The sequence below is a fragment of the Thermobia domestica genome, chromosome 9 (genome assembly GCF_964235325.1).
Source record: "Thermobia domestica chromosome 9, izTheDome1.hap1.1, whole genome shotgun sequence".
In the NCBI taxonomy this organism is placed as follows: domain Eukaryota; kingdom Metazoa; phylum Arthropoda; class Insecta; order Zygentoma; family Lepismatidae; genus Thermobia; species Thermobia domestica.
In genome coordinates, this window is record NC_137462.1 from 208,626,291 (window position 1) to 208,698,379 (window position 72,089).

The following is a 72,089-nucleotide window of genomic DNA, read 5'->3' on the forward strand; positions in this document are numbered from 1 at the left end:
GCCTGATATTTTGTGGTGTGAAAGAGATGATATTGTATGTTTCAACATATCTGAACCTCAGCATGTAAGCAGGATAAGAGGACATGTTCAGATTGGTCTAATTCCGTGGAAAAACTTTTCTGAGTATTACAATTTGCAGTGTACATCAACTGTTGGATTGTTGTTTATTTATGTTTGTCATCACCACATAGCATTATGTCATTACCATAACATTGATGTCTGCCCACAACGGACCAATAATTTGTAGTTAATGTTATTGGGTTCTAAATGTACACAACTAACGCATATTTTTGGTATTATGCAATAATTATACTAAATGGTTACTTAATTGTATGATATATAGATATTTTGGTGTTACTTTTGTGTTCGATTACCCTACTTAGACAGTTATCAGTATTAACCCTGGAATACACAGGGGGGTGCTGGAGCACCCCAGACGTTATACTCACCGCGACTGTGGCTCTGTTGAGTACAGAAAGGAAGTCTGCATTTCGTGAAGTAAGGTATAGCTGTGTCTGTTCAAAGATACATACAAACTCCTATTGTGTGTTCTTGTAACTGATAAAGTAAAATAAATATATTTAAGTTCGTGTATTATAATTTTAGTAGCGTTTAATTATATGGGGTGCGCTGGCACCCCACCTGTGTATTCACGTAAGCTTTTTTTGTCTGTGTATTCCAGGGTTAAATTAGTATTTTTAGTTTGTTTTTCACTAAAATTGTTTATATTAGTGTTCAATATATTACAATAGCTCTAGCAAGTTTGAGAAATAAAAGAAAATTGCAATACATCAATTATGGTGAAGAAAAATGTAAATGTGATGGTAATGACAAAACTTTGCAAATACTTCTGAAAAATGAATAATTTCTCTGAAATAGATCGTGTTCCAGCGCTATCCTATACTGACAGGTATCGTAAAACTATATACTATTATCTGATGTATCTTTGCTTGAAGAAATAGAATAAAAAAAAAGAAAAACATGACGTCATATTTTCCCCTAATCTAATATCGGCCCTTATAATCCATATGTGATTTTACGATTTTATGCGCAATTAGTACATTCAAATTCACGAACAACGACGAACTAAACGGTATGATGATACGGTTCCCAGTGACAACTGTAGTAGTGTTGTCAGAGCTACTGATTTTGCAGGAGATCTCTTGCTTTTTCTATGTTCTACTGATCTACTGCGGAAAAAATGAAAAGTGAACAATCTCCTGCTTTCTCTCTACTCCGAGAAGTTAAAGAAATATATTATTATTAATATTGAATTTTCATATTTTTCCTTACATAAAAAAAGGAAATTTCTCTTTATGGATACACAAAGCTTCGTAGAGCATATAGTTCGAGAGGTTTGTTGTATATAATATGAATACGAGGATACAACTATACGTCATTTTGTATATGCATGATGTTTGGCGATATTTATGATTTACTGTAAGATTTACGAGTATGTTTTGTTTTAGATTGGGACTAGGGTTGGAAGAGTAGCTTAGATCACCTCTCCACGATCGTAAGCGAAAAATCATCTTACGCCACGATCACCTGCGGGTGTATCATATAGCTATACTGTCGCTAGGTGCATGATAAGACATTTTCCCACCTCACTTTGCTCTTTCACTTCGTCTTACTTCACACACATATGTATCAAACATTATTAATGTAAAGGGGGCATGAGGGTCTTTCTACCTCCAAAAGATTACCTAATTATCGGATAAAATTTTCTTTATGAAACTTATCTTGGAGTAATTAAAATTCAAATTTATGTTTTGTATGTATTGTTTTATTTTGAAATGAAAGTAATAATGAATTCTGGACTGCTTGTTTGTCCACTGTCCCCTTAAGAATGGCAAATTTTCTTGAACCCCTGGATTTGCACTCAAATTCCGCAACTTTATGTCTATTGCTTTCTCTTGTTTTTTATCTTCGATTCTTCTGCTTTTCTACCTGATCGGTCTGGCAACACTGAACTGTAGTCATAATGGGCATTATGCAGAGTCGTTTTGACGTATGATTAGCGTCATACTAAAAGCCTAATTACTGCAGGAAACATATGTTAGTCGAACTCTTTAGTATGCCACTTATAACGCTTCTAAACAACTCTGCATAAGGCCCAATAGGCCTATATAATTCAACTTAGCAACGGTGAAAACAATGAGGAAATTAGAAATGAACAAAACTGAATGTTTTACATCGCATATTTCGAAATACGTCTAGCAGATTAAACTTACAAGAAATGACAAAAATCAGTGAAATTTGGCGTTGTACTAAAATGGTCTGGGGAGAAAAGCGAGCATTCCCGGTGGGGATACTTCAGTCGATTACTTTGAGGAGGACAAAATGTGATTGAGGGATAAAATTCCCTTCATCCCCGTAGGTAATTCACATCCAGTTTATTGTTACAGAATATAAACAACAACCGTGTTTAGGAGTAGGATGGAAATATGAACATCACAGTTAAAACTTTTGAACTGATCAAATTCAAAAACACACGTACTAATGTAATCTTGCCATTCTTTCTTTGCCTTTCGCCCTCTCGCTGATTGTTTTTTTTTTCCTTTTGTGTATATGTGATCACCGGGTAGTTGAAAAAACAGTTTTTTTCTCATGACACTTACATTTGAAGATGTACTAAAAATATACGAGGGAAAAATGTAATATAGTCACTTTATTACTGGAGTCATGGACCGATTAAATAAATAAATAAACATAAACGAAACAAAAGCAGAAATTACTATACACTTTGAAGCAGAAGGTAGACCTACACTCTAATGAATAAGATTAAGCAGGCGGCCGCCGTGTACGCCAAGGTGACCAGAACTTTTACTTTTAAAAACGGGACGCATACGAATCGGAGACCGGGGGGTGGGTGACTTCTACATTGCATTTTGGGACTCAGCAGTGTTTTCAATTTACGAGATACATAAGTAAGAATGATAACACAGCGTTTCTAATTTAAGTACTACCCAAAAATACTTTTAACTACTTCAACGTTCAAAATTAACACTCAATTCCCCCTTGAACCACAGAACACTCAATTCTCATTTGAATATTCGGAAGTTCTAGACACGATTGAACCTTCCCAATGAGTGTTAGTACGGAAGAGTGTAGAATTTACATTAACCATTTATATTTTGAATAATAATTACGGGACACCTGGGTCATGTTTGCTTAAAAACGGGACATTTAAACGTCCCGTTTGAGAATCAGAAAAAAACGGGACAATGGTTGAAAATAAGGGACTGTCCCGACTAAAACGGGACGTCTGGTCACCTTGGTGTACGCTCGACTATAGCCCCCTTTGCACACAAGCTATATCATATGCCCTCAAAAAAATTTTACAAAAATAGTATATATACATTTCCAAACTATAGGATAAAGATCAAGTTATAAAACTTACATATATCAACAGTATTTTGTATTGCATAGGCTCCTATAATGTAAGTAATGAGCCCCTCCTACTAGCCTGCTTCCAAAAGTATCACTAGTTTGCTCATGCCCTGACTCGTTTAGATAGCATTCTCGTTTTTAATAGACACCCTAGCACAAGTTGGTTTGTTTTTGCACTTGCCACGTTCACGCAGATACACTCCGTTGCTGACTCGCTCCCGAGAGACGAACGCCAGCGAGGCCGTGCAGCGATCCTTCCCTGACATGATTAGATAAAATTCTTTCTCTTAGTGGCCACATGTTAGGAATAAATTAGTTTGGATGCATATTAGCAATCTGTACAAAATTATTTGGACATGTGCCAGGTTAATAATCTAGAAAGTTTTAGGGAACCATTTGATGTAAGAAATGTCGAGTTTTTTTTTTTTTTTTAAATGTTTGTTTGATTATTGCAAATCTGCACCTTCGTTCATTCTAATCCTATAACTTCCATCAATTTGCTATTGCATTCCGATGAAAAAATAAAGATAAAAAAACATAAGTATTATTTCTCATCCATACTCTGCATCTTTTTAATAATGTCTATGGTTACTGTGAACAATGTAAATGATACATAAATTTTAAAATTGTTCGGCAGTTATTATTAGGCGAATTAAAAGTCATATTGATGCTATATTACATTTACATGTCATTTAAATCTACAGCAAATATAAATTGTTATTATTAGATTAACTGGAAAAATAATTTATGACACTACAAAAGACATGGCCAGCTGACGCAAAATGAAAGTGTTCGATTACACTCTCCAGGAAGGTTGTTTCAAACAGGAAATAGTACGCCTTGTTTGTTATGCTACGTATATTTTTTTGTTATTAAAAGACAATGGTAAGGTCGAAAATACAACGTCAAATTTCAGAAAAAATGTAGGGACATTTACAGGTAAGAAGTGTTTGAAATACATTTATAAATAAAAAGGAAGTAAAACATTTGTTAGCTTTCTTGTGTTAATATTTTGTTTAAATAGTATTCTCATCTAAGATGTTTGAATCATTCGAATACTCATAATATCAGAAAGTTGAAAGTTTATTACATATTTCTCCATGTAAGCGAAACATTGAATCTATGTAACTGCATGCTTGTTTAGCCGATCTTAAACGAAATTACACTTGCCAAAGATTTTATCGTGTACATTGGAGACACGATAAGCCATCAGTATTTGAGAAGTGCCTACTCTCTCAATTAAAACAGATTTGTCTTCGATGAGGGAAGAGAGAGTTCTGTACATCTTGACTTTTTGGCAAACCTGTTGTACAAATTTAACTAGAAAGTAATGGTCATTGTATTCCATCTTTTGTGTTTTTTGCATTTAAGACGCACATGAACAAAATGCTGCCAATTTTCAGTTGTTTACATATTCAAATTGAAGTAGATAAAGTAATTCAAAAAGTATTCGTACCGTAAAATTCAGTGATACCGTTCTTGTCCAGGATGCAGAGAAGTTGATAATATGTAAGAAATTTGTAATAATATTTTAATAGAGTAGTGTGTAAGTAATCAAAATACTGTGCTATTACCTGTGAGGTGCGTATTTACGTGAAAATAACTCTCTATTTTTCTTATATAATACCGTAAAACTCAATGCGGAAATATCACATTCAACGCACCGATTCGCCATCCTATACGACTGCCTTCCTGCTGAATCATCGAAACCTTCCGTGTCTTGCAAATTGTACCGTACCTAACTCTACATATCTTTTCTCGTATTAAACAATATTTTACTGGCGAATTTACACACCTAAACTTCACATATGAACACCAAATCATCATTTCTTACCCCATTTCTACTGTAAATTTTCCTAATTTTTATTAAAAACATAGGGGCAACTCTAAACTTAACCAAATGCAATAATAAAAGTCGAATCTGGTAGGCACTTTTTCGCCCATAAGGTAAGTAGTTGTTGGTTAATAAAGGAGAGTGACCCGCGACAAATGTAACGAGAAAATGACTAACAAAAAGATATCTGTATATCGTGGAAGCAGTGGTTTTCCACAATCCTCGTTTACGCGTATACCCAAGATCGATGATGCGCGTGCTCCCTACGGACGCACCCGCGCCACCGGGCGGATCTCCTTCCTGCGGTCCTGACCTGGCTCGGTTAGATAGTATTCATGCTTTTTAGTGGCCATCTAGCACAGGTTGGTTATTATTTTTGCGCAAGACCTCTTAAAGTGATCTGCACCAAGGAGTGTAAGTGCTCACCTCAAAAATGGTTGCTGAATGCACAGAAAGTGAATGTAGGGAGAAAGAAGTATATGTTCCATGAATTTCTGTATGGATCCGTTTTCATCAATCTGCATGATAAAGGTACTCGTATTGCCAAATTCGCTACATTTCCTGGTTATATGTTTACATTCTTCCTGTAACACAGTTTTTGATCAGCTTTGGTACTCCCTATATATTCTCCATAGATTTGATATCTGGTGATTGCGAGAATGTGTGCAGTTCTTCGGGTACATATACTAACACCATGGTGGTTGGAAATTCATTCAGAAAAAGGTAAAACCCAAAAAACATTCCTCCAATAATATACTTCAGAACTTAGATTGAAATTAGTTTTGTCTGGTCATAATAGTTTGAAATTAGTTTTGTCTGGTCATAATTAGTTCTCTTAAACGTGTTTCTCAGTGCATACCTACTTTGAGAATTAGCTTTAAATAATGTAGCATTTATCAAAGGGAGAATTAGAATTAAATAGCTGTTTAAAACATATTGATTAAGTTTAGTCCGTCATAGAAATATTAAGTGTACTGACCTGCCAGCTCCCTGGGGACACACACTCGCGGTACCACGTGTACCCTTGCCCCGACTCAGGTAGCATTGTCGCTTTTGTGACTACCTAGCAGAATTTGGTTTGTGGTTTTTGTACAGTCGTATTTATAGTATATGTTCGAACGCGTATTTATAACCGTGAGATAGGTCCTCGTGGAGTGAATCTGGGCCCATGAATGCTACTCCTACCCTGAGAAATCTTTCAGGACACTGTGAGTGAATATCGTGGTGAAATAAATGCATATAATAGGATAGCAAGTACTAAGATAGCACGTAGTTACTTCCAGTGCACGTTAGTGTGTACGCATATTATCAATTTGTATGCAATTATTTGGACATGCGACAAGATAACACTAGTCCAGAACGACTTAGAGAATCATTTAAGGCGAGAAAATGCATTTTTTATTTTGAGGAACTATTCTTAATCTGTACGAAAGATGTGTGTTTGGTAATTGTGCATAATGAATTAGTGCTCTCTATGAAATTCGCGACGTTCCCTTTGTTTTTGTAGTACATGTTAAAATTAAAATGTCTCTCTGCATTTTCAGTGAATAATAAATCGAAAACACTTCACTTAAAAAAAAAAAAAAAAAAAAATTGTTTATACTGTATTTGGATAATTACACACATTCAAACGAAAATGAGTTGAATTAAAAAGTAAACTAGGAATGCAATGGATATACCCGATTGCAATGAAATGAGCTGAGCGAGCTTAAACTACGTAATCAGGAAGCGTTTTTCGGTGATTATTTTTCGATGGTACATCGGATTTTTGATTTCGACCTATGTTGTCACTCAGCACGACATACTCTATCAGCGTGCTAAGTTTGGTTGAGATCGGCCAAACGGTCTAGGAGGAGTTCGCGGACAACCAAACGGCTAACCCGAGTATAAGAGCTTCGCTTCGCTCAGCTCAACAAGATCTTTCCTTATGATAATTATAAATGCACAAATTAGATGTTTTAGTGTTTGTTGTTTTTTTTCTCTTGTAATACCATAATTTGAATTAAAGACATTACAAATGTTTTACTTCAAAATGAAATTACCAAAGATCTCTCTGTATTTTCCCAACATCACACGTGGATAATTACAGAAAAATAAACACACTGCTGAACAAGACTGCACTTATTTAATATAAAAACACATTTACACGTGACGTTTCGATCTTCTAGCCAAGATCCTCATCAGACGTACACTCTGAGTGTACGTCTGATGAGGATCTTGGCTAGAAGATCGAAACGTCACGTGTAAATGTGTTTTTATATTAAATAAGTGCAGTCTTGTTCAGCAGTGTGTTTATTTTTCTGATTTTATTCGCAAGACGTTGACTATGATTGTGTGTCAGTTTGGATAATTACACACACACACACACACACAAATTAAAAATAGTTGCATTAAAAAGGAGATCAGAAAACTCGTGAATTATTATTGTTATTTGATGGAATATGTAAGGGGTACAGTACAATTATCGCATGTTACAAAGGCCCTGTAATCGTACAATGTATTTTAAGAAGCGAGTTGGCAACTGAAAATAAGATTTAAAAAATAAAAGATTTCAAACATTTCAGTTCTTCCAAGAAGCAGGCTTTTCAGTATTTTCTCCTTAAAATACAATTAATCTTTTCAAATTTTTGCATTTTTTTTAAAGAAAAATGTTAAATTTCAGTTACGTAGCAACTACGTTCAAGTGGTATCATGCGCATATGTGCACGATGTAGGGCAAAAGAGTACGGTAAATTGGATTGAAGTAGAGAAATACCCTCCAAATTTTTTTCTTAAATTTTAATTTGATACCCCCTGGAGCGGCGGGGAGGGCCCGGCCACCCAAAGCTCATGTGGGGCCCCCTTTTTGTATTTATGAATATACAATATTTGGCATAATTTGAATGCAATTTGTCTTAAAATCCTCACATATATACCTTTGGCATCTGAATGCCCCCCGCCCCCCAAATTTACAGAGAAATTGGCGCCCTTGCTACGGTCTATATGTAGTGCGCGTATTAGGTTTCACTACAATATCTATAATAGTTACAAGAGAAAAATATTTCTCAATCCTGTTTGATAATACCAAATTTCATACGGCATATAAATAGAGAATATCTAGAATATAAAAGTAGACTATTATAGCAAAACGCAGTACTATTTATCCGAATATCATAGTTAATTCGTCGTTCTCTTTGGAGCAAAACAACCTTTCAAATGTTCCATTTGCATGTGTTACAAGAAAAAAAGGCAATTTCGGATAGATGGGATATTTTTTTTTAATTTGTCGCCCCCCTGAGCGGCCCCTGCTGAAGGTACCTAAATATAAATGACCTTAAAATATATTACGGCCTATTCGTAATGCGTAAGCCAAATTTCATTGCAATATCTATAATAGTTACAAGGAGTGTTTTACAACACGAATGAGATACTATCGATCAAACCCAGTAACAGTAATCTTATTCTTCTAATGTACCACGCGTTACACTCAAATTATACTGCCAAATTACCATTCTCTAATAAAACTGGAACAAGCCCATATAAATATCAGCTATAAGAATACTCGCTTTCCTTACTTGGCTCAAAACTCAATCATATAAAATTTTCTGGATGTAAGGCAGGGAATGGGAAGAGATGATGGGTGCAAGTAGTATAATGTTCATTTCTTAATGTATGCGCATGAACTGTGGACTTAAAGTACCGACAAATAATACTGACAAACTTTCTTTTCCTTCCACTTTTGCGAAGCGAAGACAAATATTTCTACACTACCCCAAAGTGAGTGGCTTCGTATTGACGAACGCAAAGAACGGAAAATGCATTTTATTATAACATACCTTCTGAACATGAGAAAGAAAGAAAGAAAAGAAAAAAGGAAAAAAAAACGAAGTAAGCATGTAAGTTCTAGGGGATGATAATTGATACATCTGCGTAACATAGCGATTATGCCAAAAGGGTTAATAAAACCACTTTCTTCCATCTGTGGTTCCTAAGTTGAGGTAATATCAGTATTTGCCTGCAATGTTTTGAGGGAAGTTTTAAAAAAAAAAATCTTCAATCTGGACGGCTGGCCCTTGAATCCTGAGTGTAATAGATGATTTTATTCCTCTTCTATAGAATTACTCACCTCTTTGTTATCTACACAATTCCTTTCTCCTTTCTAGAAGTTGAAATATAAGCCAGTGTTAATGCTAGGTGCAAAGTATGTCCCACGAAATGCAAATGGATCTTCATGGATTCCCTTTGTGCGAAAAAAGAATTCCATAGTTTCATTCAAAATGTGCATAATAAAATATTAATGCTTAAGCGGTAGTTTAAGTAGGAATGTTTTAAGTATACATACGAAATTAATAAAGCCCAATTTTACCCAATAAAACCCATTTTACATACTTAAGGGCAAATTCTCAGGGCTTCTTGCAATTACTGTCATTCGCCTTTTTTCTGTTTCTTTGAACACTATAGTCATAGTTGCTATATTCGACGTATTCCTCACTGTATCCACCTCGTTTCTGCAGCTTGTTTCTAATCTGAGAGGCGCTTGTTTTAAGGTTCATTTCGATAGTACGTACTATGATGCTCTTTTCTCTATTTGACAATTTGTTTTTTAACTGACTAGGTAACGCAGTATCTTATCTGGTATCGAGTGAACTCCAGGACGAGGTTGTCACGTTATTTTAGATATTTCAAAGAGCGGTTTTGTTTGATTGTGAGCTCTGGTAGTATTTTTTTCTTTCGTCCTCCTTCGTTTCTTCTCTTTGTATCCCATTTCACTTTAACAATAAGCTTGCAATGAATAGAGATCAAGAAATTAGGTGATATTTTTGTCAGCAACCTGTATGTATCACTGCAAGAGTGATCACAGTGACAGTGCTTGGCAGGCGTATTTATCATAAACAAAACTACCGTGTACGAATACATTTTCGACGCGGTTAGGCATGAATCCAGCAAGCAATACTGCATTTATGATGCTACTATTATGCTGCCAATATGTCTTAAGCCGTGGCAAAAATGCGAACTAAAGCTCACACCCACGCGTTGAGCCAATAAGGGTTGAGCTGTTGCTGAGCGAGAGAACCTTGCAGTCGTCTACGCTATTGCCAGATTTAAAAACAAGAAACTATCGTATAGAATTCGTACTGACCGCAAGATTCGCGTTCCGAAGTGCGGCAACATTGCTCTACGGATGACGAAAGAGAGTGGAATTCCTTCAGCCGATAGCAGCGCTTGGAAAGGAAGACTAAGTATCAAGACAATGTGGCATCTCGTCACTCCATATTAGTTCATTCAGGCCATTCAACCAACCGTCTCAGATTTTCATGAAACTTAATGCCACTTGTTACTAGTACAAGGGTCATAACCTGTGTGAAGTTTTTTTCTCCTTAGACTAAATAGGTTTGGAGTTAAGAGGCGATTAGTGTTGTTCGGGAAAATAGCAAATGTGCATTGCTTCCGAGATTCTGCTTTGAGACTGCACTTTAAATTGAACATGTTACAGCTCAAGATCTAGCAAATATAACTGCGTGAAAATTTTCTCAGAGAAGCAGTAAGGTTTGCATATTTCAGAAAAAAAAAAATGTTTGATGTAGGTAGCCAACTCTGTCTTTATATATATATATATATATATATATATATATAACGAATGTTGTACATTTTTATGGAACGAAAACACAGCATCACTTAACAAGAATTATCACGAAAGGTACAAATGTTTTGGTTGTAATTTTTGTCTTCAGGAAGAATGTGAAACATTCCAGAATATTCTACAATGCTTTGGAACAGTTTCAAATGTGACAGAATATTGTATTCAGAATATTCTCAAACTGTGAGGAATAATTCATAACCTATACTATAAAAGCAGTCCTGTTGGCGTAGTGGGTTCATTTGTCTACAGACTGGGGAAGAATGTGTCACTACCGTGCCTGCAACACAATAAGTAATTTGTAGTAAATTCGATAAATGAGTTAAATCAATTCGATTCAAAGAAGCTCTACTGAGTTAAATGGTTCAATCGTTTCAGTGTTTTGCATGTGAAATAAAATTATGGCCAATAGTCACAAAAACTCAAACGATGTTCGGTGAGAATGAAAAAAAGAGAAAGAAGAAGAATGTTATAAAGTGAGTTACACAAACAGCAAGGAAATTAGATGTGTAAAAAGATTACCGCCAGAAAAACAAACCCTTCTTGTGCTAAGGACAGGTATATCCAAAGGAGATCTGCAGACAGTCTGTTGACATCACGATGTATTGTATTTGAGAAAATAATGAACTGTTTCAGAAATCATGCTGAGACCCCATGCAATTACACAGCGTTCCAGTTAAGCACTCTCAACGTAGAATCTTTCTACAGTACAGGAAAAAAGTAGCAGACAAGGAAAGTGTTCTTTTAGTTTGTACAGAAAATGTGCGCATCGTGTAGGAAAAAGTTAGATATGAACATTCTGCAAGCTGTTGAAGTTCTATCTTAGAAATCAGAAGAATGTAATGTCACTCAGAAGTTGAACGATGAAGCAGTGAAAGAAGAAACTCTAGCTGTACTTGATAGAACTTTAGAAGATTTGCAAAAGTCACCAGTGAAGCAGCATTCCGTACCAAATTGTGCAAGACTAAATATGGGAATAAGTAAGTGTAGGAGCTTGCAGAAGCTGTAGCAGACAAGATATCCAAAGTTTTAGAAGTTGAACTGGAAGATAGCTCAAGCAGCGACAGTGACCAATATGAGCGTAACCTGGAACAGAAGGCTGCAGATTTAGATAACTTGATTTCTTTAACGAAGCAGAAGTTGTCCATAGTGAGTAGACGAGGAAAATTGAAAATTCTTACACTGACCTTTTAATCGTTGTCCAGAAAGAAGACTGCAAACGAATTCGAAGTTACAAAGTACATGGTCCTCAGAAAATTTACATTGGAGCACGGAATCTGTGCAGTACCCCATCCCACACCAGGGAAGAAGCTATCTGGAGAGACAGTGAGTGATTCAAGATTTTTATCAGAGTGATAAATTTCCCAGGCAAATGGTAGGATTTGAAGATAGAGTCAGCATATCCAGGAATGTGTACAAACAGAAAGGGCATCAGCTATGCAACTTAAGTGAGCTTTACTATTCCTTTAGGGAAAAGTATCCCCAAGTTAAGGTAGGGTTTTCAAAGTTTTCCACACTCTACGCCCAAAATGGTGTGTTTTGGCAGGAAGTCCGGGAACCCATACAATATGTGTCTGCACCACAGGGTGGAAAAAAATCATGATTTTTTTTTTAAAAAATCATTTTTGTTGATTTTTTTGATTTAAATCGATTTTTTTGATTTAAATCAAATCTTTTTCTTCGTATGATACAAGTCGCGAACTGAAGAAAAAACATTAGGAATTAGTATTAAATGTTAATTATGTCATTTAACATAATAATCCCAATCGTTAACCTATTTCAATCCCACACAGTGTTTCTTAAGCATTAAGGAAAAAGTACAGCAATGTATATCAACATGACACTTTTCTTTTCACGAAAGTTACTGATATTTGGCAGGGGCATATTTTTAAACAACTGGAACTAGCTAGCGGCACGAAATACATATAAAGTACATAAATTTCGCCTAAAATTAACTAACTCACTCTATGACCTATGGAACCCGGAGGTTCAATGCCATGTTCACAAAAGCTCTCCTGACTTCTATCCTTAGTCAACTGAATCCAGTTTCTATTTTGTATTCTTATTTCTGTGAGATCCATCTTAATATTGCCCTCCCATGTGCGACTAGGTCTTCCTAATGGTCGTTTTCCGATTGGACTTCCAGTTAAAACTTTGAAAGCGTTCCTACTTTCTTCCATTCTCGCTACAGTCCTGCCCACTTGAACCTCCAAGATTTGATGACCCTAACAATGTTTGGTGAATGGTATAAATTATGCAGTTTCTCATCATGAAGTTTTCGCCATTTCTCATTTCTGTTCCTTTTGGTTCCGAATATTCGTTTCAGGATTTTATTCTCAAATACTTTCAGTCTGCGTTCTTCCCTCAGCGTAAGCGACCATGTTTCACAACCATACAGCACAACAGGCATAATTATCGTTTTATATATGTTAAAGCTTAAAATTCCTCGACACAATTCGCGATGATAAGAGATTTTGAACTGAATAATAACACGAATTCCCTGCAGGAATTCCAAAATAAAAAAAAATCAAGATGATCAGTTCCAGAAGAAGAAACACTTGTGATTGTTAAAAATATGCTTTATGTGACGTGAAAAACAGTTCAAATGCGAGTTGTCCGTGCATTTAAGACATCTATACATAGCAGGCACGTTTTTATACTTTTCTGTTGGCTATTTTATTTCCTCTTACAATTTTTCCTGCACAGGAGCGGCAAATTTTCTGCGATCACATCGCAGATCGCGGCATGTTCTGCAATGGGGTCAAGTATCCACTTTATCAAAAGTATTATTCGATATTTTAACGCATCCAAAATTTGTCGTATTACGATCCCGAGGAACTTCTATGTATTTAGTACATAAATTTCGCCCAAAATTTTAAAATCTTTTTTTTTTTTTTTTTTTTTTTTTTGTTTTTGTTTCGGAGAGGGGATCGAACCCTCTAAATACGCCCCTATTATCTGGAAACAAACAAATAGACATGAACACAAAAGAGCTTTCATCTTAAATGTCCATGGTGATTTCCCCGTTGGAACAGAAATTTTAAAACCCTGTGTTACAAAGAGAAGAAAGCAGGGTTCACCCGTAACCCGTTCAAACGGGATTTTCCCTGATAGTTCCCACATGATACTCGTTTCATGCTGTGCTTACATACATTTGAGTCTCACTGTATTATGATTATTATCTTCCATAATCGGAATAACAGAAGAGAAACGGGATTTTACTTACTTTCACTTTAAATTAATTCATTTCGGAATTTGATTTAAATCAACGATTTTTATTAAAAAAATCAAGTGATTTAAATCTTGATTAAAATCGTGATTTAAATCAGACTGATTTAAATCAATCCACCCTGCTGCACCATCCATCAAAATGTTGAGTTGCTTCTTCTAGAGGACTGTGTGTGTGACGATTAGAATTTCATTTCATTTCTTGTGTGTGACGATGAGAATCCTGCCTGTTTGTTCCGACAATGCAAACACCGTCCTTCTCCTAAGGAGATGGCAGAAAACCTAAAGCACCGTCTCCTTAGTTGGACTGTGATTCAGTTGATGTAATTGAATATCACCGTGAATCACAGAACAGAATTACAAACCTTCACTACAAATATCGGTGATTTTATAGAAACGGTAGTTTCAAAGCTTGAACTCCTTGTACCTCAGGCACACATCATAAAACAACAGTCAGGGTATCTGAAACACCTGAAAGGGACGATCTGTGTTAGAGCAGTTATTGCTTTGTTGGATTTTAGTGAAAATTATTCCTTTGTTATTCAGAATGAAGCTTAAGGATATCATTGGTCGCAAGCCCGTTGTACAGTTCATCCAGTTGTGATGTATTACAGAAGTCCATGCTCTGATGCATTACAAACAAGCTGTTACTGCTTTTTATCTTATTACGATATTTCAGTGGTGTACAAAATTGAGTCAGAAATAGTCACTAACATAATGGAGCAGCTACCTTGTGTTGAACATATGCATTATTTCAGGAAAGGTTGTGCTGCGCGATAAAAAGTGCAAAAACTTCGTCAGTTTATTCTATCACAAGGAAGATTTCGGGCTGACAGCTTCTTGACCATTCTTTGCAACAAGTCATGACAAATCTTCTTGTGATGGAATCGGTGGCACAGTCAAGCGTCTTGCTTCAAAAGCTAGCCTTCAGTGACCATTACAAGATCAAATTACATCCGTTGATAGCAATCTGTTGGTGGCATTATTTTCCATAAAATTGAAAGATAGGGACGTTGGATCGCATTGGTTCACACCTAAAGCCACGCTTTATGCAAGATTCCTGGCACAAGAATTTTTTCATGGTTTGTTTCCACTATTCCAACACGAAATTGGATTGAAGAAAACAAGTCAGGATAAATTATTTTTCAGTTTTCAATTTTGAAACTGAAACTAGATGTGAGTCTGATAATATTGTGTGTAAACTGTATACCAGCTGGTATGTTGCTTGTATCTATGGCGAAAAGTGGTTCGTAGGTGTAATACTTAAGGGTAAATCCATGTCAAATGGTCCGGGAAAGAAAGAAATCGTTGCTTGACAATTAAAAAAAAAAAATCTGATTATGATGTGCAGTTGCCTTACCATGTTGTTAGTTCAAAACAACCATTATTTTAATTTTAGTGACTTTAGGTTTCGAGTGGCAGCCGTATTTGTTTTCGAAGATACGCCATTTGATGGTGTTGCAAGAGTAACCGAATCTGAAGTATCTCAACCCCTAGTTGTTCTATCGATATGGAACAAGAAGCACAATGGTCAGCAGATTGTAAGCTACAAGGCTATTATTTGTCATTATCGTCCATGAAGTATAGCAGGGTGAAAAGTAGCTCTGTTCCGTGTTGAGCAGATGATCAGGAAGGTGAGCTTTTCTGGATAAAGAGGTCTGATATAGAAATGATCATTCACCAAGTTTCAACCCTTAGACATGTCTTTTTTTGTGTGTGTGTGTGTGTAGAAATTATTAAAAACTCAAAAAAGTGAAAAAGGTGCGTACTTCACAGGTATTTATATCTCTGGTGGGGCCCTGATAAAAATATACAGTTCCTTCCCGTAACAGGTCTGTACGATAGTATTATACACCAAAAATTAGGAATTTCAGATTTAACTATAATTACCTTTATTATTAACACAAAGTTATACCTACAAATAAGCATAAGCAGAAGTATGGATAACCGAGAGTTTACTGTATAGACATCATAAATCAATAGGCAGTTGACGAATAACTCACAGAAGGGGTTAAGCAAAACACAAAAGAAAAATGCTGGGTTACGTACCATTTAAACAGTGTATTCCACGAAAAGTTCGGATATTGCATCATGCAACTGACTGATAATGTTTCACCAACCAGTCGCTGTTGTAAGCTTCCTTAAAATGTTCTTGAAAAGCATCTATATCTTGTCATTTCTTGAAAGTTGGAATAGTGGTCCTGGTGGTTCGTAAAAATTACTTTCACATCATCATGTTCGATGCTGACATTTTCAACAATTCCAATATACCAGTTTTCGTCATAATATACGTAACTGTCACCTATTTGGAGGCATTGCAAGGACGCTTTTCTCACATTTACTTCCGGAAAATCTGTAGAAATTGAAATGCGAAAGTATCTAACTTTGCGTCACTGAGAAGTACATATTTATGATAAGAGCGTGTTTTAGGAACTGATAAACAAGTAGCAAATCTCATACAGCTCTGCTTCATGGTTGACCATCTCCTCACTTCTGACATAAATGTACTGTATAGCAGGAAGTTTTTCACACAGTAATCATACATATCCTCTGGGGACAAAATGTGATCATGCTTATCTGTAAACTCCTTTTGGTTGCTATCCGCTTTGTTGTCCCTCCTATCCCATCGTAAGGACTTTTCCTATGACAGGATGCAAAAAAGTGCCACTCCGCTTCAAGACCAAAATCGTCTTTATGATTATACAGATTGATTACGATTTTCGTGTTCTTACAGTGACTCGCAGCCCCATCCGTTAAATGTATGGTATGTGTCACTGACGGGACATGTGCCTTAATATCTTCAATCAGATGACGTTGGAAGGTGTGGACTGCTGTGGAGGCCACTTGGCTATCAGTTACCACTCCCCCAGCTCTGATAGTCCTGGTGTAGACCGTCTTCTTCAGCGCTGGCAGACAAACTGAAACCAGCACCTCCATACAAAACTGGACGTTATCAAGCCTTAGCTTGGTGTTTGGTCAGGAGTTCTTGTACTTGACGGCTAGATGAGAGAGAATTACCACGCCTGATCGGGCGTAGTCAACTCACCCATGGCTATCTGTTGCGTGGCCAGCCAGAATCCGTCTTTCATGCGTCCTCTGCGTCGTATTCACCATCTTGTTGTAAACTGTTCGGGAGCTTGCCTTGGACTGCTTATAGATTTGCCTGCTTTGCTTGATGGTGATGCCCAGGTGGTTCTAAAAGTTTTCTCATTTCTGCAACATGCCCAAATCTTGACTGCGTTATGAAAGCTTTTTCCCATTTTAATTAATTTATTTCTCATTTTATCCAATCCCTATCTGTGGTGTCGTGTTGGTTTTATTCTTATCATAGCATTTACTTTTTTTCTGTCTTTTCTATCCTGCACAGTCATATTCACTACTAATTAAGGAAAACCCCATGTGTGTGTACGTATTGCTGAGCTACCCCGGGAGAGAACATTAACATGTCTTTGTGTTTTAACCAGTTATTGGGTTTGTACATTTCTTAAACGCTATGACTTTTTATCTACTTTTTATCTCCTAAATAGAATGACTCGTTCCATTCTGTTATAGCCTGCACTCAGAATTGATCATTTTGCTGGGATTTTGTGCTTTCATTCTCTTCTTTCTTGATTTTTAATGTGTTACAGAAGGGTGCAAAAGACCTTGCTTGCTGTCGACGCACCCACCCACATCTTTTCAATCAATCTTTCTTACCTAACTCTAGATTTCCTTCCAATATTTTCTGTTTATGCTTAAGGTCAATCAGTTTCTTATAAATGGACACTTAACATACACTGAGTGCCATTTTTCTCATCGTGATACTTTGTTTCGTTCATACCTATTATTACATGATTTTTAGACTTCATTAGGAGTAAACTCCTTCTATATAAACTTGAATAGTGGTTATGTTCTTAATTTTCCTCAATTTCAGTGTTGTATAAAGATAATAAAGCCAAATTACACAGAGGTTTTACTTTTTAGCTTTAAAATCAAACTATCCCAAATGAAATCTAATGGGAGCTTGTAGGAGTTTTGACTAAAATGTTCAAAACCATCAGAGATAGATAAATGAAGCGTACTTTATAAATGGTTAATTACATACCACACCATTTAGAACAGGGCTGTCCAAATGGCGGCCCGCCAAACCATTTTCTGCGGCACGCAAAGCTCTCACGATTTACAATCGTTATTACTGATAATATTTTCATTTATATTTATTCATGCTTTTAATGTTTCCACTCTTCTTTCGAAATAAGGCATCAATTTAGCGATTCTGTACAACAAAAAGACTCGGGCATCCACGGCAGCACTGGAGTCGGTAATGCAACTACAAGCAAGGCATCGTTGCTGAAGGGACGATTATTTTAATAAACCAAACCAGACCAAACCAATACCTCTGACCCTTTCTTCCTCGAACTCTGCCTAGGAACCATAGCACGCAAGGAATACACCACTTCCTGCCATAAACACACACACACACAAACTGATTTTAGAGTGAAGCGAAGATGGCATTGTTGAACGTCAAGCAATGCTTTCCCAGCCCCTCTTGTCATATTTTGGATTCAGGAAAGGTCAGAGCTCAATTTACCATGTGGTGTGATGCTTGTAGTGACAACAATACTGCAGTCTGTCCTATAACGTTTGAAGTTTTGAAACTGTGTCCGTTTTTATTCTTTATTTTAATTCTTCCTTCTTTTAAGTAGTATTCGGGTTTCTAGCACTCGTCATTTCAGAGATTGATTGATTGACCGTTGAAGCGAAGTGTTCATTGTGCAAGTGTTTGTTTTACTTTGATTTTGTTGCATTGGAGAAATGAATGGAAGATAACGTAAAATAGAAAATGAAAATCGAGTATATGAGGAGCGTTGGGAAAAATGACTACTTCATAACAAATCACATGGGAAAGTTGCAATGTTTAATATACATGCTGATTGTGTCTGTGCCTAAAGAATACAATGTAAAGAGAGATTACTCAACTATGCATGAAAATAAATTCAATAAACATGAAGGTGAGGCTCGAAAAGTGTTGATCGAAGATTTAAAGAAAAAATGGAAGCATCAAACAGGTATATTTAGTAAAGTAAATACAATTCAAACCTGTGCGTTGCATGCTTCATATGCAGTTTCTCTGGAGCTTGCTAAAGCCAAAAAGCCTTTCAGTGACGGAATTATAATGAAGAAATGCGCGGTAGAAATAGCAAAGGCTTTTGGTGACACAAAATTAGCGAATCACTTCGAATCTGTACCGCTTTCTCAACAGACTGTACAGAGAAGAGTATTAGAAATGGGTGACCAAGTGGGAAAAAACGTTTCAAACGAAATCGAGATGTGCCGTTTCTTCTCTTTGTGCCTTGATGAAAGTATCAATCTGACAGATGTAAGTCAGCTTTGATTTTTATACGAACAACACAGGAAGATTTTTCGAGTAAAGAGGAGTTGTTAAACGCGTGTTCTCTTCGCGGTACCGCAAAGGGAAGGGACATTTATGAAGCAGTTAAAAATTTGGTGGTTTTGAAAAATGTTAATCGATTGTAACAGATGGTGCACCAGCTATGGTAGGGGGAAGTCTGGTCTAGTAGGCCTTTTGAGAGAAAATGGTATAAATTGCCCTGCATTTCATTGTTATTCATCAAGAATCGCTTTGTGGCAAATCATCAAAGCAAGACGAAAACTATCAACATAATAAGGGGTGGTAATAGAGCTCTTTTACATCGCCAGTTTCGTCAATTTTTAGAGGACGTGGAATCAGAGTATGAAGACCTACTTCTTTACAGTCGCTTAGGTGGTTAAGTGCAGGAAATTGTCTTAAAAGATTTTTTTGAACTGAGGAAAGAAATCCCTGATTTTTTAAAACCAGTTCGTTCCATCAGACACCACATGCCTAGAAGAGGACCTTCGAAGTGCTGACTTTCTTCGACATTTGGCATTTCTGACAGATATTACAGGGCATCTAAATGAACTGAACAAAAAACTACAGGGAAAAGGTCAATTAGTTTCTGGTCGAATGGGGCATATCAATAGATTCCGGAACAATTAAAGCTTTTCCATTCTGCTTTAGGGAAAAATAATTTAGCACACTTTCCAAGTAGCAATCATCTGACATTAGATTTTGAAAAAGAAGCATTTGATTTTTCTGAGTTCTGTAGACACATCGAGAGTATCATGAATGAATTTAATGCAAGATTCTCAGATTTTGACAAACTGAAAAACGACATAGCATTATTTACAAATCCATTGACAATGGACATCGAAAAACAACCTCCAAACTTACAGCTCGAACTTTGTGACCTTCAGGCTGATCCATTCTTTCAGACAAGGACAGAGAAAGGAGTAGATTTTTTCAGGCTACTTTCTAACGAACGTTTCCCTAACTTTTGTGAGTTTGGTCGGAAAATAGTGTCTATGTGTGGCAGTACTTATTTGTATGAAAGTTCATTTTCCACCATGAAAATTGTGAAGAATCGCTTCAGAAGCTGCCTTGGAGATTCTTCTCTTTTACATCTTCTGCGACTCGCAACAACAGGAATGGATGTAGATATCTTAGCCCTTGTAAACGTTGCTAGTCATCCTCATTTGTCACATTGAATAGGTATGTAATATTTCAAATACATTTTAATATTTTTCTTTTGTAGTGTAATATTATTATTATTATTATTATTATTATTATTATTATTATTATTATTATTATTATTATTATCTGCGACCCTCCACCTTAGATGGCTATGGCCCTCAGTCCCATTGTAATTGGACACCACTGATTTAGAATATTTATTTCTTATAAACATGCAGAATTCGTGCTTAGAGAACGTAGCTTCAGTTCTTTATGCTTGTAATATTTTCTATTTTACTTATTTATTTATTTATAAATTTATGTGTTTGTAAGTGATTTAGTATTATACAAACTGTTCATTTTTGACTTATAATGTAGACAAAAATTAGCACAAATTAAAGATATACAGAAATAAGAGCTGAAGTTGGTTATTGTAAGTGCATGGAATATTGAAAATAAGAAAGCACAAAAAGTCCGAAGGAGTCAATAGTTTCCATAATTGGAGAAAGTTGATCTTTAGACATGTGCTTGGAAGTGCAACATATTATAAGAAGGAAGTTCTTACAAGGTTACTAGACGCAAGGTCATTAAATACATAACATTAACACATTGTATTTCTTTTACAATTCATTTCCATAGTATAAACATGAATATGATGAAGTTCGATTACGAGAATTTGTAACAGCGTTTATTATACCAGTTACACTTGGATTAAGAATATTGACTCATTCCCTCGTTATTGTTTTTTATCTCTGAATAACAGTGACAGGATAGTTAACGTACGCGCTTTCTGCTTGGGAGACCCGGGTACGATCCTTTATGAGAGGATACATGGTTCGGACCCACATTAATCTGTAAGTCCACGTCATATATATCTTTGGTGCTGAAAGGGACCCAAAACTCAACTATAGTGAACCAGGCGTAAGTGGGGATGAGTTAATGGATTCAAGATTGTTGACATATTCCGTAGGCACTCATTACTGAACTCGTGTGTGTAGTAGACAGCAATTTACAAGTAGTATTGCTGCGTAACCGTTCAGGAATATGTACGTTACCATTAGCAGAAGACAACAATAGATACAATCTACTAGTTCGTTAGATACAATCTACTAGTTCGTACATAAATATTTTTTTTCCCAACAGAATAAAAACTACGAGGAGCAGTCAAAAAGTTCCCGGAGTTTCCTTGTAAATATTTATTACCACAGTATAGGTACATATTCACTTAATACCTTCAAAATAGGCTATTTCAGAACAAACACATTTGTTCCATCCCTCGTGCCATTGCTGGAAACAACGCTGAAAGTCCTGCTTTGGTATGTTATAAAGTTCAGCCGTCGCTTTGGTTTGGATGTCTTCTATTGTGGCAAAACGGCTCGCAGAAATGAAAATCCTCTTCCTCAAGTAGCCTCTCTACTCATCGGATTAAGCACCAGCGGGTGTCTGACTTCCTTAAGATCAAAAAGAGCCTTAAAGGTAACCGTCTTGCCTCCGTAGAGGGCATCCAAACCAACGCGACGGCTGAACTTCGGTACATGCCAAAACTGATTTTCAGTGTAGTTTCTAGCAATGGCAGTAGCAGTGGTACAAGTCCGGGAATTTGTGATTGTCCCTCGTATATAAAATATTGGCATTGAACGACATACTTTTTGGTGTCATAAAAGAATCACTTCTCTATTCTCTTGAAATCTACGCATCACAGGAATTTATATTCAAGCGTTTCATTTTGTTTGGTTGCATGTGATCTATCCATTGATATGTGCAATATAGTCAGAGATGCAAGGGCTCGGAAAAAAGTAATTTTCCCGCATTTTTTCTGAGAAATTGTAAGCTTTTTGAAACATTCCAATTTTAATGAAGTATAATATAACTTTCAACCTTTTCGTTACCATTATATCACGAAAAAGCGTTTGATTACTGTATTTTTAAAAAGTCTCTTATTTAGAGGAAAGAAAATGATAGGTTTGGTGAACACACTGTTTTTTTGTTTATAGAGCTGGTAATGTTCGACAAAAAATATTGTATTAAAAAGTTTTATAATGTTAGCAATAACTGTTCTGAAAATGTTTAGTTAGATTTCGTGGAACCAAATTACTGTCTGCAATTCATACATAAACTAAAACCTCAGTAATGTTTTAGGAGTTAAGGATGTTTTATGTATAAGTATATGTGTACGAAACGGCCAAATTAATTTATTGAGGTCGTTAAAATTCGAAGAGGAAAAAGTTAAAAACGCTATCCACTGGTTTCCTATTTCAAACATATTGACACTGATATTATGCCCAAAATGGTCATTTATAGTTCTATTGTGTAAACTGAACTCATTTAGGTTCTAATTGCTCACAATAAAATATTTTCTGAACGGAGAAAAAGACGTAAACGAAGTTTTATACCGAAGCAAAAATGTTTCCGTACTTTTTCTTGATTTATGTTACTTCTTTCTTGCCTGTCAATTTGAATTTAGGCAACCGTTAATACACCACAAATCGAAACAGACTTGAATGCGTAATCTTATTTGCTCGTTCCTGGTATGTATATATTTGTTACGACATAGTGTTATTTATATTATGTCATGTGAAAGTTCTTCAGTCTGTTCAGTCACGTGGAATAATTAGTCGAATTAGCAACCAAATCAACCACAAACGAGCATAAATATTTATAAGTCAAATTATCCATTGTCAATATCATGGGTAAAATTATTTTGAATGGAAATAAGTTTCACAGGAATTTCCAACACTATATACAAAAATGCAAGCCATAATATTTAATTAAACATTAAGGTAGGTTGTAAAATTAATGAATTTTGGTTGTGAAATGTAACAATGAATGTAGCTTATTCCAGTATTATCGGTATCTATATTTTCTCTGTACACGATCTCTGGCATCTAAAGACTCGTTCTTAGTAATCAGTAGCCAACGCACTAAATTGTTATTCTGCTGGGATAGTTTTTTTTTTTCTCAGGATGAAATTTTACAGATTTGTAAGTGTAAACAGGAAATAATTTTTAGAAAACACGCGATTTTTTTTGGTATATATATATGAATGAGGTTTCACAATAAGTTTGTCGCGCATGAAACTGAAGGTCACGGCTGTATCGCTTCCGAACTGATCCTATTATGAACAAAAGCAATATAATTAGCATACTATATGCTTATTATTGACACAAATTGAAACTGTTAGACAGGATCATTGTTCGATTATTGAATAGGCATGATCGTGTGTAGTTACACAAAGGATATTTATTACGTAGTTTTCTTCGCATTATGAGAAAGCTTGAGGAAGTGACCCAATGACAGAAGATGGTTTGTTTTATAGAACTCGAAATATGAACAGGCTTTCATTTGTGTCATGATTTTAGTTTGTTCTACTCGCACTTGAGTAGTAGTCTTTGTACCGTATTGTGAGAGAAGTAGGCAAACATTGTAATTACGTAAATTCGTGGAGTTGTTATGGGAGTCTGTCTGAAGCTTGTGGACAGTATTGTAAGTACAATTAGATTGTGTTTGTTTATTCAATAGGAAAATTTATTGAAAAAATGTACAAGTACAAATAAATTATCTATAAATAGCTTGATAAATGTACACACAACGTCCAATGTACACGCTCGGATATTGAAAGCACAATGTAGTTACACACCACAGTACAAAGAAAAGAAAAATGACTTTTTACTGATAAAACTCTTCTTTTTAGTTGTAATCGAAATTTCTGTCTTAATTTATCATCCTGGCATGATGATTTAAATATTCTTTTATACATAAGCTTGTCTTTCGAAAATTCAGAATTATTTAGATTGAGGTAATTGACCAGATATCCACATTTATTTGTTAATAATTTTAATTATACTTTTCTTTTTTTACATCTTCCAGTACTACTGTTACATTGTTAATACGTCTTTTAATATTATGCATTGAAGGCGAATGCATGATATTTACCATATGAGAATAGATAAAACAGCCGCAATCAGGATGCAAACCGGAAATTTTTGAATTTTGAACTATTACCATTCATCTACGTTTGACCTAGTATTTTCTTCAATATAAATTATGTTCCTTTTTAATCACGCGTCAATTGTAAATTGAACTGCGAATTAATGTTCATCTAATTTTTGGAAAATAAAATTTGGAATAGTAAATAGTATTGTACTGAGTAGTAACAATTTCTTCATATTGCATCGTTAGACTTAATAATGACATAAGAAAATTCTCCTTTGTGGTCAAGTGTGATACGCGATACTTTTTGTGCTCATGATACAGATTCGATCCTCAGTATGGATCTTGTTTCGAATACAAACTAGAGTATCATTTCAAGCAATAGGTCCCGTCTGATATAACCGTGGTGCTGAAAAGGGACTTGAAATCCGAATCAATCCAATCCAGTAGCTTCAAACAGGATTCGATGGAAAATTTGATTTTTGAGAATACGTATATTTTTCAATGCAGATTTTCCAGAACCTCTTACATTACGTAAGTAATTTTTCATTATCTCTTTTTATTGATATCAATAGTACCTTCGCTCAAACTTTGGTACTTTCTATGTTAAGGGTCATTCCATGTCAAAGAGACCAGGGGTTCCAGCTCGAATATTTCCGAAGTTATTGACATTTGATGGGAAGATTCTATATTGTCTTTGATGAGAATATGCCAAATGTCAATTTAATATCTGCTTTGTCTGCATTGATATTGCCCTTCCAAGAGAGACTACTCACCTTCGCTTCACGTGTGAAGGTGCTGGTTCATCACATTTATTCACATAAGTTGAACGTGTTGTGGGTTCTATCACAAGTCATTCTATGCATAATGAGCCTGTGACTTCTACTAGTCGTGCTACCGTATTCCTGAAGATAGCATCCAACAATCTAGCAGAGCTTTCCAGAACTACATTTCTTCAAAGTAGTCCTTAACTAGAGGTGAGCTTTCGCTGATAGATGCAGTATAGAGCGTAGTTTCAACTGATAGCCAAACACAGTGCAAAAAATTCCAATAACACACATGCAAATCACTTAACCCATTATCACGAGGTCTAGACTGCTAAACATGCTTACATGATTTTCTCTTTTTTTTCACACAATTTGCTTCGAAGGCTGTATCTATGGATTTTAAAAATTGAAGTTGCCTTCTTTCGAGAAATTTGAATTTGAAAATTCAAATTCGATTTTCGAAAATACATTTTAATACACCACTATTAAGTTTCATGTCTGGAAAATGCTTGAAACAAGGGTTTTATAATAATGTAAGTTCCAGTTCACTACATCAACGTGGAGCCAAGATATATCAAAATAAATTAATATATTATTTTTTTTTAGAATTTTTATTTTATTTATTTATTTCACAAAAATTAGACATTTCGTACCGTGAAATTTCGAAAACACGTATTCAGAAGTTGAGTGATTCCATTTCAAATAGTCCAAAGTGGTCCAAACGACTGTCTCAAATTTAGTTTATTTTTTAAAATGAGAAACTACATACAAAATTATTAGACCCATATTTTTTCTTTTTGCTGAAAAATAATTCTTCAATATATAGCCTTCCAAAATGGCAGGTCTCTCAGATTTCTCGAAAAACTGAAAACCATTTCAAGTTTTACTGTAGAGAAACGAGTGTACTTAGTAACATAACCGCAATACTAGGAAGAATATATAGTAGTGTGTTTCGGCGGAGGGGCAAAATTCGTCTGTTGGTCCAATAGGAATCGCGCAATTCACGAGCAGTGTTGCCAACTTCGGTGAAAATTTTGCTAACTTCAAACCCTTTTATTTCTGTCCTCACGAGTCATATCAACCGTCTGCTTCTAGCATCGAAATCTACTCGATAAGGTCTCTCGAAAATGTAAAAGACTTACGTTTTTAATTAGTACATCCTACGTTATAGTATAATGAAAAGCTGAAAATTTCATTAAGAAACCATGTTTGGCCGCCATTTTCTCAAAAACACCATCATTTAAAAATATGATTTTTTTTTTTTTTTTTTACAACTATTGGAGAAGTACCTACGCATTTAATATTCGTTAATCGTTCATGCGGCTGCAGCCCCTAACGTTCGTAATTAATTACTGAAATTTCGAGTTTTGTACTTTGAATGTAAATATTTCCTATAGACATTTAGGTCCTGTATACAAGGCAATTTGAAAAGCATTATGAAAATTTTGAAAATTGAATCCTGACATCAAATCAAGTAGAAGAATTCCTATAAACATGAGACTAATTCCGCTTCGTTTTCGAGTTACAAGGTTTCCAACTCGAGACCCAAAATCGGCTCGCGACAATTGAAAGTAAAGTATATATATATTTCACGTTAAATCAGAAACTATGCAATAAAGTTATGATGAAATTCAGAAAGATAATTTGTATCAATATGATGATTTTAACGTGGATAAGGGCGATGCAATTCGGTTGGCAGTGTTGCCAACTTCTAGAACTTTTATTTGTTTTCAAATGACACTACGTGGTTTTTATTTGATATTTAGTGTATTCATTAATGATTGTAAACATCACATGAAGCACAGTTTTCGAAAACTTACATGTATTTCATTAAAAGGTTTTATCTCGTGCGTCAATTGATAATTTGCAACATTGAGTGTGAATTTCACTTGATATTTACCATCATTAGTAAAACCAAAATGTCGAATAAAAACTACGTCTGTGTAAGTTGTAATAATAATAATAATAAGAAGAAGAAGATTTTTTATATATATATTCTCTTTCCAGCCTTAGAAAAAAGTAGATGTAAACAAAACCCATCTGACTATCAGTGGGTCGATGACCATGCACTAGTATCCTACCGTAATATAATCCCTACTAAAATAATAATTTCAAATAAAGATATCTGAATTTATCCTGCATTTTGTGATAGTAAACGCAATATATATAATATTTAACAACAGATGTGGCTTTATTTCAACTTCATGTGTATTTGGACATATAGTATTTACTGTGCATGCGTATGCGTTCGCGCGCCTACCCCACTCATTTAAAATTATAGCACAATGCAGAGTTTCATGGCGACGATGTGTGGCAAATAATCCATTTTCGTCTCGTGTTATAAAACACAAAAGAGGACACAGGAACAGCGGTAAGCTTGTTTATATAAGGGTTTAAGAAAATACAGGTTTCCAACATAGTGTCAGTGCGTTAATTATTTACCAACCAACCATAGCCTTACACTTTGGAAATTATGCGAGACAGTAAGTAAGCAGACAATCTTGGTGTTCACGTCTCTCGCTGCCGAAGCACGTGTGAGCCACGGAGTAATTCATTTCGCTTTGTTTACGTCTACTTTGTTCGAAGGCTGGAAAGAGTTTATATATATATCTCAGAACCTCTCGTAACTCTACACATCAAGTTCGAACTTGTTCAAGAAGCGAAGTGATATCTGCTCGGCAAATTGTAACTTGTTGAAGAAGTTCTGTTGCAACCGCGAAACATTTCATTACGTGATTCGGTGTCGTAAACATTGACGTAGTGTTCTCTGGAAGCATGAAAATTGTTTTCACTGGTAATATGACATTGTAGTGCACTAATTTCAGTGTTCGTGTGAATAACAATGGAGATGTCCTATTACAGTAAGGACCGTATAAAATGTCTTGCTAAATTAATTATGCTAAAAGGCGTAAGATGATTGTGTACAGAAAGAATTCTCGACAAAACTTTTATCTTGTGGTAAAATATATGGATTGCGTACAGCGTGTCTGCCCAAACGTAACGAGGAGGTGGATTATTTGTGTAAAGGGTGCTCTAAATATTTACCGTGAAGAACGTGAATGTTTGTGTGTGATATTGATGACCACGGAAGAAAGTATAAAGATGAAACTATGCACGAGCCAGGGGCGGATCCAGAATCGACTTCTGGGGGGGTCATACTGCTACTTTTAAGGGCTCCAAACTTTGGGATGGATTTTATTTATATATATAAAATAAGAAAGTTTGCTCTTCTGGGGGGGGGATCGTTCCCCCTGGATCCGCCCCTGCCACGAACAAGATAAAGAATTTCTTCTTCTAAAAAAAATAGGGCCGAGGTGGCTCATTTGTAGAGCGTTCACCTCTGGTGTTTGAGGTCCCGGGTTCAAACCTTGCTCCCGCCAAGTGAACTTTGTGGTAGACAAACACCGTGTGCGTGAGTTTTCTCAGGGTTCTCCCGTTTCCTCCCACTTTCTTCATTCTACTATTTCATTCATCTCTCATCATCACCGTCTTCTTTATCCTAACCTGCATAACTGTGGGACGTAAAACTCAAAAATTTCATTTCATATTTTCGTCTAAATGTAGATTTGGAAACCCTTAACCAGACAGTCAATGTACTAAACACAAATGTGTCACCATTAAAACGACCGTCATCGGTGAAACCTAGACTACGGCGAAGAATTTATCTCTCAAAATTTTTCATACTGCCTTTCAAATCTCCTTGTGTAAGGTCACAAATAATCATCCTCCCCTAATGGTACGTTTGGACAGACACGCTGTACACAATTCTTATGCCTTTTAGCATAGTCAATACATTTAATATGGTTCTTACTGTAGTACGACTTCTTCATTGTTATTCACACAAAAACTGTAATTAGTGTCAGGGTTTAAAAAAAAAACTTTTTTTTTTTTAAAAAAAAAAAAGCCCAGGTCACCTGGGCCCATATGGGTTTTTCGGGTATTTTCGGGTTTAATTGCGTTTTTTCGAAATGTGTCAATGTCTTTGTGGTAAAAGTGTTAAAATGTGATTTATTATTCAAGATTATCATTGTCACGACTTGCAACACTTTTCTATTCACTGCTGTTTTGAAATTTACATTGGATCGCGAGAAAATCTATACAGCAAATTTAGAATGTCTCGTGCTTTTACTCTTAAAATTTCAATTTGAAAGATCAAAAATTGCGCTTTGTAGCGTGGATAATAGCATTTTTTTTAAAGGCTGCCATTTTGAAATTTTACGTTGGTATGCCTCCAAAATCTATACAGGAAATTTAATTTAAACTTAAAAGACCGAAAGTGGTACCCTGTAGTATGTGTGGTACACCAGGGGAGGACAGACTCCAAGTCGGGGGACGGTCAGAGCTGATGGAGGTGAAATATTGGTCTAATGATCTAAAGGACGAATGAACAAATTTAGATCGAATCATCCCAGAAGCTTCAGTGACATTCGTCGAATGTTTTGTTGAAGTTCACTTCCGAAACTTTGTGCGTTCAATTACGGTAATTTCCCGATCACTTGTTGCAAGACGGTTCTTGCCAGAAAATTAATTTAAAACAATTCAAGATATAATTCATATTTTATAAAGTGTGTGTTTCAAAATGTCTTAAATGAAATTAAATATTTTCCTGTGTGAAATAAAGGCTTTTAATGTTGGAAGTATTCACTTCCGATGCTTTGTGTGTTCAATTGTGGGTATTTCTCGAGTACTTCTTTCACGACGGTTTTTTCCCCTCGAAAATGCAGCTTTCTTTACTGTACAGCCTGGTCCAGAAGTGGGCGTACCCCTAATTGGTGTTTTCTGACGGTTTTAGGATGTTAATGGATATTCTTACCTGGAGATGCTTGAGTGGTTGGTGCCTCAACTGGAAGAAAATGGTATCAAAGACACTGCTGTGATACAGCAGGATGGAGCATCAGCGCACTTCGCGATTCACGTGCGCAATTACCTAAATCAGACATTTCCTGGCCGCTGGATTGGAAGAGCTTATGCTTCTTCACCAGCTTCTTTAACCTGGCCTCCAAGAAGTCCTGATCTAACGACACCAGACAGTGCTCTCTGAGGTTTCTTAAAGTAACAAGTAAGAAACACTCGATGTCACACTACACAGGAATTACGAGTAGCTGTGGAATACGCCTCCACCCTCGTGACTCCAGAGTATTTCAGCAAAACATCTGCGAGAACTTGGCGCAGAATTTAGCTGTGTTACGACATGGATGGTGATCATACCGATGCTTATGACTCTTAAGACTTCAAGGTAACTGTGTGCAGACATTCTACCATAACTAACAATATACTGTTGAAACTAAAGGGGGTACGCCCACTTTCGGACCTCCCTGTAAATCGAAACTTCAACTAGTACGGAATTTTGAATTCAACACTTGAAATAGTAAGCGTTACATAGTCTTCGGAACTCCGAGCATTAAGCTTTTAAATTTGACAAGAATTTTTATGCTATTGCTGGTGTTGATTCTACAGAATGCTTATTTGAAGAGTAGCAACACATAACTAAACTAAACTGTTGTTGTTGGAAAACAAAATTTTACTGAATAATACTTGTGTTACCTATCAAAGGCAATAAAAAATAATACTGATAGTTTTACTAATGCACTACATATTTATTGGTAGTATCGGCACCTATGGCCTTAAACCCGTCAAACATATGAGGGATAACGTCCCTCGGCGTCGCAAAGTTGGCGAGCACACTATTCACGGAAAGTATTTTCTAAAATGTAAAATTGCACATTTTTACTTCAAACAGGCTATAAGCATAATCCATACATTAATTTGCTCTATAATTATATCAAGCTAAGGTAAGGTTTCGTATTCATTCAGAACTTTATAAAGGTCTTATGTTGAAAGGTGTTGTATACCGTAACGCGAAAGCATCTAATTCGTCCAAAGAAAGACCAAAATCTGATAAAAATCACTTTCAATGTGATCAACTTAGTTGTACCAACAATATACTGACAAAAAGCACAAAAACCCAGGTGGGTTTTAAAGTTTTTTTTCAGGTGGGTCCAACCCGAAAAATCCCACCGGGTTTTTTCGGGCTGGGTCCACTTAGGCAAACCCTGATTAGTGCACTATAATGTCATATTACCAGTGAAAATAATTTTAATGCATCCAGATAATACAACGACGATGTTCATGACACTGAATCACGTAATGAACTACTTCGTGGTTGCAGCAGAACTTCTTGAACAAGTTCGAACTTGATGTGTAGTTACGAGAGGTTCTGCAATTAAAAAAAGAAAAAGAAAAAAGAAACTTCTTCTTCTTCTTATTATTATTATTACTACAACTTACACAGACGTGGTTTTTGTTCGACACTTTGGTTTTACTAATGATGGTAAATATCAAGTGAAATTCACCTCAATGTTGCAAACTATCAATGATGCATGAGATAAAACCTTTTAATGAAATACATGTAAGTTTTCGAAAACTGTGCCTCATGTGATGTTTACAATCATTAATGAATACACTAAATATCAAATAAAAACCACGTAGTGTCATTTGAAAACAAATAAAAGTTCTAGGAAGTTGGCAACACTGCCAACCGAATTGCATCGCCCTTATCTACGTTAAAATCATCATATTGAAACAAATTATCTTTCTGAATTTCATCATAACTTTATCGCATAGTTTCTGATTTAACGCGAAATATATATATACTTTACTTTCAATTGTCGCGAGCCGATTTTGGGTCTCGAGTTGGAAACCTTGTAACTCGAAAACGAAGCGGAATTAGTCTCATGTTTATAGGAATTCTTCTACTTGATTTGATGTCAGGATTCAATTTTCAAAATTTTCATAATGCTTTTCAAATTGCCTTGTATACAGGACCTAAATGTCTATAGGAAATATTTACATTCAAAGTACAAAACTCGAAATTTCAGTAATTAATTTGGAACGTTAGGGGCTGCAGCCGCATGAACGATTAACGAATATTAAATGCGTAGGTACTTCTTCAATAGTTGTAGAAAATTCAGATTTTTGAGAAAATGGCGGCCAAACATGGTTTCTTAATGAAATTTTCAGCTTTTCATTATACTATAACGTAGGATGCAATAGTTAAAAACGTACGTCTTTTACATTTTCGAGAGACCTTATCGAGTAGATTTCGATGCTAGAAGCAGATGGTTGATATGGCTCGTGAGGGCAGAAATAAAAGGGTTTGAAGTTAGCAAATTTTCACCGAAGTTGGCAAAATTGCGCGTGAATCGCGCGATTCCGATTGGACCAATAGACGAATTTTGCCCCTCCGCCGAAACACACTACTATATATTCTCCTACTATTGCGATAATGTTACTAAGTACACTCGTTTCTCTAAATAAAACTTTTAATTTAACATGGTTTTCAGTTTTTCGAGCAATCCGAGAGGAAAGCCGCCATTTTGGAAGGTTGTATATCCAAGGAAAATTTTTTTTCAGCAAACAGAAAAACTATGGGTCTAATAATTTTGTATGTAGTTTCTCATTTTGAAAAATAAATTAAATCTGAGACTATGATGAGGACCAATTGTGTTTTGGCTGGACGATTAAAATGGAATCGGTCATTTTGATATTTCGTATTTTTCAATCTTTGCCATGGTAACTTCTCATCAAAATCTGAAATCAGTCTAAATGGTGTGTTGACTTCATATAGGATTATCCTGTTATTACTTTTTATTATTATTAAATGCAGTAATTTGATCAAATTTCTCAAACAATTTGATGTCAAGAAAAGCCAGGAGAAGAGATTTTGTGGAAACGTATTAAATGTTGATCTCTGAAAACATGATAGACTTTTACTATTTAATAAATATACACTTTATTAAAATGTATTACTATCTGAATACCAAATTAATTGTTCTTATTTTTAATATTTTATAAACATGTTTAGATATTATTTAAGCATTAATTACATATTTCTCTTTTTTTTTTCGTGTTCTTTGCAGAGAGGACAATTGTACTGTGGGAAGACTGCTTGGAATGTCGTGAAATTTTACCTGTGTTCGTGAAATATGCCTTCAATGGCTAGAAATATATTGTAGTGGATTGTTTAGGTAACTAATGGAAGATTTTGTTTAAATTTAGCCTACTTAAAAATGTAAATATAACTCGCCTTTGGATTATAGAATACACTCAGTCAAAAATGTAAAGATTCCAGATTCCTTCTTTGTAGCTATTAATGGGTACTCTTTGTCGCTGTGTAAATTTTTGTTTGTTTTCATCGAAACAGTATACTCTCTCTTTTACATTAACATTTTAATCCTCTGCTATTTGTGTTCATGTAATAAAAAGTTTCTATTATTTACTTACATATTTGTTTTTATAACTTGTGGATGTATGGTTAACTCTTTTGAGACTTCCAATTTTTTAGGTAAATTTTAGACTTTCAGTCAAGCAGCTATTCTGTCGAGACTATTTATCGTAGGATCTGGTTCATACAACGTTTTGTTCAGAATGAAGCAGTATTTCCAACTGTACCAGCCAAATTTCCCTAATATGTACGTAAGGCAATAACATTCCCGCCCAAAATGGGATTAAAAAAAAAAAGTCTCAGTTTCTCGCAAATTTCTCACGACACGGACATGCGAATGTTACCAAGAAATACTTTGCTTCATTCCAAACAAAACGAAGTGTGAACCATGATCCTGAGATAATCTTGGTGCTAAAATTCATTTACTATTTTTTCCCGGCCCATTTTTTCCTAATAACTACTAATCTATTGTTAAGCTCTAGTGTCAAGACTCTGTATCGTAGGATCATAATTCGTACCTCGCTGTGTTCGTAATGAAGCAATGTTTCCAACTGTAGCACTCAAATTTCCCTATTATGTACCAGAAGTGGAAAAATCCCGCTCAGATTGGGGAAAAAGTTTTTTTTGTTAGGAAAAAAACTTTTTCGGGTAGCGGTATTTGTTTCCCCAGATACACGCTAGCGCCACGTAAATGGTACAGTTTGAAACGTTGCTTCATTACAAACAAAATGAGGTACGAACCATGAACCTACAATGAACACTCTTGACGCTAGAGCTTATTAAATAACAATACATTAGTAATTATTACCCAAAAATGGGGAGGGAAATTTAGTAAATCAGTTCTAGCACCGAGACTATTTCCTTTAGGATTATGGTTTGTACCTAATTTTGTTCGTAATGAAGCAGCGTTTCCAGTCGTACCATTTACATGTCTCTATCATGTATCTGAGGGGAGGAATTTCCGCCCAAAATGTATAAAGAAGTAGCGAAAAATTCAAATTTTCAAAAATTCATTTTTTCGGATATTTATCTCCTCAGGTACATGACAGCGCAACGGTAGTGGTACCGTTTGAAACGTTACATCATTACGAACAAAATGAAGTACGAACCATGATCCTACGACAAATAGGGATGACACTGTAGGTACTTCACTAAACACACTGTCTAAAAATGTGTGAAAATCTCTATTTACCCTAGGATCATGGTTCATACCTCGTTTTGTTCGGAATGATGCTAGGTTTTAAACGGTACCACTCACATATCCCTATCATGTACCTGAGTGGAGGAATTCCCGAAAAAGAAAAAAAAATCCCTTTTTTCCACTTTGGGCAGGCTATTCCCGCTTCTGGTACATAATAGGGAAATTTGAGTGTTACAGTTGGAAACATTCCTTCATTACGAACACAACGAGGTACAAACCATGATCCTAGGATTAATAGCGACATGTCAGGATTTTTTTAAAAAAGATTTCATTTTTTTTTTTTTTTAAGCTCAAATTTACCCTTTTCTTGTTTCCTTCGTCGATGTTTGTGACGTCACTGCCCCTAGGTATGGCACGCGTGACTGCAAAATGCCTATGAAACATATTCTTTGGTACTTCCCTGCTTGAATGAATGCAAAATACCCGGTGTGAAAATTTTTACTAGAGATTTATAAAGCAAATTCCGAAGGTCGATGCCATGGCGCAGATCTGTACCAAAAGTCCCCAAAGCGTTAAGCTCATTCACTTTCGGCGTGGATTAAAGTAGTAATTTAAATTACTGGAAGTTCGTTTTTGAATTATTGATAAGTTTCTAATTGCAGTAGTAATATTTCCTAGTGTTAAATATTGTGACTTAATAGTTTTATATATTTGGTTACAGGGACGAGATGTGTAGTGAATTTTTCATTTGAATGTTTCAATCTGGATCAGGTTGTAGCATCCCTTTCCCAAGTTGTCTTGGTTACTCTGCAGAAACGGAGGAGCTTCTTCCCAAAATGGCTCGAGAGCCCGTGATTTTAAATGTCTATGACATGGTAAGACTATCTTTTCTACATATATTACAATATACATGGCAAAAAAATTAAGGCTCTTTTATATTTTTTATTTAGGATGTCCAAAAAGATTTTGTCAGATTTTTCGTATGTTGGCTCTCTATGTGCACAAACTTCCTAGATCTTTCATTTGAAGTGTGTGGGGGGAGAAAGGATAGAGTGTGGAAGCTAACGTATTAATGATTATTTCCTCCTGTATCTTGGTGGTTGTGTTCATATCGTTAAGCGAAAACGTCGGTGTTAGTAGGTCAAAGATAGGAACCACGAACAATGTACAGGCCTATTGAACTGGGATTAGACGCTAATGAAACACGGGGGGGGGGACACATTCAACAGAGATGTTGTAAAGCAGCAGTTGTATAACGTTGTATAACGGCAGTTTAACAAATTTAAAACTGCAATAAATTCCTCGAAAACGCACCGTGTAGCCTAGAGGACGCCCACAAACCATAGACAATGAAGCAAGGAATCGAGCTGTTGAGATCTATGAATAAACAGTCTTCATTTGTAATCCAGAAACTATTCGCAAACTTCTCCACCAGCTTGGGGAGCTGTGTAAAGTAGAACAATTTGTAACACATGAGCTGACTTGAGCTCAGAAAGCGACGTGAGCAAATGCTTGTGTTTGTTCCTTGTCTCGTAAGAGGAAGGATTCATTTCTGGAGCGAGTGCTGCCGGGCGGTCAGACGTGGGTATTCCACAATATCAACGGCGCTTTCATAATTAATTACGACCACATAAACCCATTCCCAAACAACCAAAACCACTATCAATCAACTGAAAGTTGTACTCTATTTGGTGTGGTGGCCTAGGATATCGTCCATCAGAAACTGCTGTTACCTGGCCAGACGAGCAATGTAATTAAATGAAATTGTGTGCTCGCAGTAGTTGGAACATGTGAATTAATAATAATAATAATAATAATAATAATAATGAAAAACTAATACTTTTGAATTGTAGAAGTATGGTATTATTCTGTTTTCGAACATCAAAGTCACATGTTGCCAAGGTCACTATTGAGACCATTATCCGAACTAATCAGGAAACTAATACATTCCCCATAGTATCCGGACATTAAACAGTCGGATTTTAATTATAATTTGATTCTTCGTTTGACAGCCATATGCAGGTACAACCATTCCGAGCCCTCAACGAGGTGACCCACTGTAGTTCACTTTTCTCTGAGTTCTCAAACCGTTAAATCCCAGTTTCCCGAATGTTGGGAACAAACATTTGCTTCTGATTGGGACTATTTATAATTTTGCAGATACGTCTTATTTCATGTTATAGCTTTTTTCGTTGTAGGGTCAAAATCGAAACGAACGTTCGTGGGTACCTTCACACAAAAACATTCACAGAAGTAGTACCTGACAAAATTTTCAGATACGATAAATTAATCTTCAAGAAAATATTTTGAATCCATATATTTTTTGTGTGTACGTATTCTCAATTTTCGATTATTATATCAGGTAGTTTAAAAAGTATTGAGCGTTTTGTGCACGAGATGATGTTACTATCCCAAATCTCAGAGTATATGAGTCTCAGTGGGTCAGGCTAAATCATTCTACAGTTGGAACTAGTAGATGTGAATATAGTATTGGAATTCTTAATCAGACGTAAAGTATTGCGCCGTGAAGATGGGTGAAGTTCCCGAAAAACTTCACTACATTTACAATTTTATTTCGATAAAAGCCGAAATACTACGTAGGTACGGAAGAAATATGTGCCGTTTAGGGGCATGATACATTATCAATAGCAACAGCCAAAACGTGATTCAGTCGTTTACATTCTAGAAACTTCGATGTTCAAGATACTTCTTACAGTGGGCTACCAATCACGTCAAAAGTTATTCTGGCAAAAGTCGAGCAAGACCGTTTGTAAGCAGTTAGAACATCGTCAATGACCTAAACATCCATCATCAAAAAGTGTTAAACTATTTGGTGAAAGCTGACTACGAAAAGAAGCGAAACGATTGGCTGCCAAATGATTTGACTCAATAACATTTACTCGATCGAATTTCTATGTGCGAATCTCTACTTGAACATAACAAACTCAAGCATTTCTGATGCTATTGATCACGAATGTTGTCCGAAAAAGATCATGGACGAGCGAGAAGTTCCACAGTCTGTTGCGTTTGATGGAATTGGAAAGGCATCGTGGATCACAAATTGCTGCCGCCGGGCAGATCGATAGATTCAGATCTGTATTGTACCTGACAATAATAATAATAATAATAATAATAATAATAATAATAATAATATATTTATTTATTTATTTATTTTAGTGCCATCAACAGCCAGATAGCAAAAATACAGCACTTAGTCATAGAACTAAGGGTTATAACACACATCTTATATTCCTTTTAATATTAACAATACATTTGTTTCGACGATAAGACGTCATTGTCCATCTTATAATATATACATAATTTTATGACTTGTATCTTGTCTGGATAAACATAATTACATCATTCTTCATTGAAATAGTTAGTCAATTTTCTTAAAATTGTCCTTAAAACAAGGATACCGTCAAACATACAGATATACTATATAAAATATACATACCTATTAAAATGTATACGTCTGTTCAATAAATACAATTATCCCGATAATATATTAAAAGAACTTGTCAGTTTTCTTAAGATTATAGAATTTTTATTCATGGGAACCATTTCCGATGCTTTTCTAAGATTATATGTTGGTACCCTTATACCTATATTATGTAGGCAGTATTCACTACTATATCTATTATCTAAAATTTTCTGAATAAAGTTTTTCTCTATCATTTTTCTACTTACATGTAATTCTTGCAACCCCCAGTATTCGTTCCAGTAATCATAACTATGAGAGTAGTAATCTTTTTTCTTATTTCTACACAATAGCCTAATGAAACATTTTTGAACCGATTCAATTTTGCTACATAATGTTGTGGATTGCACCAAATTCTAATCTGGGTCTTACAAGTACCTTAAATAGATAGACATATGTGTTTGCATTTTTAAACTCAGGCCACTGTCTAAATACAAACCCTATAGTCTTTCATGTTCTGTGTACTATGTCATTAATATGCTAATTGAATTTCATATTCATGTCAAATGTTATGCCTAAATCTTTAATCTTTTCAACTTTCTGCAGAGATATTCCATCTATGACATATTTGCTAATAATAATAATAATAATAATAATAATAATAATAATAATAATAATAATAATAATAATAATAATAATAAATAGAAAAAATCAACACAAAGGGTGTCGTATACCACGCTGACAACGTTAGACCGCATACATCTTTAATGACCCGTTAGAAATTCTAAGAGAACTTGGTTGGGAAGTTTTAATGCATCTTCCGTATAGCCTGGGCCTGGCATCATCAGACTATCATTTGTTTCGGTCTGTGCAGAACTCCCTGAATAGTGTTAAGTTAGTTTCTAAAGAAGTTTACTTAGTTTCTAAAGAAGTTTGTGAAAACCACATGTCACAATTTTTAAAAAATTTATTTATTTATTTTTTATACCAGAAACAACAATTCTATAGACATGATATGATGCTGCCGGAAAAATGGCAGGTCATCGAACAAAATGGCGCATATGTGGTTTCATAATATTATTTTCAAATCACAATAAAGGTCTTCTCAGTTTTGACCAAGGGCTCAATACATTTTAGACTACCTAATTTAGACTATAAGTTGTTGATTTTATCCTTGATACCCTAGTAAAATCATACTAAAGTTGACTAAATATAGTTTCATTTTGCCTTGATGGTAATGCCAATTTTAAACTACAGATTAGGATTCTTCATAGTTAGTTTATTTTTTGCGAATTTTTTAAGGTGTCCATAATTCATTTTACTATTCTCAGTCCATCTCCGGTTCAATGTAAGTTTAAAATTTTATAGAGTTAATGTACTGATTACGTATGTTAAATAGATAAATAAACTAAGCATGAATTATAAGCAGTTGTTTGGGAGAAAATCAGTTTAATTGTATGCTTAACGTGAGATTGGTTTAATAAATAATAATACCACATATATATGTATTATTTGTTATGGATGGTTTTGTAGTTTGTTTAATACAGCATGTTTTTAAACTAATTTTGTTTTTAATTTTAGTACTGGATTAATGAATATACTTCCTCACTTGGACTAGGAGTCTTCCATTCTGGAGTTCAAATATATGGCGTAGGTACGTGTAATTAAGTATGGTGTAGTTTTATAGAAGAAACACATGCTACAGTTAGGAGGTTATATTCTTACAGTATTGTCTAAATAGCAAATGCAGTGTGAATTCAAAGAAGAACCAGAATTATCAATTTCGAAGTTATTGCTATTATTCCCGGAGATTAGTGCATAGTATGTAAAGATATGAATGTTAGAGTGTTAGTCATAAGAGAAATAATTTAATTTAATCAAAACGGAAATTAAAGATCATAGTTAAATCAAAAAGAAAACTTTGTTATAGATGCTAGGAAACGTTGCTTAAACTTTACAACGCCTTGTGATATTTTTCCAAAGGAGTGTAGAAATGAAAAAAGAAAATAAAAAGGAAGAGAAAAATGTGAAAGTTTGTAACGCATTCTTTCAGTATTTGCTATATTCTAAGATAGTATTGTTTATTAAATTCCTCTTTGTTCAGTGATAAATTTGTGACATAGGTTTCGATAATTTACTTCTCAGTACTGAGGACCACCACTGAATATGTTAGAGAATAACATAGGTGGTTAAAAAACTGTGTTGTAAAATTTAAACTTTAATTTGGATTTTTACAGTATCGTAAAAAGTGCTAAATCACTTTGTAAATTTCAGCCAATTTATTTTAAAAGCATAAGAAGTATTAGAAGAATAAAGAAAAATGTGGAATTTAACTCCTACGTTTATGCATAGGCTAAGCGAGATGGCTCTGATGATGATACATGAAATGGTGGAATGACAAAAGTGAAAGAAAACGGGGAAAACGTCGAGGAAACTCACGCACACGATATTTGTTCATCACAAATCCCACTTTGATAGAGAACACTAGTGTGACTACATAAGTTCTGCCTTCCTAAACATTAATAACTAGTGTAATGAATTGATTGAAATGGGAGAAGCGGCAAATTTCTCTCATTCTTTGTAAAGCATCAACTCATAGCTATTGTATTGTTCTTTCTTTCCAGAATATGCCTACGGTGGTCACCCATTTCCATTTTCTGGAATATTCGAAATAATTCCTCGTGATGCAGATGAACTGGGTGAACAGTTCAGATTTAGGTAAGTTTTGTCTATATCTCAGCGGATAACGAACAATACATCTTTTGATTAGATATTGTGTACATTACTGTTAACTTAGGCTTTCAGTCATGTGTATAGAACATATAGGATAAATAAAACTATGTGGTGGAATTTTGTTTATTTTGTGTGTCAGAATCAATATATATAGTGACAGATACCTTGCGGTTTGAAAGATCGTGCTGAAATTTATATTAAATGCAATTGCAAATGAGAATGTTTCAGTATTGCTTGACTTTATGGCACATTCGTAACTGTTTAAGTATTAAACAAGTAACTCTTCTCAGAATTCATATACGTCCTCAAAAGCGTACGATTTTTCAGACTACTGAAAATATTACTGTCTTTTCTTCGTTTTATTTACTTAATAATGAATGAATTTTCATCAGGTTTTTCATGAATATATGTTGAAATTGTAGCAGATCTAAATTTTATAAAACGCGTCGTTCAAAAGGAAATCTAATTGAACATATAAGTAAGAATAACGCAATAATTTGAGTATTTATCCTTCCTTGTTTCTCTACTTTAACCAAGTTTTTGTTGCATTTTTGTCACTCAGAAAAAATGTCATGTACTGCGAATTTTCTTAACCGCTCGAAATAAATTTATTTCCCAAACTATTTTCGATTATCTTTTATTCATCTGGCGACCTATTAATCTGACTTTGCTCGTGCGAAGAACGGATATATCTGCTAGTATTGTAATAAACTACTTTGACACGGATTGAGTCAGATCACAGCTCCCGGATAACCTTGATCGGCAGAACGTTGCTGATCCTGTACACGCATTCATGTCAGCCGTGTTTCTAGCTGATAGCAGTATCATTCAGCAGAACAACGCTTCTTGTCACTAACCCAACGTTGTGATGCATTGGTTCGAGGTGCACTGTGATGAATTTCAGTTGCTGCAATGACCCGCAAACTCACCCGATTTTCACCCAATTGAACACTTTTGGAATATTATTGAACGTCAGATCCGAGATTATCGCCCCCCCCCCCCCCCCCCCCCGCGGAATTTAAAGGAAATTGAGTTGTGTGTGTAGATGTGGTGCGCCATGCTTCCAGCCACCTAATAAAGCCTTGTTGCTTCCATGATAATCCGCATTACTGCTGTTCTATGAGCAAAAGGTGGACATACCAGGTATTAGTAGTTGGTCTTAATATTTTGGATGGTGAGTATATATTAGCACTTGTTGTACCTACTTTAGTTCAGACTCCGTTGGAAATAGCTGTGAAAACTGGTCGTAGGAAGTCTTGCTTGGGAGTGTCAAAATATTATTGGTAAAATAAAAATAGAAAATAATACACAAGTAAAAATAAAAAATTACAAACTTTGCAGCTGAAAGATATTAGTTCAGGGTTCCTACATTCTGGAAAATCAGGGAAATGAAAACATGTTAGGGAAAGTCAGGGAAATCATGCATTTTGCGTAAAATGCCATGGAAAGTCGGGGAACGTAAATGTACAAGACAATTCCTGAAGTGTAAATTATATTTCTTCAAAACTGTCACAGCAGAGTGTGAACCATTTTAAAGGAGATTCCAGAGTCTTGAGCCATTTGTTTTCTGTGCTCAGAACTTCTATCTCTCTTAAGGAATCTAATGAGTCGTTGTGTCAAACAAAGCATTATGAAACTTGCTGACAGTGCAGTGAAGCTTCTTGCTTTGGGTTTCAATGCAAATTAAATTCTACTAGAAATAAGAAAGGTAGACATTGGTTTTAAAACAGAAAAAACTACTGAAAGAACTGAAAGCATCAGATAAAGACAAACTAGCTTTTAGGTTTTACTATCGAAACTTTTTGCTGGGCACAAGCGAGGAGATTGTGGAACGGAGCCCTCTGAAGTACAAACTAGTATCTACTCTGTCAGCTTTGGACTCCAGGCTACAAATGAACAACCAAGAACTTGCTCAGACTAGGATGAAACGCATCCTACAAACTCTGCATGAGCATAAGAAAATATCTGATTCTGTAGCTGAGAAGGCAAAGTATCAATTTGTGTCTTTCTGTACTGAAATTCAGGGGCCTCTTGCGGTTGACTTAAGAGAATACGAAGAGAAGATGGACAGCATCAGGTTTGATGACTTCTTTGCAAAGGTAATGTCCAAGAAACAGAATATTCCGATTTGTGGTATGTGAAAATATGTTTTAATTTTATCCCACGGCAATGCCTCAATGGAGGCCGGTTCTCAGTCAATAAGACACCTGTTGTAGAAAACCAAATCGAAGATTCTCTGGTAGCACAGAGGCGGGTGCATGATGCAGTATGTACTACGGAGGTGTAGAATCTGTTTCTGTTGATCGAAAAATGTTTCTCCCAGTTCGTTCAGCTCGGAGACGCTATTATGAATACCTTAAACAGAAACGAATCCAAAGTGTAGAGGAAAGCAAAATCAAAGGTGAAAGAAGACGACGAAGTGCTGAAGTTTAGAAATTGGAAGAAGGAAGAAACAGATGGAATTATATTACAAATAAGAAGAAGTTGCTCTTGTAGAACAAATTCAAGAACTGAAAGCAAAACAAAATTCTGCTTAAATGTAAACGTGAGGATTAACATGTCCCAGAGTTGGTAATATTAGGACTGATAGTGTTAGACTCAGGGAGAGTTGGCTTTATTTTCTTATTTTTCGACTGCTTTTTATTGTTTTTTCGTGTAAAAAAAATGTCTAATTTGCAATGTCAAGGTATGTGTTACTGTATCATACATATATTATTATATACTTGCTTGTTAAATTTTGTGTTAATATCAATTACTCATATTGAACACAATAAATATGTAAACGGTAATTAAAGGTGTGTGTTGGACGGGTATGGGGATGAGGGAGGCCGTTAAAAAGTGTATGATAGAACTTATTCCATATCTTCTCATTTATATTCAAGAATGTGTGTCAGGGAAATCGAACTTTTTTTTTTTTGGGGGGGGGAGACCCTGTAGTACTAGTTTTTCTCGAGCCTTCAGCTCGCTGTACACTAGGTTAAAATCGTCCTTAATTAAAAACTGTATTGCTTACACTTAACATTTATTTTTAGTTTGCCCACTAACCACTCCGAACTGTATACCATATTTTTATGCTGTTATTCAAGCAAAAAAGCACGTAGCGCTATGTATCAGCATGATGCGCTGACTGAGACATTTTCCGTTTATTATTAGGATTGATTCCATTGGTTGCAATTATGATACTTTCCATAAATTGTCTGTGATATAATTATGAGAAACCATAGGTTTGGCTGCGGAATAGAAGTACGAGAGGAAGTCCGAAAATAAGTTTCCTCAGATGACTATTGACAGAGGTGAGGATGCAAGACCAAAAATAGCATATCACATTCAAGATCAGACATGACTTTATTTTTACACATAAATACCACGTACATTGAGACATTTGTCATACTGGTCTATAAACTTCAAAAACCCTTCCAGGAAAACTTCAGGGCTCTGCATACAGAAAAAGCGTCGAACAGCTTCTGTGACTTCAACATTCCGTCTAAAGCGCCTGCCCCTGAGAGTCTTCTTCAAAGCCGGAAGCAGATTGAAGTCCTTGGTACGAGATCAGGACTGTATGGCGGATGGGTAAGGTGCTCCCACCCAAGAGTTCTGGAGAAAACAAGAGGGGAAACTTATCTTCGGCCTTCCCCTCGTACATATATTCTAAGAGAAAAATAGTTTTATAAAAATGGATGTGTTCAGGTTAAACATTTGTCTAGATTAAACAGTCTTGATACAAAAGTTATTCACTTGAAAGAAATTTGGTGCCTAAAACTACCTATATAATATCGAATAAGGAGACCGCGGTGGCTTAGTGGTAGAGCACTCACTACTGGCGCGGGTGGCTGGCTCTGGTTCGATCCCAGCTCCCGCGAAGTATACTTGGTGCTGGACAAACACCATGTGCATGGGTTTTCTCGGGAATATATTCCACCATTTTTATCCGTCTCATCTCACCATCACGGTCTCACTTAGCCTCAGTGCATAATAATAGGACATTAAAAACTCTCTATCTACCTATCTATCTATCTTTTTATACATAGATAGATATGATGGACAATTTATCTTGATATGTCCTTGTAACTCTTAAACTAATAGAATAAAGCGCTGAAATTTCATACCATACAAATATCGAGGGGGGCAGACATTCGTTGACATACTGTGTAACACAACCAAATTAATAGTGTTGCCAACCTAACAAAGATTTTTTTCTGTTGACACTACGTCAAGTTATTACATATTTCAAATCTACATGTAAAATGAAAACTTAGAATACTATACTTATGAAGTATTACAAACTAATGACGCTACAATACCACAAACATGGAAAAACTACCAAAGTCTGGAGGGTTCTGAAACAGTAATAACGTAAGTGACATGGATAGGGAAATGCATATCCAAAGTACTTCAGTGTGGAATACTACGGTCATCATATGACGTATTTCGAACAAGTGGAAACATAGTTACAAGAAATTAAAAAAATTGACTTTTCTTCGAAGGATTTTATTTCGAAAAAGTGTTAGATAAATATTACATCCAATTCTGTAGATAGTTTTCAATAGACATAAAGATCATAGGTCGTTTACAGCAGTTTGATATCAGACCATTCCGGAGATAAATAAATCAATTTTTATAGTTAAATTTAATATATTGCTTAAAATGGTGTGTTAGCAGAAACAATTTTTTATTTATTTTCCTTCTATAATATTGCAGAAACCCTTTTCAGATGCAGTTTCATGCTTTCGAAATTACATAATTTTAAGCAGTATTGTCATATTTATCATTATTTGCCATATCTTCATGGCTTGAGCTTTCGAATTTCTGTAAACGGCGTTATAATCGTAATATCTATTGAAAGCCGTCTGTGTACTTGGGAGGAGGTACTTATCTAAGCAGTTTTTCGAAATAAAGGTTTTTGAAAAAGAAAAATCACATTTTAATCTCTTGTATCTTTGTTCGTATTCATTCAAAGTCCGTCATATTATGACCATAGTATTGGAAAAAAATGATATTTTTGAGTTTTACGTCCCACGGTTATGCCGGCTAGGCTAAAGGAGACAGTGATTATGAGAAAAGAATGAAATGGTGGAATGATGAAAGTGGGAGGAAACGGGAGAACCCCGAGGAAACCCCCACACACGGTGTTTGTCCACCACAAAGTTCACTTGGCGGGAGCAGGGTTTGAACTCGGGACCCCATGCACCAGAGGTGAACTCTCTACCACTGAGCCACCGCGGCCCCTTACCATAGTATTAGACACTAAAATGCTTTGGATCTACATTGCTCCGTTTCTCACCTGCGTTATTACGGCTGTAGAGGAGAGACAAATTTGGATGTTTGTGATACTATAGCGTCCTTAGTTTTCAACACAATAACAAGTATGATATTGTAAATTTTCGTTTAATATGTAAATTTGAAATATGTAATAACCTGACGTAATGCCATTTGAGAAATAAAACATTATGTTTGGTTGGCAACACTGTTAACCTGTTGGTATCATAGACTATATCAAACAATATCTCCTCGATGTTTGCATCGTACAAAATTTGAGTAATTTTAGTCTATTAGTTTAAAAGTTACAAGGGTGTATCAATGTGTACCGAACTGTTTTTCAGAGATTTCGTATTTTAATTAATGAAAGTTATGCAATTCACTGTGGAAATTCAGACCATGCTAATCTATAATTATCTTTACAGTGTAAAAATTTATAGCTGTCTGTTGTTACTCCTTGTTTATTTTGAAGTTATATCATGAATATTTCTTCTTATGTTATATCTGTATGTAACTTGTGCATCTATTTTTATTTTATTGTTTTAATTTATTTTTTTCTGTAATTCTCAAGTAAATTTGTGACGCTCTATACATGCAGAAGATAGAGCTGACATGATTATAATTTAAGTAAATTGGAAAGACTTAAAAGTTGAAGGAAGAAATGGGCGTGTATTGTTACTTTTGGAATTTTTTTTTCTTGTTTTTAAACTTTATTAATTGTGTTGCGTTTCTCTTCAGAGTAGTTTAAAAGAAGTTTTCTTTGCAGGCAGTCTATTCAGATTGGTTACACTGATTTCACCGAGGAAGATGTGAAACGCATAATAACTGAACTAGGAAAAGATTTTAGAGGAGATAGGTACCACCTCATGAACAAGAACTGCAATCATTTCTCAGGGGCTTTCACACAGGTTAGTATTCGTTTACTATGCTATGTTTTTGTCATTTTTCCTTTCCTTTTGAAGAATAAATTAAACATTTGAAGGTATTCATGATAGTACTTATAAATACTTCCAACTAATTAATTGTTGGTGGTTGAACTTGCTTACGCATTATGAACGAAAACAAACAGAAGACATTGCGATTTCCCGAGCGTGTGACTCATAACAATGTCTGTAAGTACAGCAAATGTAAATTGATCGTCCATAGTTTCATAAGAAATCTCAATTTATGTAGTGACCAATATGCTATGTAATATTGGTATATATAAATAAGCTAGGACAATCATAATGTCACTCAATTTAGAGACATTACAGAAATTTTAAAAATGGTCACATTTGCATCCTTCTGATCGTGTTCCTGAAACGTCCGTAGTTCGTTGAATGTTGGTCTGCGGTTATTCCAAAGTATGGGGGGTGGGTTGTGTAAGCTTTAGACTTCAGATGCCCCATAAGAAAAAGACGGTGGAGTGAGATCGGGAGACCAGGATGTTCACAGTGTGGTAGAAGTGATGCGCCCTAGTAACAACAATACCAAATAGTCCATGGTCACATGAGCGGTATGGAAAGTTACACTGTCCTGTTGATCATGAGTCAGAGTAGCAAAAGTTGTCTGACCAGCTGAAGATAACGTTCACTGCTGATTGCTGTGTAAAAGAAGAGAATACAAATTTCCCTTCGATACATGACGCATGCCATATGCCGATATTTTGGGATTTGAAGGGGTAGTACATGCAAATTGTCAATCAACTATAAAAGCTAATTTTTTGAATTTACGAACACGGTGAAGCGAAATCAAGACTCGTTTGATTAATACCAGTCATCCAACTCCTTCCCATTTGGTGTAACTTGTTCCATGAGTTACTGACATTATCAACACGCTTGAAGGAAATATCTAGTACTAATTCATGTACAACTCTTGATTTTGTGCGGAAGCATTCGTAACTTTTCCTCACAGTAATATGTGCTGTATCGTAAGACACGCCACTCTGACTAGACATCCTGCACATTAACTTCTGCTGACTATCCTTTATTGCTGCACTCATATCTGTCAATTTGTTGTCGGTGAGAACCATCGGTGTGCCACGTCAAGGGATACCTGACCTCCCAGATTTCTTAAATTTATCGTATATACATTCAATGGTTAATTTATTCGGAGATGCCTTTCAATGCCTTGAGAATATTTTTCAGTATATGATTCCATAAATGTATAGCCAAATTCATGTTTGGAGAAAGGAAACACTTGTCGGATTTTCTTAGTTACATTTCTTCCGGTGGTTTACATATACCTATATATTTTCCGACATCCTTTCATTCCTCCCCACCTTCTGCAACCTTCTCTAGCATTTCCATCAAAATATACCACTTCATTGTCGAAACTTTTATGAATAATAAACACTTTATATATTTAATTACATTTTATCAATTGCTTCAAGTTAATCAATGGAGTCTCATGTGACCATTTCTTCCTGTCGGCATCCAACTATTTGCTCACTTGTTCTGTCATATAATCTTCTCAATGTTCGCACTTCAATTTTTGTCACATAACACAGCAGAATCGTTATGGTTTGTCAAAAGATAGATGGTCATTCTTTGTTTCGTCACGAACATTTTCTGTGCCAAAATCTTTAATTCAAGAAGTAGATTTGCGTCAGTTGATTTTCCACTTATCAAGTTGCTACGATCGTGTTCATCATCCCTCAGCATCATCATCAACATCGAAAACCAAACAGATAAAGCCACAATAACTTCTAAGGAATATTTCATGTAACCCCAGAAAGTCGCGGTTATAACTGGAACCCATAGCAACCTGCAATTGAATAGACATTGTGGTGGACAAATTTCATGGATATAAATTTTCAGTGGTTTTCCCATTTCTGATAAAGTTAAGTAAAAGAGTATGTAGGATCACTTACACGTATATAAAATATCTGCTCGGATAGAATATGCTCAAGATTGTTTAGACGGAAATCTTAATTTAGGTGCTAATATATGAGGACACCTCAGAAACAGGAAAACATCAATGATTCAACTTTTTTACTATCCCTCCATAATACGTCCACAATGGATCACCATAAATTATAAATTATCTAAGCTCTATTACTCACTCTTTACTTCATTAAATAAATTCAACTAGGATGCACAATCGTTAATTAACAAATCTCACTTATATATCTAGAATTCCCTACAACTGTTTTACACAGTATTTTCAGTGATAGCTCCTTTTCTCATGATATATGCCCATATTATGTAGTATTGCTACCATATTCCCAAAATCTGCACAGTATTTGACGTAATATAAGTAGGCGAAGAACGTAGTAAATCGGAAAACAAAAGCACGTCAGGTGGTAGTGTTCCCAGTCATATACTTTACTGGATGTGAAATCAGAAGAAGTCAAAATAACATCGAAATACGTACACATAGTGTATCAGTTTTATGAAGAGATCATCAACCAGGACAAAAATATTTACTGTGCAATATTTTATGGACGCGAAAGTGCATAAAAGAACTATCTGTAACATTGTTCGACGAGTTGGAGGTAGTGTGTCAGCAAAGCAAAAAGTGAGTTCAGGAAGAAAAATTGTCAATTAAACCATCGACATTTGAGTGTGTTAAAAGTGCAGTTTGAGAACAGTGCTTAAATTTCTACACGTCTGGCGGCCAAGAAGCTTTGAGTATCCAAAAGTTCTATATACATGATAATTCACGGGAAGACAAACATCAGATTTTGAAAGAAATAAACAATTTAGAAACGTACAAAACAGCAGGTGACGGCTGCAAAAATTAAATGTGGCCGTCTCTTACAGGAAATTCTGCAAGTATGTGCTCATACTGGATGACGAGACTCAGGAACTCGAAAACACCGGGTAACGTTAGCTTTATTCTAATGACTCAAACACCAAGCGATAAAAAGTTTCAAACCAAAGCGACGTTTGGAGCAAAGGTATTGGTTTGGGTTGCTGTTAGTCCACAAATGATATCCAGTGCACTGATTTGGAAATCTAGCTTTGCCATCATTGTCTGGAAGGACTGCATTTAGGCTAGACTAATTCCTTGTATACAAAAGCACCACTTGAGTAATTATTATGTATTTTGTAACTTACACTAAAATACAAATCGCTGACCAAAGCAACGTCCATTTATAAAATAATAAATGTGTGACAGTTTCAATTAGTTGGCGAAAGTGTCGCACATTTATGATTTTATAAATGAACGTTGCTTTGCTCATCAATTTGTATTTTAGTGTAAGTTATTCGATATAGCAAAGGTAGTATGAATCAATTATATAGTTTTGCTGGATTTGGTATTCTGGAAAAATCGTGATTGAACATTTGCCTCATCAAGAGATCAATTTCGTGGAGCACTATACGCCAGCTTGATTATGTTCACCACCAAGGGGTCATTGAGTTTGCATCATATGTTGTAAATTTCTTCACATATTAGGTACTTTGTTTCTGGTTTTTATTTTTGTAACATTTAATAAACTAATTTTTGTCGAATTTATAGTATTGTCAATTTGTGTTGGACATACTATACCTTCCCAAAAGTTTCCTGTCACTGTATTGTCCCATCATTGATGTTATCGTAATCAATATGCATTTATCGTAGTTTCCTTTAGGCGCAGAGCATACCTGTAGGACGTTGAGCTAAGGGTTTCATTTCACTTAAGCAGCTAAGCAAACCAGTCCAAAGTAAGAATATTTCGAAGAATATCACATATTTTGAAGAATATTCCAGACTAAGTGTGTGAAATATGCTGTGAAACAGTATTATTTTTGTTTTCATTTTATTTTGATACGAAATAAAATATTAATTATTATTTTTTACTTGTTTCATGTAACAGATCCTTTGTGGAGAAGATATACCATCCTGGGTAAATAGATTGGCATATTTTAGTTCTTGTGTTCCCTTCCTTCAGCGGTGTTTGCCTCGAGAGTGGTTGACACCTATGGCGTTACAACAGTCACTAAATGCACATCAAGAAAATTCAGATTCCTCTTTATAACGACAGGTGACTTAGTTTCAACCTTTCCATGTGAATACAGTGAATTTACAATTAATACGTGGAGTTAATTAAGCATAACACAGTTCAAAGTTACATTGACTTCTCATAAATTTAATTGGAAGTATAAATTCAAGAGAGAGGTATTTATATATATAAATTAATGGACGAAATAAATTATTTATGCAGAAATTTATGTATGAAATATATATATATATATATATATATATATATATATATATATATATATATATATATATATATATATATATATATATATATATATGTATGGACAGGAACAATAATTTTAAAGTACATTTTTAACGTGTAAACATAGATTTGAATAAATGCAAGAAGACTTCATCGTTGTTATAATATTTAAAGCGTAAACATGTCTTGTAGAGCATGGTACGAGATGTATTATTAATTATATTAACAATATTGTTTTTTAGTTACTTCTATAAGATGTATATTTAATAAATCCTCTCGTAGAGGGTGATCTTGTTCTCCAGTTACCTGTACAGAATACCTACGTAAGAAGTAATCAATCGTATAAACATGATTGTGCTGTGGGGAGTAATAATAAACTGTTAAATGTTACAAAGAAAAAGTGGATAGTGAAGTGCTGTCCATTCTGTGATACTAAGGTTTTAAAAAAGCCTGAACATTGCAGAATCATCATTAAATAACTGAAGTTCATCCAACATTATTTCTAAACTGCCACTGCAGCACTATAAATGAAGTAATCGTTCAGGTATTTTGAGAAACTAACTGTTGTAGAAATCAACTGTATTTTTTGAAGTAACAAATCCGTAATCATTGCTACAGCTGTTACTAAAAGGTACTGAGGCAGCTTAGAATTAAACTGTAAGTTCAGTGTTCATAATTGCTATTGTTTGGTGTAGTTTTGTTATGTATATGAATTTAACCGATATGTAACGTGTTTTTGTCGTACCAAGGACTGGAGAATAACTTATTTGATAAAGTGTGGTCATTGGTTGTGATCATTTTATATTCAAATAATTTTATGAACAATATTTGGTGCTATAAGCAAGGAACATTGAGAGTTTAAAATTAATAGGCATGATCAGCGGCATGACTGAATAATCAAAATAATTTTTTGTGTGTGTGATTTGGTTACTGGTATATGAAGTGCACAAGGCAATCATTTGAATATTCTCGATAAATGTGCATAGAGGTGATATGGTCTATAGCCTCTGAATATTAAATTATCGAAGTAAACAAAATGCAGCAATTATGCAAACAGAAAACTTCATTCTAAATATCCGTTTTCTGACTTACTGGCAGTTCTATTGTGGCGGCCTTGTAAACTGTAAAATCTTTTACACACAAACTTTTATTTTTAATGTTATATTTTTGTTTCATGCTACTTCAGAATTTCAATTGATAAAGTCGCAGTAGATCTCCTCCAAACTCTGAATGGGATTCTCTTGTATATTGTACATTAAGAACAATATTACAAGTAGTAGTTTTTATTCTCATAATATTAAGGTGCTATCTTTAAACATGACACGTGTCGTTGATTTTATATTTATACTAAGAGACTTTTTTAATCTTTCTTAGGTATAGTATTAATTATATAGACAGAAGTGTTTGGATTCGAGAAGAAGACAATTCATTATTATTTTCAATTTCCTTATGCGTACAGTTGGATAGGGGGAGGGGGGAAATCGATCCCAGATAACTGCCTTGATTTTTTTTTGTACTGTCATTAAAAATATGAGAATAATTCCTATATAGGTAGGATGTAACATGATAAAGAACAAACGCAAACAAGGTTCTTTTAAATTTTGTTTTTGAAAATAACATGTATTTGTTTCCTTATTGAGTTTGGAACACGGTTAATTTGCATTGTGACCAAACATTCAGCGATTATATTCATAATACATGAAGATGAGTTTTTATTTGTGTCCTTCCTGTTTGATGTAGGTATTGCTATTGTACAAAGAAAACGTACGCACATTGAAGTTGAATCAGAATAGTCAGTAGCATATAAATGCTAAATATAAAATGTACGAGTAGCTGTTGTTTGATTAGCATTTGTACTGCATACATATATTTTGTTTCTTACATACATAATCAAATTGTGCCAAACGTGTAACGCTTTCTCAGTTTATTTAATGAGTATAAATTGCGTTTTACTATGAAAGAATATGAAGCAAAAAATGTGTACTTGCATGTTAAAAAAAAAAGTTGCATTTATCGTGTCAAAAGTTCGATGGTAATTTCAGTCAGAAGAAGTACTAAATATATAAACAATTATTTCAGAATCGATTAATAGATGACACTGAAAGTGATATATTTGCTAACAGCTACAGGAAGATCGAAAATTGTGAAAGATTTATTTCGTGTAATTCTAAATAGTTAACTTCAGATCAGAGTGCCCACCCAACCATGCATAAACTGTGGATTTCGAATACCATGAGAAAACTTGGAATAAGCCGTAATTTTTGTTTATGCAAAAAATCTAGAAAATTATGTATACAGGGTGGTAGGAAACTCCACCGAAAAACTTTTGGAGGTGGTTCCTTATACGAAATGGAAGAAAAAAGTTCTAATAAACCTGGGTCGAAAAACGTCTCCTTTCAGAGTTATGAACTACCGAAAATTCGAAATATCACATTTCAAAACATCCTGGCTTAGAAACTATAGAGCCTACCCCAAGCGGTTTAAGGAATTACACAGGAACTGGTATACGCTCTATCTAAATATCTATGTCTCAGAATTCACAGGTACCAGCTAAACGAACGCACCATTAGTACTTAAAAAAGTATTCCTATACTTCAACTAACTTTTCAGAGTTCCTTTCACCGAAAACGGAAGATGGTAAAACATGGATATTTAGATAGAGAACATACTAGTTCCTGTGTAATTCCTTAAACCGCTTGGGATAGGTCCTATAGTTTCTAAGTTAGGGAGTTTTGAAAAATAATTTTTCGAATTTTCAATGGATCATAACTCTGAAAGGAGGCAGTTTTCGGCCCATGTTTATTAGAACTTTTTTCTTTCATTTCGTATAAGGGATTGTCCCCCAAAGTTTGTCGGTGGAGTCACCTACCACCCTGTATATTAACGTTTTGCAAGTATCTGGTACGTACAGTTGACATCGTAAGGTTGAACGAGGGCAGGTTTTTAGTTATTCCACTGAAATTTACCGACTGTCGCGCCGCGTCTTGGGTCCCGCCCATCTTCGGTACCGCAGCAAGCGGTTTTTCTTGCCATTGTGCGATCAGTAGGTTATTTTTATATACTTTCCGACCATGAAATTAAAAATTTTGAACTATGAAAAAGCCGTGAATTCGATTATTTAGTTCGAATGGGAACCCTGTCAGATCCAGTTTTTTTAGACATTATTTTTTAAAATTTTTATTTTTATATATTTATTTATTTTACTTTTTTGTTACACAATATTCTCTCATGCTATGAAGTTCGCATTAGGTAAAATATCTGTAGTAAAATGGATAAATTATGTGAAGACAGAATTTTCCTGAGGACTGTAGTGCATGAAAGCTTATGAATTCCTAGTGGTGACAGAATACTTACGATTAAATGATAGAGTGGAAGTAAGCATGTGAACCATGCAAATTCGAGAGTAGAAGCTATAGCAAACACTATAAAAAAGAATGAAACATCACTACTAGTGCTGTAGATTCATTATTGATGCTAAGGTTCTTTCCAATAGCCAAGTGTGCTTCATGGTGAACTGTACTTGCCCTTAGTAGGTTGATCATGAGTTTGACTCTCAGTAGGAAGTTTTGGTAGCCTCGAAGCAAATATGAAAGGTTTGTAATTGATTGCAGTATTTTCGATTTTTAGTAGTTCTATTCATTTGTTCTGTAAAACCTGGAAATTTGCTGCACTTCATTTAAAAATACATAAGAAAAATATTTGAAGATAAGATATAAAGGCCGTTCTTCTTTGAACATGGATTGGTTTAAAATAATGAAAACATAACAGTAACTTTCTCATTGATAACTGCAGATTATAATAATTTTTATTGTTTTATTGGCTTTTTTATATAACTAATTAATTACAGTTTTACTTTCAATATGCATTAATGAAAAGACATGTAACCATTGATATTAAATTTCATTTGGCAAAAAAAAATCTTTCGAGTTAATTACACGAAAAGAACATTCGCACAAGAAAAAGCGCAAATAGAACAGACTGCCTAAAAAATTAAGGTCGATACGGCAAGGCAAGATAAAATTAAAAGAACATTAAAAGAAAATTTTAAAAAGTCAGGGGTAACCGGTAATTTCAAGGGGAATTCATCCCGTGTCAGTGATGTTGTTCTTATCCTCTTATCCTGAAAAAGGTAATCAGAGGTGTCGAGCTGAATCTAAAGTTTGGGTCCAAACTTTAGAACAGTATCTGTTCCTCGAATGTAGTCATATTCTTTTGAATGTGATAGTTGGTAATGAGAGGAAACTTTATTATTGTAAATGAATTTCTGTTGTCATCCATTCTAAAATAATGGCGCAGACACATTGTTGGTCACCGCAAGCTCATATGACTCGAAGTTAATATATTTTGAAACCACTTCAAGAATTTCATTTTAGAGCAAGATGTAAAACAATATTAGAATATCCGTTGAGCGAAAAGTATAGAAGTAAAAGATCATCTCTCAGAGGCAAATGGTGAGAAACTGTTTGTTACTACAAAGCAAAAGCTTTATCCTTCTCCTATCGGCTTAATTTTGAAATAGCTTTCTGAAGCAAAAGTAAAGCCTGGCAAGAATTACTGTTCGTTTCATATAGTTTTGAACGTACATTTTATAACTATTGTTTATATTTTGAACGTAAATTCTAAATTATTTAGAACAAATGAAAGTGCAGACTGACCAGATGAACTTTAAAAGTAAATAATGTCATTACATTTAATAATAATATTCTCAGAGTTACAGTGCAGTGTTTTTTCTACTGAATTCTTCACGTATAACAACTGTAGACTCCTGTGGTACAAAATGTATAATCTTGTTGAATGTTTGTTCTTGTACTAGAATTGGTAGAAGTATTAATCTTCTTTTGTGAATCCTACTATCTTTCTACAATTTCCATGTTTTAATGTGTCTAGTAACAAGAAATTAGGATATTGTGTCGATTTCATGAACATTAGCGATAGAATGAAGGTGGAAATTTTGTACTCAAAAGAAATTTAACCACACTTTATACAAGTGCTCAAAATTTTAGATCTTGAAATAATGTGTATCTGTCTCTGTCAATGATCTATACTCTGATTTAATAACTATAGGTTGTACATAAAGATCTATATAATTGAGGAGTTCAATGTAGAAGTCTCATAATGCGTATTATTATATGCGTCAAAATAACGGTTGAAATCCTTACCTTGTTCAGTTATTTTCACAATCTTTGACACAACTTAAATGTAATTTAGATTGATATTTGAAGAAAAATGGGTTTAATTTGTATTTCGTTTTCATCAGTATATTACGTAGCTAAATCATAAATATAACGCAGGGAAGTGGTTAATTAGAAAATGATGCTGAATTTAAGAGAAATTAGAAGGAATTTAACCTATAAACATCTTGTTTATACAGAAACGCTTAATGCAGGGTTTTTTTCTCCTTCCTTCCTATTTAAAATAAAATATTAACCAAGCAGATCCTATAACTTCTGTCTCAGGTCTTTCGGTCCACTTGGAGATGAGAGATTTTAACTAAGTTTCAAGTTATATAAACCTCCTAAAACAAATATAAATCATTCCACTTTTAAAGAGCATTCTGCATTTAAAAATCCCACGTTTTAAAGATTAATTCCTTAAATAGCATTTTAGTCAAAACAAAATGTACAGAGTTCCTAGAGTGCGCTGGCATATGCATTGAAGCACGATAATAATAATAATAATAATAATAATAATAATAATAATAATAATAATAATAATAATAATAATAATAAAAGCACTCAGAAGAAGACATAACTGTAATATGAAACTTCACGAAGCGGAAGATTTTTTAAACATTTTCCAGAAAACTCTCTCAACAAATGTAACAGGATTTTTTTTTATTGCTTTCTGAACGTCGTATTCAAATTCGGCCATTCCTTCCGAAATAACAACAAAAGTTCATGAATAGAAAAGTATTTTACTCTTGCCAGCAACTAGATTACAATGCCGTCCTATGTCCGCAATGTAGGAGTAGCTGCACTTCATGTTGACCTTGGTACGGCATAGTACTGTCTCCTGGTCTGGATTCACTTGATCTGAAAGTCAATCTGACTTCCCAAGTGGTCCTACACCCGCTTGATTGGTGACAATCAGAAACCTCACAGACCATGGAAACCAGTTCAGCAGCTGCCTCGTGGTCATTACTGTTGTGTGTGTGTGGATGAACATTTTCTGTTGATCTTCTCTCCCCTTTATACAACATGCCACAAAGGTTAACACGTAAGAAAGTGAGATGTAATTAACGTATTATGTGTTCATAACAGGATGCTCTTTCTTCCACATATACCATGTTGAAACTAGTACTTTTCAAATCTACGATATATTCACACAAGTAATCATTAGTATCAGATAGTAGTGGAATCGTCGCTAAATATGATGCGTCAAAATTCTGCATGTGCCCAAAATCCCGATCATGGTACTACGCAAAAGTTGCCGACGCCGGGCACGTCATTTGAACTCAGTGCAACAAACAGTGTGACGGCAGTCTTGCTTCCATTAGCCATGAATTAAGTTTTCATATGTTGTCGAACGCATAGCAAGGACATGATGGAATCCGATTTGAAACTTCCCTTCTTACTACGTACTTTACGTAGCTATTGATCCCAGTATCTTGCTACTGTCATGTTAGTGTCTTATATGCCAGAATATTCCGCGAAATATTCCATTACTTTAATATGGCCCCTTTCAAACTCTGTAAATTTGCTGATGTTGGTGTCACATGGGCCAACAATATTTATTTATAATTTCACATTGTCAATCTTCGGTGAGATTCTTTCAATATGTACTTTTTTCTTCTTTTTTTTTCTACATAACGGCGCTGAGAAATTCATGACTTACAATGATTGTAATTACACTAATGTCTTCTGATGGTCGTTTCTTGACACAAGGAAATATCCACAGATCATTTTAACTTTTACAAAAAGTAGCTTTGTAAGTTTTCTTTTTCCTCTGAATGCTTATTTTTTCTTCCAAGTGTTTATAACGTAAGCGTTCTTTCATATTTGTAAATTTTCAGCTCCTCCTAGATTGAGATATACCGCTTAGTTGTGATTTATCACGTTACTGAAATTGTAATGTTGAAAAGTTCGTAGCATTATTAAAATTTATTGGTATGGAATTAATATTGACGAGACAGAGATGTGCTGAACACTTTTGAACCAACTTCTTGTCATACATAAGATCAACTATAAAGCAGTGAGCATATTACAATAAAGTTGCCTTGGTGGTCAGTCTGAAGATCATTTTTAAAATCTTGCCCCCTGTAATAATTTAGACATTTAGTATTAAATAATATCAGTGAATTTGTGCTGCAGTTCGACAGTAATATTTACACATTTCAGATCCTTTTACATTAAAATAATATGAAACTGTCTAAGAAGAACAATTTTTGTTTTGATACTTTTGTATTTTCGGTCGTTTATCTTAAAATAATATCTGTGAAGTCAATGTGCACTTCAAAAGTAACATGATTCTCAATTGCAGGCAATGCAAAGCAGTATGTTAAAGTTATAGTGATACGTAATTCAAACTTCATGACTTATATTGAGGGCTCTCCGTGGCTAAATTGTCAATATTACTGCGTTTGGTACGGACGTCCGGGATTTCATTTCTAGTAGAGTTCATGTGGTTCAGATTCTACCGTAAATTGGGTCCACGTCTCATGTAGCCTCGGTGCTGAAAACGCACCTTAAATATAATAATGGCAGTTTAATAATTTATCTTCATGGAACATAACATATACAGGAAAACATGTAAAATAAATTTCGATTTTAGATGAATTTTTCTTTCCCAGTATTACATAATATATTGCATGTATGAATTATTTGCTGATTTGTCTTGAATAGAATAAATTTACGTATATTGGTTTTGTAGTAATCAGTATATTATATTTGTAATGACAAGGTAAGGATATTTTGTGAACATAATTGGCATTTATATATTACTCCTTTCCTTACGTGGTCATAATATGAGCCTGGGATATAGTTTTAAGGTCGTCATTTTTTTATGTTCAACCTCGTGGGTTCTGTCTTAGTTGGAATCCTAGTTTCAAATATTCCATAAAATGGGTGCGGTTCTTCTCTCACTTGCTGTGTTCGAAAGTAAGCTTGTTTATAAATTTGATGGTTAGTAAGAGCTCAGGTGTTGATTCCACGATACATAACGGGTTCTTGTCTTTTATGTACTTTATAGTACGATTTGGACGTTTAACAAACTATTGTGTATCAAATAACGTAATGTCCTGAAACGTAGCTAGAAGTAACTTTATGTACAATCTGCAATGTACAACTTGTATTTATTGAAGTTACAGCTTCCATTTAAGCATTGATTTGCTGTTTAATAAAGTAAAAAAAGAAAGTAGCTGTTAATAAGTTCTATATTATATATAATAATATATAACAAACAAATGTTAAAAGTTACATATTCTATTTTTGAAACTCGTTTTTGAAGGGATTTGTTTTTTCATAAAATCAACAAATGTCATGAGTTTCAGTTATTTGTACGAAAGTAAAATATAACTATATGCTAAGCGTAATAAAATATATGTGTTTCTTATATGCTTTTTTTTAATTTAATAGCTTTTAATATGCGGATGGAAACTTTTTACTAAGAGTAAGTTATGTACCAATTCAGAAACAAAGAATTAATTCACGATGGACCAAGAAAAAAACATGTGACGTAATGGATAATACGTAGTCACTCTATAAATACAGAGTTTTTTCTTCTCTTTCTAAATAGGAACATAAACAGCGCCTGGTGGACTATATTCTAAACTCTTAATATTGTATTCTGGGTCTATTTTCTCGAGGTCCATTTTTTTATAAATTTGTTTTCAGTTGAAGTTTTAAATCATTCGTCACCGCCAAGACCGTCTAAGATTAGATATACAACTTTATGTGAAATCTGAAGTTCATAAATGAAAAACTAGAGAAAAGATTGTTGACATGTGTTTGGTGTAAGTTATAAGTTAATATGTCTTGAAGAAAATAGTTTTTCCTTAAGTGGAACTTGACTATTTTTCGAAGTAACTTACGAAAAAGTAAATTTTTTTGATAAAATGTGTGCATCGTTAATAATTTCTGATTGAAGAAAAATTATTTGTAATGAACATCATTTAAAGTATGTTTAGAAATTAACTTTGAAATTAAATGAAACAGCATAACATGCAGTTGAGTTTAAAGGCTTGAATATCACATTGATTTTAAAAGTTTTTTTTTTTTTTTTTTTTTTTTTTTCGCATCTGTAGATAACATGTTTTGATTCATAGAATGATATATTTGAAGTGGCGAAGAATATACGCCTATCTATGAATAAGGGTATACAGCTTTTGAAAGGAAGATGTCCAGTTAAGTTAAGTTCACCTTCTCTTCTCAGCACGGAGGCTATATGGGACATGGACCTATAGCGTAAAGTGGGGTCTAAACCAAATGAACTTACATCAGGAATTGAACAGGGACCTTCGGTGCCGAAAGATTTTTGGAACTTGACAGTGAAATGTGCGTCAATGAAAAATATGTAAACCTTTGTCTTGTCCTAGCCGATATGAAATGGTTGGTCCTAAAAGTTGTTTTAGGGTATCATTTATCAATCAGCACCAGCTATGTATATTTTATATGCCCTATAATTTAAGTAAATACTCAAAATCTGCTTCATCTCCATTTTTTTTCAGTATAGTGAATTTTAACAGGCTGTTCTTCAATTATTACGAAGAAACCAAATTTCTAAAGTTTATAAAAACCCACTTCTTTTTTTTTTTTTAAATTAAATAAACCTTCTTTTTCAAAAAGACATTCTCTATTGTACATAGATGATCTTAAAAGATTTCAAGTGGCCATCCAAACAGGACTTACATTTCTTGGATTGAATTCCAAGTATTGATAAGAATACAAAGCTCTTCAAAAGGAAATGAATAGTCAGTTTTTTTTTTTTTTTTTTTTTTTAATCAAAACAGTTAATTATAAAATTATATCTGAGCTGCCACATTATGATTTCAACCATTCAATTCAGTCGGCATTTATATCTGTCAGTATCCTCGATACTCGTAAAATTTATCCGATTTATGTGGCCGAGTCCGATCATTAGTTCCTGTTCAAGTAATTCTACCAAGATTGAATGTTGCTTATTGACTTGTTTTTCTCTAGTCAATTCGAAATCTACCGGTAATTTATTTGTTCATCAAAGATGTCCAAGAGGAGACCAATATTAGCAAGATGCCACGTTATAGGATAATTATTTATTTCAGCAACTTCACGATTTTATGTTACTGTATATGGTTTGCAGATGATATGGCGTTTGTTGCAGAATCTGAAGAGAAAATCAATAAGATGTTAGAAAAAGTGAGGAAGGGCTGTGAAAAATATTGGATGAAAATAAATGTTAGAAAGACAAAAGCCATGGCGATTGGAACGAGGGAGTCAGTGTCAAATGTAGAAGTAGGAGGAGAGAAAATAGAACAGGTGACTAGTTTTCGATACCTGGGTAGTATTATTAGTAATGACATGAAGTGTGAACTGGAAATAAAAGCAAGGATAGGAATGGCGAAAGAAGCGTTTAGGAGGAAGAAATACTATTTTGTGAGACCTTGAATAGAGTGTGGTTGAGAAAAAGACCTATAAAATGCTTCGTGTCGAGTATCGTGCTGTATGGGTCGGAGACATGAACATTACGCAAAATTGATGAAAACTGCCTGGAAGCTTTCGAAATGAGGGTGAGAAGAATGCAAAAAATTAGCTGGGTCTAGCGGAAAACGAATGAGAGGGTACTAGAAATGGTATAGGAAAAAAGAACAATCGAGGAAAAGAACCTGGTTGGGATATTAAGTAAGAAGGAAGTATATCATGAGGGACGTGCTAGAGCGTAAGTAGCAGGAAAGAGAGGGAGGAGGCGAAGGAGACTACAATTGGACAGTATCAAAACAGAGAAATCGTGCGTGAAGACGAATAGATTAGCGGAAGATCGTGGAGCATGGAAGCTTCTTAGTTGCAGCAAGCGACTTGCTAATAGTGGCAGAATACGTATGATGACTGTGTAACTTAGGGATAAAGATAATTAAGGAAATATGTTAATTATAACCCTTGTTGAGAGCGATATTGCCGCTTAACTTGGGAATAATATAACCCTTGTTGGGGCCTATACGATGTAATTACATGTGATCTCAAGAGACATGTGACATCAGCTTAATCCAAAAAGATAACTATGAATCCAAGTACAGAAAGTACCCACAATCTTGATGCATGCTAAACATCGTATGCACAATTACAAATAAATATAGAGAAATGATTCGCTCAACCCACGCTTTATTTAGTTTACAAATAAAAATATCTCCTACAATTTAATATCTCATTAACATATTACTAAAATTCGTACAACCAACATTTCACAAAAAGGTCACTAAGTTTTCAAATATACACAGAACATGACAATCATACCAACATGATGTGCCCATCTCCTATCTATGTCTGGGGAGCACATATTCAGTGATAAAGCGCCTACTTCTGGTGCGTGGAGTCCTTGGTTCGATCCCCGGCCAAGTAAGTGTGGTGGACGTGTCCGTGGGTTTTCTTGGGTGCTCCCGTTTCCTCCCACGTTATCATTCCACGAATTCTTCCATTATCATTCACTTGCCTTAATCATAGTATGCCTTAGACTAAAGGGCATACTCGTTGGATGTTAAACTGAAATATTTCAATCTGTGTCTATAACCAGTTTCTGGAATACCGTTGGTCCACGCCAGAAATATTAACATGATTTCTCTGTAATATATATATAATATATGGGTGAACCACTTAAAGTGACCCCTCCTTGTAACTTCTAAACTAATTGACAGAAATAGCTGGAATTTTGTACCAACCAAATATCAGAAGAGGAAAAAGTTTGACAATTGACAATATCACCAGATTAACATTGTTGCCAACTCAATATAAAATTTTATTTATTTTTTGTCAAATGGCATTACGTCAGGTTATTACATATTTCAAATCTACATGTAAAACGAAATATTAAAATACCAACCATTTTTTTAGTATGGTAACTAAAGATGCTACAATATTAAAAATATCCACACTTCTGCGCAGTGCTCTACAACAGTAATAAGCAACTGGGAGGCGGTGCATATTTAAAGTAACTTAGCGTCTGTTACTATGGTTATGATATGATGCATTTCGGATAAATAGGAACAAAGTTACAAGAAATTGAACATTAAAAAAAAAAAAAAAAAAAAAGGCTTTGTTTCGAAAAACTCCTACGATAAGTGTCATATCTAAGGGGATAGATGATTTCCAACAGACAACAGAAGCATAATACTGTTTACAACAATTTGATATCTCAAACCGTTCCGGAGAGGATAAACATTGGTAGAGGTTACAATATTCCTTAAAATTACGAATTTGTAGGGAATGTTTAAAATGATCGTTGCTTTCTTTTGCACACTTTATAACATTACAGCGATAGTATTTGGTAGTTGTAATTACAATAATGTTAAGGGATAGCGGCTTTCAAACGAGGCAGTCTCTCTCCCGCCAATCTACCGCGCAGTGGGCGTCGAGTGTCCGTGGACAAGGATGTACGGGTGGTGCTGGTATAATGCTTACGCGATGATAGGTGCTGGACAAGTTCTTCCACACCTGCCATATTCTCCTGGTCTTAGTCCATGCGATTATGATCTGATCCCCAAAGTGAAACAGCTCTTGCGTGGGAAGCGTTTTGCTAACAAACCTGACATTGTGACAGCATTTCGACGTGAGGTGGCTCACGTTAAAGCTTCACATAAAGCACATGGTATTCAACACCTTCCTCATCCTGGCAAAGGGCCGTCGATGAACTTGAAGACTACTTCGAAGATTGCTAAACATCCAAGGTCATTTGCGAAACCTGTACTGTGTACGACACAGTCTGTGTAAGTAGTTTTGTGTAACCGTTGTTTAGATAATTATAAATCAATGTGTTCCGGTTGCCTGTGTTTTGCTTGTTCCCCAGGAAGGCCTCCTTCGTTCAGCCTTCAACGGCCTATGCTGTAAGCTTTCCAATGTATATTTTCAATCTGTCCTGGTATGCCCATTCGAAAGAAAGAAAAAAAAAAAAATAGTTTCCATGACTTATGACTTAACCTTCGTGTGTATATATATCTATATATATATAAATTAATTTTAATCTGTAGTTCGGTTTGTCATTTTTGAGTTAATTTGCTTTATCTTCGCATCTAATGATCCTTCTCTAGCTGCAATGTTCTGGTAAAAAGCGTTCTTTCTATTCAATAGATGCTAATGTTTCTCTTACAATTTTAGAAATAATATATATAATTGATTACGAAACGGGCGATACATTGAAACACTTGTATTAGAATTCGTGCTCTACGTTGCTATCTTCTGCCGAACTTACTAGGTGACAGGTGTTTTCACTAGATGATCTAGTCAACTGTGTCGGTCGATCAAATGGAATAGACTTCAGAAATTAGAATCTCTTCCAATTCAGTTGTCAGTAGATTCGTTGCGTTCGATTAATAAGCGATTCAGTCGAAGCTCTGCACAGTCAACTGAGGCGAAAGTGACATCTGTTCAACTGAATCGACATAGAAACACCTTAAAGAAACCTCATGTTGCAAATTTGCATGTATACAAAATGTAATAAAACAATTTTTAATACAACGTACGCAAAAATTATTCAATATGATACAATATAGTATATATTTTTTGTAGAGCTTCACAATCATCCCTATTGCATAAGTTGAAATCGGTCAAGGATAAGAAGGTAAAAGAGGTTAAGTTCTATGATAAAATATTTTCCCGGTTAATTTCATCAAGATTCGATTCTGGTGCAATATGACGTATATTTTCTTCGAGCCTTCCCGATTGTTCTCACTGCTTGAGGATGAAATGTGCTTAGGAAGGAAGGGTGAATTTAATCTCAATTTTTATTATAAAAGTTTCATGATAATTTCAGTAAATTTATTCGATTTTGATACAATTATATAATGAAGTGCCTAAAGTCACGGGATAACGGTAGGGAACTTGATGTCGCTGGAACATCACGGAAAACTGTCGAACGGTGCGAAGCAGTTTCAGTGCTGTCAGTTGAACTTCTGTCAGTGCAGTGAAGCGTCGTGTACTGCAGCGATTGCAACTCGAGGGAATTACCTGGGTTTGTGCCCGGGAAGATAGTGAGTGCTAGACGAATAGGGCATGCGATTTTGGAAATCGTCCGGACATTAACTTTTCTCGTTCCAGGGTGGTTTGAAATCTCGAATTCGATTTTTTTTACGATAACCATACTTTTTTCTCTCCAGTCGCTTGAAAGTAAAAATGTGTTGCAAGATTACTTTCGAAAAAAAGCATACCATTTTGGTGCAATATAGCGTTTTTTTTTTTTTTTTTTCTGGAGCTTTCCAATTATCCCCTTTGTTTCAAGTTGAAATCGATCAATAACTAAGTGAATTTAGTCGCCCACTCCCTAAATAAATAATAATAATAAAAAGAATCCATGGAAATTTGGTCAATTTTTCGATGTTTACTAAACAGTGTAAAATTAGTTAATGGTGGAAGGTAAATTCACCTATCTTGTGAAATTATATTAACCATAACTTTCGTAAAAATTACTCATAACGCAATGAATACTGCCCTATTACTTTTGATTAACATTACTGAAGGGTACGTGGTGAAAAATTCGTTTCTATGTGTAAGATCATGTTTTAGGGTAACTTTTGTTATACAGTATAATCAGCGTTTTTATTTTATTTACCTATTGTGGTTCTTAAGTACCAATTCGCGAAACAAATTAAATTTGCACCGCAATCTATAACTTTTGTGTAGTATTTTCGGAAGCAATGGGAATGGAAATTGTTTAATTATTTCACTGTTTTACATGGTGATGTAATAATTATAAACTATTTTTGTATAAAACAAATACGTACATATCATGATGAAAAGCAAGTATAAGCAAGTAGAGGCAAATAAATTTTTTCCTTGTAGTAACTTTGCCCTTGTCATTCTACAAATTGCCTAAGATGATACTTGGTTTTGAATGTGTCTAGATGGAGGTTTTTATTAAGTGCTAATACCATCAAGAAACGAAGTGACCCCATCTATCTATATAAACAAAAATGAAAGTGAGTATGTTTGTGACAATAACTCTTGAACCATCTGAACGATCTCATATATATATATATATATATATATATATATATATATATATATATATATATATATATATATATATATATATATATATATATATATATATTTCCCCCTCCCCTAAATTGCACCGTCAAAGTGAAATGATAAAATACCGTCCCAGGAGAGGGATGGAGATGTATAAAAATGATCGACAATGACCAATATTAATATCGAATCCATAGTTTTCGATGTCGCTGAGATGAACAGTAACATTTCCGATGACATTTAAATCCAAATGCAGCCCAGAATAGTAATATTTATTTATTTTTTTTTTTTTTAATTTTCGTACATTACTTATATTTTCTGTTCTTTCATTGTATTTTCTTTGTTTCTATCGATTTAAATTTTTTAACCCACCGAAGCGGATAATTTACGCTAGTATTTTTATGAAGAGAGAAAAATAAGTGGCTCCACATAGCAGTCGCTAACGTTCTCGCCTTTGATGCGAGCTATCGCGGATTCGATTCTTGGTGGGGACACTGGATCGAAAAGGTTTAACGGCTTTTTCAGCCAGCCGTTTTGAGTGAGGTTTTCCTTATTCACACCAGGCAAATGCCGGGATGGTCCCAGCCCGCCACCTTTCTTTCCAATTCCCCGGGCAGTGTGATTACCAAGGGACATCATCCCTTACACGTGATGGACGAAAGCCCAGAAATCTTACTCCTAATCCCAACCCTAAGTAAAATAAAATAAAATAAATTCACACAAGTGGTAGTTTGGTGTAGCCAAATGAACCCCCGATCAAGTTTGTTTACCAATTTTTTTTATTTGTAACCCGAATACTACGTTTATTTCGTCATTTCAGTGAAAAAAAAAAAAATGATGTAACGAAATAATATTTCTGGGCCAATGTTGTCATTTATGAAGTCTTTTCCCTCTGCAACAGGAGGGCAGATAGCAGAGCACTACTAAAGTCCCGTGTTTTCATTAGTTATCTAATTTCCGAAAAGTATATATGTAAAAGTAATGATATCCGTAAAAGTAACAATATAGGTGCTCATGAACAAGGCGTTTTTTTTTCTTTCTTGGAAGATTGGATATTTTATTACTCCTAAGTATTGAAATTGGCGAAGTTAAGGTGATGAAAACCCCTGTTAAAAAAAAAAAAAAAAAAAAAAAAAAAAAACTGCACGGTATTACTATTCTAGTTCTTAATAATTGGAATTCTCACGACGGTACGAGTCCGAGATTTATAACATTGATTAGCAGTTGGAAATTCAATCTAATCTGCTAAAGGTCTAAGGATATTAGCCCATATTCATAAAAAGAAGGATAAGCTTATACGTGTAAACTATGAAGGAAATCCTTCCATCTGTATTCATAAAGATTTAAGTACAACCTTTTACTTTAGAGTATAAGCATATCCTATTGGATTGATCCTTGTACTTCACATCGAAGTAAAAGGGTATCATAACCTTTACATTTCACTTTAATTAAAAAAGCATATCCTTTAAAAATTGTGTGTAGTCAGTAGCAAACTCACCGTTACAGTTAAATGTTTTGGAGTGTGATGGCGGATATTGTTCACCTAGGGATGTTAAACATAACAAACCCTGGTTACTTACACTTGTTCGTGATTTTAAACAACTATACCGTTTTGAAGAAGACAACTTACTGTGGCTTACAGATAGATTTATTGGTGCAAATCCAGAAACTCGGGAAGATGCTCTGTCCTTCGTACATAAAATAAAAATATGTTTACGCTATCTCGCTGATCCCGGCTATCAAAAAGGAATCGGAGAAGATCGTAATGTTAGTCAGGCTACGGTATCTCGGACTGTAAGTGCAATGGTTGACATCATTGCGCAAGCACATGAATGGATAAAGTTCCTTTATACCAACAGTGAAATAATAGGCTGTATTCATAAAGTTGAAAGACATCCTTCAAAGTATAAGGTTGAAGTAAAAGGTTCTGTTTTAGGGTATAAGGTAGAGGTATAAGCATATCCTATATTCCGTATTCACAATGATTACCTTATACTTGCAAGGACATCCTTCATTGTTTAAAGTAAAGATGTCAAAACAATTGAGCATCTCAATACACAAATAGCTTGCTTATTTAAAAAATACCACGAAAACATAAGGAATCTTCCTTACAAACTATAATAACTGATGCAAATAAATTGCTTGTGAAGTTATAGTGTAAGATGTATAATTTGCTTGTTAATAAATTTACTGCTTGTAAAGTTAAACTTCATTGTGCACGTGTGATTAGTTATACGACAGTAATCATTACATGCTGTTTACAATAACACTCAAGTCCTTCTTATTTCCTGTCTTGACGACGAAGAGCAAGTACATCATGATCATCGAGTTGATAATGATCATTATCATCTTCTGATACTTCCTCATCTTGTTCGAAATCCGGATCGCCTAAAGGTTTTGCAATAGTATGGAGCACAAAACACGCAATAATTATTTTTGAAACATTTTCCAACTTTGCACGGCAAACGTACTATAAGATCGGAAATCGACGTTTCGCTTGGCCAAAACATCGTCCGATTATTACTCTCTCCTTTTTCAAAAGTTTGTTATATTTCAGTTCAGCACAGAGAGCAGGATTTGTAAACGTAGTCATGAGGCATGGTTCTATCCCATACCCATTATCACCAACTAGTACAACATTCGCTTTGTTTCTTAATAGTAATCTAACTTGTAAATCTTTCCATATTCTCGAATCATGCACAGATCCAGGCCAGCTAACATCAACAGTCCTGAACATTTCTCTGGCGTCACAAGTTACTTGTACATTTAGAGTAGGTTTATTTTTCTGGTTAATGTACTCATCTCCATAGGATTTTGGTTTCAGTATTCCTACATGGTTACAGTCAACTACACCAATTGCTGTGGAAACCTAAATTTGCTTTGCCATAATTGTTTAGTCCGCATTATTTCACTGTTGGTAGAAGGAACTTTATCCATTCATGTGTTTGCGCAACGATTTTGTCAACCTCTATATTTACAGTCCAAGATCCGTAACCTGACTAACCTAAGCACCTCTTCGATTCCTTATTGATAGCCGGGATAATGTAGACATATTTTCATTTTATGTACGGAGGACACCTCCCAGAGTTTCTAGACTTGCGCCAATAAATCTATCTGTAACCCACAGTAATTCGTCTTCTTCAAAACGGTATAGTTGTTTAAAATCACGAACAAGTGCAGGTAACTGGGGTTTGTATCGTTTAACATTCCTTAGATGATCAACATACGCCATCACACTCCAAAACATTTAACTGCAAGGGTGAGTTTGCTACTGACCACACTCATAATTTTTGAAGGATATGCTTTTTAATTAAAGTAAAAGGTAAACGTTATGAATACCCTTTCACTTCGATGTGAAGTACGAGGATCAATCTAATAGGAAATGCTAATACTCTAAAAGTAAAAGCTTGTACTTGAATCTTTATGAATACACATTGAAGAATTTCCTTCATAGTTTAAACGTATAAGCTTATCCTTTTTATGAATACGGGCCAATGCAGGCTAAACAGTTATGGCAAAGCAAATTTAGGTTTCCCACAGTAATTGGTGTAGTTGACTGTACCCATGTAGAAATATTGACACCAAAATTCAATGGAGATGAGTACGTGAACCGGAAAGGTAAACCCCGTCTGAATGTACAAGCCGGAAAGGTAAATCCCGTCTGAATGTACTCCCATGCGCAAAAAAAATTGCGCGTATACTGTAACTCAAGATTTTTCGCATTTATTCCATTTTCCTTACGTTTATGGGTAAAATTCAGTTATTAGTATGTGGAGATAATAGAAAGCAATTCATCTAAGGAGATATTTCCAAAAAATATAATAAAATAATAAAAATATAAGCAAAAAACAAAATTATGCTCGGTTTTGTGTATACTGGCAACGATGATTTCTAGGGATTTTTTCAGTAGCAGATCACAATTGCGGAGGGAATTCAGTAGGGGAATCGAGAAGTTGGATCAAGAAATGGATAGTGGACTAAAATGTTGCATTTATTAGTTAAAACCTAGTGTGTAGATTGCCTGCCAAATATAAATTAGCTTCTGTAACTAAGATGTCGTACGAAAATATAGAATTAAACAGAAAAACTCTTATCTTAAGGTTCGAAGCGATACGCACCATGGTTATGAAGATAATTTCTTTAAAAAAAGGAGCCAACACAACGTAGCCTCCGTGGTTAGGTGGATAGAGTGGCGGAGTCGTAGTTATTTTATTATTTTGACACCACATCGAATCCCATCCCATCCTTTTTTTTTTTTTTTTTTTTTTTTTTTTTTTTACAAAACATTATAGGAAGTGTTTAATTTTGATGTTAATAAGAACCGAAACAATATAATAAGGAAATAATTTATTGGTAGTATCCTTTAATCGACGTATTTATTCAGTATTAGAATACGTGTACTATTGGAAACAGTTATTGTTTTCAGTTTATAGTCTTGCATGTTACTTCCCGTTCTTGAACAGCAGACAACTCACTTCGGGTTTGTGTGTCAGGAAGAACATACGCGACCTTGACAGTCTGCCGTCTTACCCCTTGTTACATCGACCTGATGTTAAATGATCGTTTATGTGTGTGTGTGTGTGTGCTTGTTTTTTGCTTTTTAGAGTATTGACTTTCTCTCTCTCTCTCTTTTTTTTTTCATATCCACAAGTGCAAGAATGCTTTCGTTGAACGTAACTAAATTATACAGATCTATGTATACGGAACACGAATATTTCCAAATATAGAATGAATATGAACGATAATCATACCATATTTCTACATTATATAGTAGCGTGAAAAACTGATATTAAAATGATATAACAAACAGGCATAAGCTTTTTTTTCTAGCATGGCAACACATTAAACGTAACTCATTAAATTTTGGGAATTACAAATTATCACCTTACGTGTCGTTGTATTCCTATTCTTTTTCACGTTCAAGCGACGAAAGAAGAAATTGTAGTAATAGTGATAAAAATCGAATTCGAGATTTCAATGAATTCAAGTTTCACGCCCCCACATATCGAAAAAGTTATTTTGATGTCTGTCCATCTGTTCGTTTGTTGGTTCGTCACGCTTTTACATGCATTCAAATAGAGGCCATACTGTTCGACGTATCTGGACCTAAGTCTAGACATGAAGTTTTTATAACACTTTATCGTTTCGAATTCTATATTCTCCGACACATAAAAATAAGGGTAGTTTCCTGAAGGATGAAAATTTAAAATAATTAAATTGTTTCAAAAATAGCTGTAAAGATTTTGCTTTTTTTTTTTTTTTTTTTTTTTTTTTTTTTTTTTACAAATATAGTTTGAATCATTGCTCTGAAAAAATACGTAAGGTGTAATTTACTGTATGGGATGCGTTTTTTCGAACAATTTTCTCAATCACATTTTATAAATAAATGTATCATTAATAACCTAACAATATGACACAACTCGTTCGTCCTGTAAACATTCAGAAGGGTAGTTTAGCCTACTCTTCGACGATTTTCCCATTAGCGCCTGACCCAATTTTGTTCATGTTTCATAAATAAATGTCACATAAATAACCTAACGATACGGCATAATTCCATCATCCTAAAAAGCTAGAAGTGGTATAATACTTTTCGGAGTAAGATTTACCCTACGATTTTGTGGAGAACGACTCAGGCAATTTTGTTCGTATTTCATAAATAGCATAACTCGTTTGTCCTGAAAAGATACACAAGGGATATTTTATTCTTGGGGATGACTT

At 34.8% G+C, this 72,089-nt stretch overlaps 1 protein-coding gene across 2 annotated transcripts; it reads left to right on the top strand.

Annotated features, from left to right (window-relative positions):
• Positions 1 to 4,047: 4,047 nt before the first annotated feature.
• On the top strand, positions 4,048 to 59,775 carry LOC145660570 (deubiquitinase DESI2). 2 transcript variants are annotated; one of them, XM_081725799.1, is made up of 7 exons: positions 4,048 to 4,332; positions 33,221 to 33,328; positions 35,388 to 35,541; positions 39,669 to 39,741; positions 40,712 to 40,805; positions 46,843 to 46,984; positions 50,857 to 59,775. In XM_081725799.1, the coding sequence occupies exons 3-7, from the start codon at positions 35,419 to 35,421 to the stop codon at positions 51,016 to 51,018; spliced, it is 594 nt and encodes a 197-aa protein (XP_081581925.1). In that variant the 5' UTR covers positions 4,048 to 4,332; positions 33,221 to 33,328; positions 35,388 to 35,418; the 3' UTR covers positions 51,019 to 59,775. The 2 variants fall into 2 exon arrangements, with proteins under 2 accessions (XP_081581925.1, XP_081581926.1); XM_081725800.1 differs by lacking the exon at positions 4,048 to 4,332 and adding an exon at positions 4,756 to 4,902.
• The last annotated feature ends 12,314 nt before the right edge of the window (positions 59,776 to 72,089 follow it).

What these genes read in the sequence shown, in the direction of transcription:
- LOC145660570 (XM_081725799.1), top strand. Translation starts at nt 35,419, where the DNA reads ATGTTTCAATCTGGATCAGGTTGTAGCATCCCTTTCCCAAGTTGTCTT. An exon ending in TTTTAAATGTCTATGACATG is followed by an intron (nt 35,542 to 39,668) that starts GTAAGACTATCT and finishes TTTTAATTTTAG; the next exon opens with TACTGGATTAATGAATATAC. An exon ending in GGTGAACAGTTCAGATTTAG is followed by an intron (nt 40,806 to 46,842) that starts GTAAGTTTTGTC and finishes TTTTCTTTGCAG; the next exon opens with GCAGTCTATTCAGATTGGTT.